We start from the raw sequence: 67,574 nt of genomic DNA on the forward strand, positions 1-67,574 counted from the left end.
AGAGAAATAAACGTTTAATGAAAACGAGCAAGTTTGGTGCTAGATGGCAGGGGCACCACACCTGTGGGGGGCGATCTTAGTCCGGGATGCCCTGGTTCTGGCTTGCTGCCCGGGCTCTAGCGACGACGTCTTGTTGCGCCGCAAGGTCCGAGCTGGTCAGCCGGTCCACCCACTGCTCGTAAGTAGGGTTAGGGATTGGAAATAAAGATGGGGCTTGCCGGCATTCCCATACCAGGGGATGGGCAGTAGGCACAGGTGATGTAGTATTGGGTAGGGTACATTTTGTGGACGAGGGTACGGTGGGGGTAAGAGTTAGTTTGTAGCCTTCGAAGGGTAGTTGCTTCTTGACGACTAAGGCGATGGTGAGGGGGAGGATATCTGCGGCGGCTGAGGCGGTAGTGGGTGAGGAGATCAGGGGGGGTGAGAGGGGTATCTGGGCAAAAAGGCTGCCAGTCGGAGACGGCCTGGCGTGTATACTCGCAGGCAGCAGCGTGGGCCGCATCGTTTCAGGGGAAGTCAGCGTGGCCGGGTGCCCAGATGAGTTGGATGACGGGTAGTTCGGAATGAGCCTGAAGGATGGGGAGAGCTGTGTGAGTAATGCGGTCGCGAAGATATCAGCGGCATGCTTCTTGCGAGTCACTCAGTACGGTGACGTAGTCTTTGGCTGTAGTGGCTGCTAGCGCAATGGCTGCTTCTTCGGCTGTTGTGGCAGTGGTGGTGCAAATAGTGGCTGCCAAAACCTGTTGAAAGCGATGGTCGACAACAGAAACGGCGTAAGCTCGCTGGGTGGATTAGCGGGCAGCGTCCGTGTACCGAGTGATGGAGCTAGTGGAATGTAGCCGGTGCAACGCGGCCGCACGAGTCGCTCGGCGGGCGACGTTGTATTCTGGATGCATATTTCTGGGGATAGGAGTCACCGTGATGCCATTCCGGATATCAGGCGGTATTCCAACAGGGAAGTCGTCGGGAAGTCTTATAACGTCTTATAACGTTAAGAAAAAATAGAACATTCACCGTTACACAATACAAGACTTTTTCAGGTACACCGCTGACAACCCTTGAGCGTTTTCAACAGCGTGAGTTTTTCCCGTTTGCGCTCTTTTCGCTGCCAACCGCCGATTAATTTTAGCGCAGCACGTCGATTGTACCCTGGGTAACATATGGGAGTTACTAACTTTGTTAAAAGATGAATGGATTGCGTTCATTATTGGCCCTAATACAAAAACTAAAAAAATTCCGCTTTTCAGATGTTTTGTTTGTTCTTTTGTTACGCTAACTGACAACGCGATGTTCAAATTATTTTGGCACCTTTTATAAGTAAAGTTGCAGGCGGACACTAGCTTGTTTGCATTGCGAGTGAAGCTCTTTAGCAAATCGTAATTTTTCGTGACCGCATTTAAAAATACCAAAAATTTTGCGAGTGCGCGCAGGTGAGGGCCGGCCTCGCGGTGACCGCGCGGCAGTTGTGAAAACCAACAAGAGCACTCGTGAGCGCACGGATGTGGGCTAGTGCCTCGCGGCGACCGGCCTGCAATTAAAACCCAGCTGCACGTTTGTCACGCCAAACATACTCACTTAGGGAGATTGGCCAAGATTGCCAAAAAAAGAAAGCTCCAGCGTAGTCGTGGAAACAATATCGCTATCGCATTCACACCGCTCGCGTCACTCGATGGCTCCTTGTTCAACGACAAAGATGAAGGAAACGCGAAGCTTTCTTCCAATGCAACCCGAGTCAAAGCAAAGCCCCAAAGCCCAACGATTAAAGTCTCAGCCCTAGTGCTTAGAGTGCTACACCGCAAATCAGAGCCCTTTTTTAGATGCGACTGCATATCATTCACTCGCCTTGTCCATGCAGCGTCGGCGTTGTTGCCGTCCGCTCCTCCCCTATTCTCCTCGCCGCGCGAGCTGCGCTCTCCGCCGATCACCCTCTTTCCTCTCCGATGCCCCTTTCTCGTCCACACCCCTCCCCCTACACTATAAAAAAAGTAATAGTTAGCGGCGCCCGGTTTTGATCCCACGACCCAGTGGGCGGAACGCGAGGTACATGGTGCTCTTCCCACTGCGCCACAAAACCGAGACAGAATCAAATGCTACGAACGCGCATTATATCCTTGACTCATTCAAACTACGTCAAGATGCTACTGATACAACGCATGATGGGGCAATGATTAACACTTGCAATAAAAGAAAAGAAGCTCCCACTTACAGCAACAATGATGGAGTAAAGGTCGTTGCGACAGCGAAGCCCCAAGCATACCACTTAGAGAGATTGACCAAGATTGGCCAATAAAACATAATAATAATCATAAAACATAATAATCATACGCGTTCCCGACACGTTTCACGCGATTTCAGAATCGATCCAACGGAAACACCAAGTGAACCCCACGATGCGTCGCATCTACACAGGGTTCCCTTCGCGGGGAGGTGGGTGCAATTTTTGAGGAAGATGTTTAAGCGAAAGTTCAAAATCTAAACAGCTTTGACCATGTCGGAATGGCACAGTCGAATTGACGTCATTTCATAACCCGAAGGACCCTGGTTTGATTCCAACCACGGGAAGCATGTTTTTTTATGTGCTTGACGTGCCATTGTGGTAAACAAGTCATCATCATGTGCCTTCGCATCAGGTAAACTTGGCTTTCCTGCAGTGCGTTATGGCGTAAGGTTGTCATCAGTGAGGCAGAAATACGTCCCCTTAAAAAAAGTCGTCCGCCATTTTCTATTCTATTTTTGTGCTCCTGCAAGCTTGTGGTTTTCGTCGAGGCCTTCTCTCAGCATGCTGCTGGGATGTAAGGCGGTTTAGGGGAATACGCGTACTACGACAGAAATATAGGGGGGAATGCTTGCTGATTAAATTCATGCGAGAACAAATTGTATGCTTTTAAAAATTATTGCGATAGACGCAGTAATAAAAAATGAAGGAAGCTCAAACTAACGCGCAAGACTTGAAAGTAGCGAAGCTTTACGCAACCTCAACGACCTTTCACGAAGGTTTAAGTCCATGATTGCGGCCGATTTACCTCTTCTTCGCTGCCACAAGGGCCTTTACTCCTTCATTGTTGCTATAAGTGTGGGCATACGGCGGATGCTGGAGTCTTTCTCGTTGCGAGTAAGTGTTGCCATGATTACGGCGAATGCTGGATTTTTTTTCCCATCCTTGCCAATCTCCCTAAGAGAGTATGCTTGGCTTGACAAATTTGTGCCGGCGACACTGGGCGGTCAGCGCGAGGCACGCACACGTGAACCCTCGGCATTTTCTAGATTTTTTTAGCTGCCTGGCGGTCGCTGCAATATTGGCCAATCTCCCTAAGTGGGTATGCTTGGCTTGACAAAAGTTCGCAGGGAATTCTCGGCAGTCGTCGCGACGTAGGCACTCAGCTTGTGGTTTTGTTAACTGCCAGGCGGTACCCACGAGGCCCGGGCTCATGTGCGCGCACTCGACAATAGGGGACCGGTAAAAAGCGCAAAGGCTCATGGGTGCATTGTCTGCTCCCGCGGAGTCCTGCCACTTCCGCTTCGAGTATTGTGCTATAGTATATTCTAGGCACTATAGTCCGAGAGCTCTCCTGGCCCCCGCAGGCCGGTGGCTTTCACGCGAGCGTGTGCTTGTTGTTTATCTTTTTCGACCGAAAAAAAAACGCTCATGCATCGTGCGCGCAATGAATAACAACAATGAATCCTACTAGGGGCTCCTCTGAAAGATAAGCACCCTATGACGAATAAACAACACGCACACGCGCGCGTAAAAGCCTTCGGCGTACGGGAGCCCACGCGAGATCTCGAACCGGAAGTGGCAAGAGTAGACGGTGTACCCGTGAGCCTTTTAACTTTTTACCATCACCTATTTGTTCATATTTTAATTACGGAAACAAAAAATTAACGATTTGCTTAACAGCTTCACTGTGAAAAAAAATGGAAGGTTAATTATTTACTGACCCAGGCTAGGAGAGTTTCTCAATCGGTATCCTCAATCCTTTTCCTCAATCGGTATTGCAACTGGCCTTCAAGATTTTATTCGTTTTTGTTTTCAACAAATTGTTTGCCAAAAAGAAGTTCGCTTCTGAAACAAACTGCCACTTTAAGGAGACCATACAAAGACCTTTAACGTTTTCCTGACAGTTCTTGCTTATGTTTTAAATAAAAATAACAAAAATACATCTCCTCTTTTTTATGACATTTACACAACAACACTTCGTGCTTTGACGGCTTTTTCTTGACAAGCTCGGTGCTTACATGCGATGCTTTCCTGGAAGGCAAATTTCCAAGTATCACAATCGTTGCTCCTTCAACAGTAATTTATCGGTTTAATAGACTTAACCCATTCTACACATGTGCGACGATAACGCGTGTGGAAAGTTGACACACAGTATGAACACGACAACGTGGATATTACGTGAAGAAGGGCTTGCGTTAGGGCTTGTCGATGTTTCATAACGTTCACCTTAAGCGAACAAAAATAACACGAACAGATAACACGAAAGACAAGGACAAGCGCTATCTTCCAGCTGAAATTTGTCGAACCAGGGTGAAATATATACCAGTGAAAGAACACGAGATACAGAAAATGTTCAAATTAGAGAAAAAAATTAGAATGTCGTGCCAATGGTGCTGTTCCAATTGTCTCTTCTCTTTTTACTAGTATATATTTTACCCTAATTCAATAAACTTTAGTTGGAAGTCAGTGCCTAGCTGTCCTTGTCTTCCCTGTACGTGTTATTTTTGTGCGCTCAGATGAACGTGGACATACTTGTTTCCTATGCTTATGAAATTCTTCAAATCTCCAAACCGACGGGATCGGAAAAGGTGGGAAACAGGAAAGGCGCTGTTCTGTCTCCCACCTTTTCTAAGTCCATCGTTTTTGTGTTGTTTCCATTACCAAACGATGGATCAGGATGTTGGTCAGTGTCTACTCCCTGCCTGCTCAAAAGTGGCCGACGTTAAACCAAAAGTTTGGCCGGGGTGTTACAATGAAACGGTTTAACTGGCCTGGAAATACTACGTGTTCCAGAGTAACGAATTGAAGTGGAGGAATTGAGGAGAATGTGTAACTTTGGGAAACTCGCAAAAGATACAAAGTGTACTTGGTAGCGTCCCCAAAATTGGCAATGTATGCGCCCTGCTTCTGGCATCCTTCTGGGAGGAAGACATGTTCAGTCGCCTTTTCCTCTGACAAGCCATGGGAGATGGCGGATCTACGCGTGGACAACAAGAGCACCTTTTTCGTATTCTAAAAAAATACCCATACGTCTTCAAAGGATCATGCACGCCGATAAAAAATCCAGATAAGCTTGCACTCACGTGCAAGAGTTGAATAGCGAAGCTTTTGTAGGGTAGACTTGCCGGGCACATAGTAAAATTTCACTATCGTTGTTTATTTGCATAGTTGCGGTGCTAGTAATCGTTGTCAAATGCATCGAACAAGTCGTCCTCTTCTTCACGGCGAGGGCTGGATGCAAAGCCATCCTCAGCTTTGTAGACTTCCACCAGCTCAACTGGCAAGGCTTGCACCAAGGCTCGCAACGCTTAAACCACAGCGAAGCTGCCGGAGTTCTTTATACGTGAGCACTGAAGGACACATCGCCACGCATTTGTACACCTTTGAAATTGTTTATTTACATGTTGCCTCGTTGCTTCGCGCTGTTCCAGTAGTAGCCATAGTCATATGCATCAATGTCGTCGTGTTCCTTTTGCCAAGCATCACATGCGCGGAAGCGCTTGATGGCAGTGCTGGAGTACTTTTTTTACTTGTTTTGCTAAAGCCTACTGCGCCAACCGGGGTCACAACGGTCGCTGCGAGGCACGCGCTTACGAGCATCTCGCATTTTCTTGGTATTTTTTCCTGCAACACCAAACTTACGGCTTGTACAATAGTTACGCTGTTAAAAACCTCACATGGAGTACGGGAACATACTCCTGTGTTATAAACACCGACCCATTTGTCTGAGAACAGCGTAAAATAGCTTACTATTTAACGGGAATGTCTGATGGTGTGTAGGTGTGTAGAGCTGCAATGGTTTATTTATGCGTTATTATTGTTATTTGTATTACTTAACAAACCGAAATCTGACGACATGTGACTACAAGCTATGTAAATTGGCTTAGAAGCATATCGAAGTGAGCGACCTTTAAATATTTCAAACACAATGTCATCATTACCACTTGGGGAAGGTAAAAGTAGTCATCCATATTTGTTGCATTGAAATTCCCACAACGGGCAGAGTAAGAATGATGGATAAACCCTTAAAAATCATACATAATAACCCAAAGAGGTGATCAATCTTGCTCCGTGAAATGTTCAACTGTTACTATTAGGACGTTACTATATCACAATACTAAAATGCCTCAATACATATGTATTCCAATATTACCTAATATTGCAATATTTGGACGTTGCTTCCTACTTGCTTCAAATAGATGCTCTTTTAATAAAAAATAAAGAGGGAATACTCAGTGCTTGCGCGGAAATGAGACCGAAAAAATTGTCTTCTTATCAGCTCGCTTCCCTGTGAATAATGCCAAAAGACAATAGAGTTTTGGCCGCAGTGCTATGTAACGTTTCCTTATCTCTCCCCTTCCCACTTTCCATCGGTATTTGACTCCGTCCAAACAACCGCACCATTTACCCCCCCCCCCCCCCCTCCGTTATATCTTATATTTCCCGCCCCGTCGATCCTTCGACAATGGCATTTCCCCCCTCTGCCCCGCTTCCCCTCCAGCACCCTCCCTCTTATTACCCACTCCACTTGCCCCTCCCTCCTTGCATTCTGCTCACCTGTGGCTGTCAGCCTTCCAAACCCTTTCATTCTTTCTTTTGCCTCCCTTAATCCTATATCTCCTGCACCTCTCTTTCCTTTATGTCTTTGGCCATCTGCTCTCTTTTTTGTGATCCACTTAAGTTTCCTTCTCCTTTTTATTCTCCCACCCTCTTTTATTCCGATTCTTCCATCCCCATTCCTACCTCCCCTACGACGGCTCTCTCTCCTCCCTTTCTCAATTCCCTCTCATGAACACGTCCTCTTCCCTCGTATCCTTCCCTTCTACACAACACTTTCACATTTATCAATTACCCTTTGCACTCGTCCATCTTCATCTCCCTATGCCGCGCATGGACCGCGTGCCTTTTCGAAACGCTTCTCCCACTCATTTCTCCTTAACGTTCCTTCATTCCTTTCCCCTTCGATTTTTGGTCTACCCCGCTCTCTATTACCCGTTTCACTTTCTGCTACATTTCTGCAACGTGATTACCGGACTCGTAAAGGCCTCCATGCTTCTAAAATCGGGGCGATGAAAATATGGCGTCCGCTGCGAAGATACCTTGTCGCGTAGGTTTACTTCGCACCTCCACTGAAAAGGGTCACGGGGCAGGATAACCCAGATTCCCAGTAGTTTTGCAGTAAAGGTGGAGGCGTAATGCGCGGGGGCGGAGTGTTTCTGTTGCCTTATTCCACCGAATGAAGGGGGTATCGTTCTTCTGCTGGTTATTCGCTCCAAGTTGACTATGCCCGTCCTCGTCTTTGTCGGCAAGGCTTCCAATCTTTCAATGATCCTTGGAAACAATTACACATGGGCGCTTCTTCGCGCTGTGCTGTGCGCAGCTTCCCCGTGCCTTTAGAGAGTGAACTATTCATCGTTCATTGTGTTACCCACCCTTCTACGTATTTCCACACTATCACCCAAGAATCGCTGCCCATAGCTTCAAAAACTTCTTTTCTGACATCACCCCCACGCGCGGCGTTTCTTCGTGGAAGCTGCGCATGAAACGTGGCAATTTCGCGGAAGCGGCGGCGGCGCATTGGGGCCTCCTTTCCTAATCTCACTTCGAACTGCGAGGTTGGTGGGCAATTTTAGTACTCTAAAATTGTCATTTTGTCACTTTTGCAGCTGCCCTATCGCCATGTAACCCTACCATTTTTGCTGTACTGCTGTTGACTGCCGCTGCGCCTCAACCATCTTGCTGCGAAAATGCCTGTCGTAGAACAGGATGACTTGTCCCATTCCTGTGATGATTACCTGCCATGCGATGGCTGTTTCTTGAAGAGTGTGCCTGCCATCAGGAATGCTGCTCTAATTGCTCAGAAACAATCTTTAAATGCAAAGGCGAATCTTCTTGGAGATCATAGGGATGTATTAATAGCGTAAAAACTTCCCCCATTCTGGAAACGCCACTTTCCCTTATAAATAGTTAAGCTGTAAAAAAAGACCCGTAAAAGATGCGGACCTTTTAAGGGGGGTCTTGTTAGCTTTTATTCCTTACATCTCCTTCACCAACACTCAACTCAATACCCTTGAGACCACCTTGGTGGGACTCCACAAATGAGCACTGAACCTCCCTATCACCACTTTTACAGATAACCTTTTGGCCACGGGCCTCTTTCATTCCCTTCGCTCTCCTCAATCTCCATCGAGATTCCCAGATATCTCGGCTCTCCCTTACCCGTCAAGGTAAATGGTTACTGTTCAGGCGGGTATATCTCCCATTCCCGTCTCCCCCATTACCCCTCCCAACGCAATTTCGGCGCCCAACCTTCGTATTCTCCCTCTCCCGTCAAACATGTCCCCTGTCCTTCATGCAGGTCGTCGTCATGCGGCCGCGCTGCATCATTCTCATCTTTTCGCGACCCAGGGAATTACTTATACAGATGCCTCCTTTGTGGTGCCTCGAGGCTCGCGCGGTTACATTCTGTACCACCCTCACCTTGCTGAAGCAAAAACCCACACTAGCGGCCCGTACCTTCACCCTCCGGAAGCAATGTGTCTTGAGGTTCTCGCCATTGCCCATGCCCTTCAATCCTTTGCTTCCCCCCCCCCCCCCCCCGTCCCCGAATACACAGTCTTTTCTGACTCTCACGCCGCTATTATACAGATACAAAATTGCTCACTACCTTCTATCCTTCAACAGGAGGTTGAACGAGCGGTCTGCGCTCGACAGCCATCCATCGTTTTCCTCCGTTGGGTCCCTGGACATTCCGGGATTGACGGCAATGAGTTGGCGCATCAACTCGCCCGCGAAACTCTTCGCCGGGCACCGTTGATCCCCTGGCCCGGGCCCTCGGAGGACGGTGCGAGGCTCTCCCTTCGCCGTACCATCAAGGAGGTCTACCTTCAGCTCCGTCTTGACAAACGCCTGTACCCGCCTTCTCACCCATCATTCACCGTAACGGAGGCTCGACTCCTCCGGCACAGCCAAATGAATGCCCTGATCACTCCCTCCCGCCTTTTCCTCTATCGCTATAGGTCTGACCCCTCTTGTCCCAACTGCCCCACTGCCTACGCTGATCTACCTCATTGCCTATTCTACTGCCCGGTGGCTCAGCTCTCCCACTCGTATCCCTCCCCATCCCTTTCCATCACCACCTGGACCGACTGGCTCGGCTCTGAAGGAGAAGAAGAAGAGCGCAGACTGGTCGCCCAGGCGGTGGACATGCTCGGCCTGTAACTTCGGCCGAACAGAGGTCTTTTCTGCCCCTCTCTTGTTACCTAAAAAAAAAAACTACACCAGCTCTACACCAATTGTAGGTGTACCAGAGATTCCGGAGCTATGTTTTTTAGTAGTAGTAGTAGCATAAACGTTTATTTGCCAGTATTCACAAAAGTATTCACAGGGTCTCTTATGTGATCCCGAAGATGATGCGTGGGTATCGTTGTAAAATGAGTTGGTATAGCTCCTCAGCATAAATTCGTTGATGAATGATACGAACAATTAGAAACCATTCTTTACCTTCCGCCTCATTACACAAACAATATTCAGGGCGGTATCTGGTGTGTTCATTTTTATTTGTCGTGTTTTTAAGTCAATCATGTCAGGGCAGTAGATCAAATGGACTATTGTGAGTTAATGTTCAGATTTGTGTTATTTTGTTCTTTTGTTAGTTGTTTTGCTTTGACACATAATCGGCATTCCGTTTTGTGTTATTTTTTATTTCTGTTATTTGTGATGTTTTGACACACAATCGACATCGACACTATCATAATTTACCTCATATCTTTGCTAATTACGCGTTTCTGTGGAGTTGCGAAGCATAGCATTTTTCGTGGCTGAGGCACTCAACTAAGAATACGTATTAAAGCATGCACCACAGCCGGCATTCAACCCACGCTCTCAAAAACGTGTATTCCTCCGCCTCCACGTCCATGTGCTCAAGCAGAAGTGTGGGTCGGCGACAATACCCGTGCTTCACATATAAAATAAATACATCAACTAAACCGAACATCTGTCCTTTTTTTTTGGAAGTACAAAGGGATGCGAGAACTCGAGGGTTTATGGTCGTTTCACAATGGGGCTGTTCACGCGTTATAACAGCAGCTCCGAGTTAGAGAGAAGCAACGTAGGCAAGATATACCAGGGATAAACAAGAAAAAATATACCATACACAGTTTAGTGAAGTTGTCATGTAAAATGATAAAGCGATGCACAATTATTTATAATGCATTAAAGGTCACATACAGAACTTACAATTAATTTCAATCATTAAGATCTGTGATGATTGCCATCCCCGGGCCACGAGAGTGCGCCAGGAAACGACGGGGGCCGTCGAAAAGAAGACGACGACTAGCGGGTCCACGGGGAGGGAAGAGCACGAGAGGGGAGTGTGCCGGCGGTAACCAGGGGGAGACAGCGCCAGTACTTCTCGGGAGGCGGTTCGAGGCAGGCCAGGAGCGTTCGTGCACCGGGCTCGGAGAACCGTCTCGGGGGCTGTTCCGGGACTACTCTGCCGCGACGAGAGCTGCCTGTTCCCGCTGGCGAGGTTCCGAAGCGTGATCCGGGCCGAGGTTCGGGGCGAGGCCTAGAGAGGCCAGGCACGAGCGCAAGCATCGGCGTTCCGACCGACGACCACTGCGATTCAACAGGCGACGGTCCCCCGACGTTCCACACATGCCATCGACATAATCCCGCCCAGCGTCGAGCAGACGGGAACGTGAGCGTGTCCCCTCGTTTTCCGTTTCGCACGAACTTTGGTTTGGACTGGTGTTAGCCATTCCGCCGCGTCGCCCGCGTGTTGTTCTCTGTTGTTGCCGTTAGTTCCCTAGTGTTGTTTCTTCGGGTGTTTGTGTGTCCTTCCCAGAATATATGTTTCTTACTTGTGCTGAGCCCACGGCATCACTTGTCGTTGATCCTCCTCCGCGAGCCTCACACCCGCCTGCTTAACACGCGGCCTCACAATTTCTGGCGTCCGCGACAGGACCGCGTGCTCTAATTCCATCTTGAGACTAAGCAGGCAAGCGGGTGCGGCAAGCGAGAATGGAACTCGAAAAGCTGATGTCCATTGGGAAGGAGCTAGGACTGTCCGGACCAGCTCTAAAAGAGTTTATTGACGAGGAACGCACAAAAGAAAGGGACCGGCGCGCAACTGAACGCGAGGCGGCTAAAGAAGCGGCAATACTAGCCCAGAACAGAGAGTCCGAGACCAGAGCTCGCATTGAGGCGGAACGCGCCCTGGTAGAACTTAAGCTGCGGCTTCAGGAAGGGTCGCAGAGTTCTAACGAGGTAGGAGGTGACCCCGCGCCTAATGCAGCACAAGGCGTCCACAGCCCGCACAAGTTCATTCCTGCCTTCAACGAGGACCGGGATGAGCTTGACGCCTACATCCAACGTTTCGAGAGGGTGGCAACCAGTCAAGGGTGGCCCTCAGACAAGTGGGCGCTATCCCTACACTTGTGCTTGACTGGCGAAGCTCTCAGTGCTGTTGGTCGCATGTCGTCCGACGATGCCATGGATTACCCTAAATTAAAGAAGACCCTGCTCCAGAGGTTCAGGTACACCGAGGAGGGCTACAGGAGCAAATTTAGGGAGTCCAAGCCGCAGAACTCGGAGACAGGCCGTCAATTTGTGGGCCGCCTACGCGGCTACTTTGACAATTGGCAGGAGCTGGCCAAAACGGAGCAGACGTACGCCGCGCTCCGAGATAAAATGGTGGCCGAGCAATTTCTCGACAGGTGCCACAATAAGCTGGCCATTTTTCTCAAAGAGAGGGGTTACAAAAACCTAGATCAGCTCGTCGAAGCAGCTGACCAATACGTCGAAGCCCAGGGCTTAATCAACTTGGGTAAAGGCCGAGAGGAAACGAAAGAGGGCAGCAAGCCCCCTGGACTCCCTCGCGCTCCTGATCATCAGGATCACAAGACGACCAAGCCACATTGCTTTTTATGCAATAAGTTAGGGCACCGGCCATCAGACTGCTGGAGTAAATCGCGGGGTTCCAGTCAGCCCAGCCAGAAGGCGCTCTTTTGCGGACGGTGCCGAAAACACGGACACCGATCTGACCTTTGCCCCAACCAACCAGGAAACACGGGCCAAGTTTCCTGTTCCTTGACTGGACACGCATCCTGGCCGGAACTGTCAAGGCAGGGGAAACAGAATCCAAAACACAGGAAACCGAGAGTTAACCGGGAACAAATGCCGACCGCCGAAGGATTACTTGAAGGGCAACCTGTGACACTGTTACGCGACACGGGCTGTAATTCCGTAATCGTGAAGCGGTCCTTGGTTCGCGATACCAAGCTCACGGGGAATACCAGCACTGTCTATCTGTTGGACCGAACCCGCCTCGTTTTACCGGAAGCGGAAGTGGAGATCGTGTCTCCATTTTTCTCTGGTCGAGTACTAGCCACCTGTATGGAGGACCCTCTCTATGACGTTATCATAGGGAACATCGAGGGCGCTCGTGATGCATCCATGCCGACCCGCTACTCGGAAAACAGATGGGTGGAGTCCCAGGAGTCGGAATCTCTTCCGACGAGTATTGGCCCAGCGAACGGAACAGGAAGCGTTCCAACAGTCGTTCCAGAAGTCCAGTGTAGCCGGAACGAACCGCCGTGCCCACCAACGAACGCGGAGTCAAAGCCCGAAACACGCGTGGGTGCAGCAAGACGCGAGGCGTTGAGAAAAACGCCGCGGCTACCGGCGGTTACTGTTAGCCCTTCTACGATCAGCGTTGCTGAATTAAGACAAATGCAACAACATGATCCTACGCTGTAAAAGTTTTTCGGTGAGGTCGGGAAAAAGATAATGGTGAACTCGGCTGCTATCCAGTTTGAAATGGTAAATGGCGTTCTATACCGGCGGTACCGTTTACCCTCGAGACAGGAAATAGAGCAGCTCGTTGTCCCAATCGAGCTTCGAGACATTGTTTTGACAATGGCTCACGAGGGAATCCTGGCTGGACACCAGGGAGTTAAACGAACTCTGGACCGCGTGCGTGAGGAATTCTACTGGCCTGGCATGCAGGGTGACATAACAAGATTTGTGAAATCCTGCGACATTTGTCAGCGGACTGTACCTAAACATCTAGTAGGCCGCGTGCCACTAGGAAACATGCCTGTGATCGAGACACCGTTCCAGCGGGTTGCCATCGACATAGTGGGGCCGCTCTCCCCCACCACAGAGAACGGCAACCGGTATGTGCTAACGATGGTGGACTTCGCGACCCGCTACCCCGATGCCGTGGCGTTACCAAGCATTGATACCGAGAGGATCGCTGAAGCTCTCCTAGAAATGTTTGCTCGAGTGGGATTTCCTCGAGAGATCGTCAGCGATCGGGGCAAGTCCTTCACATCGGGACTTATGAAGGAGCTCAGCCGTCTGCTTTCAGTTGCACAGCTGCCCACGACACCGTACCACCCAATGGCTAACGGGCTGGTTGAACGATTTAACGGCACGCTAAAGCAAATGATAAGGCGGATGTGCCAAGAAACTCCTAAAAACTGGGACCGCTACTTGGCACCACTGCTGTTTGCATACCGCGAGGTGCCCCAATCTAGCTTGGGTTTTGCACCGTTCGATCTCCTGTACGGCAGACATGTCCGAGGACCGATGGCTATACTGAAGGAACTTTGGACAGGAGAGAATGTAAATCCTGAGGTCAAAACGTCGTATGCATACGTCGTCGAGCTTCGCCAGCGCCTGGAAGACACTTGCCGACTGGCGCACGAAGAGCTCCGGAAGGCCAAGTTGGCGCAGAAAAAGTATTACAACCGAAAAGCGAAGACACGTTACCTCGCCGTTGGTGACAAAGTTTTGCTTCTGCTCCCGTCCGACAATAATAAGTTAATCCTCACATGGAAAGGTCCATTCAATGTTTTGGAAAGGCGCAACGAAGTCGATTATGTGATTGATCTTAGAACCCGGACGAGCCTTTTCCACATCAACATGTTGAAGAGATACGAAGAGCGAAAACCGTCTAAGCCAGATCCACAACATGTTTCCGTCGCCCTTAGATCCGACGAAAATGAAGGAGGTGACGTACCGTGTGTCCCTCTAAGACAAAAAGAGACCTACAAAGATGTGGACGTTTCGGCGGCTATGACTCCTGAACAACACGCGCAGGCATGTACGCTTCTATCATCTTACCAGAAAATCTTCTCAGACCTCCCTGGGAAGACAGACCTGGTTCACTGCAAGCTGCGCCTTACAACAGACCAACCTGTTCAAGTGCGGCAGTACCCGATTCCATTTGCCATGCAAGAGCCCGTGGAAAAGGAGGTGCAGGAAATGCTGCGAATGGGTATTATCGAGCCTTCAGAGTCGCCGTACCAGTTTCCCATCTTGCCAGTAGACAAAAAAGATGGAACGATAAGGCTCTGCATTGACTTCAGACAACTCAACCTTGTCCTTGTCGCCGACAATGAGCCCATACCTAGGGTTGACGTGATGTTTGCAAAGTTGGGAAAGAGTCGGTTCTTTTCAAAATTTGACTTGACTAAGGGCTATTGGCAAGTGCCTATGGATGAGGAATCGAAGCCATTCACTGCCTTCGCCTCTGCATCGGGGCTATACCAGTTTCGGTTTATGCCATTCGGCATCAAGACCGCCCCAGCGGTTTTTACACGCCTTATGCGTAAGGTGGTTGGTGGTCTTCCACATATCTACCATTACTTCGATGACGTTCTCATCGCTACCGAGACTTGGGAGGAACACCTAGAAGCGCTCGAGACATTCCTCAGGATGGTGCAGAAGGCGGGACTTACGATTCGACCTAAGAAAAGCGAAGTCGGCTTCTCCTCAGTAAAATTCCTGGGACACATCGTTGGCCATGGCCTCCTACGGCCGCAAGCAGAAACGCTCCAAAAGGTTCACGACGCCACACGACCGACGACAAAGCGACAGGTGCGGTCTTTCCTCGGCCTCACGGGCTATTACCGGCAGTTCGTGCCAAACTACGCTCAAGTATGTCACCCCTTGACGGAGCTGACTCGCAAGCGGGCACCCAACAGGCTCATTTGGGGTGACAAGGAACAAACAGCGTTTGAAACTCTTAAGGAACTGTTGTCAACCGAACCTATTCTGAAAGCGCCGGACTTCTCCAAGCTTTTCGTACTCCGCACGGATGCGTCGTCCACAAGCATTGGCGCAGTCCTCATGCAACAGCATGCAGAGGTTCTTCATCCAGTGGCCTACGCGAGCCGTCGTCTCTTACCTCGAGAAGCATCCTACTCCACTGTGGAGAGAGAGGCATTGGCGTTAGTCTGGGCGATTAAGAAGTTCCACATATACCTATATGGGAAGCAGTTCATCCTACAGAGTGACCACCAGCCTTTAGCTTACATACACTCCGCCAGGCACATTAACAGCCGCGTACTTCGCTGGAGCCTCACAATGATGGAGTACGACTTTATAGTAGAGTACGTGAAAGGCAGTGAAAATGTAGGTGCAGACTACTTGAGCCGTATCTGAGTGGAGTGAGTTTTTTTTTTTTTTTTTTTTTCCTTTCTCGTGTTGGATTCCATTTTCTGGTGTTAGCGACTGTTTCAGACTTTCTGTGCCGAGTGACGTTCTGTGACATTCTGTGCCGAGTTTTGTTCTCCTAAACAAACCTCTCGGGAAGGGGGGTGAGTGTGATGATTGCCATCCCCGGGCCACGAGAGTGCGCCAGGAAACGACGGGGGCCGTCGAAAAGAAGACGACGACTAGCGGGTCCACGGGGAGGGAAGAGCACGAGAGGGGAGTGTGCCGGCGGTAACCAGGGGGAGACAGCGCCAGTACTTCTCGGGAGGCGGTTCGAGGCAGGCCAGGAGCGTTCGTGCACCGGGCTCGGAGAACCGTCTCGGGGGCTGTTCCGGGACTACTCTGCCGCGACGAGAGCTGCCTGTTCCCGCTGGCGAGGTTCCGAAGCGTGATCCGGGCCGAGGTTCGGGGCGAGGCCTAGAGAGGCCAGGCACGAGCGCAAGCATCGGCGTTCCGACCGACGACCACTGCGATTCAACAGGCGACGGTCCCCCGACGTTCCACACATGCCATCGACATAATCCCGCCCAGCGTCGAGCAGACGGGAACGTGAGCGTGTCCCTTCGTTTTCCGTTTCGCACGAACTTTGGTTTGGACTGGTGTTAGCCATTCCGCCGCGTCGCCCGCGTGTTGTTCTCTGTTGTTGCCGTTAGTTCCCTAGTGTTGTTTCTTCGGGTGTTTGTGTGTCCTTCCCAGAATATATGTTTCTTACTTGTGCTGAGCCCACGGCATCACTTGTCGTTGATCCTCCTCCGCGAGCCTCACACCCGCCTGCTTAACACGCGGCCTCACAAGATCATGTGCGGGGGCTAGCGATTCGTGCTTTCGTTTGATTTCAAAGTGTTGTTTAGATTCGAAAGTGCGTGTGTGTGAGCTTGTGTGTGTGCGTGTGTGCGAGTGTGTGTGTGCGTGTGTGTGTGTGTGTGAGCTTGTGTGTGTGCGTGTGTGCGAGTGTGTGTGCGTGTGTGTGTGTGTGTGCGCGCGTGCGTGTGTGCGTTTGTGCGTATGTGTGAGCGTGTGTGTCTGCAAGTGTGCTTGTGTGTGTGCGCGCGTGTGCGTGTGTGTGCGTGTACTTGCGGGTGTGTGTGCGTGTGCGTGCGTGCGTGCGCCCTCCACGTGGCATCACGTTTTTTTGTGCCCAAGGCCAGCGCCGGAGTGCTATCAATGCTAATGGAAGCTGTAATGCCTGACGCATCTCTCTGGGATAAATTACGTTTATTCCAGGAATTATAACCTCACGCCCAGCACACTGCTTTTTAAACCTATACGTAACTACATGAAGCAGACACGCATGACGTAAGTAAATTACAAACTGACTCATGCAAATATCCACAAAAACCCAACGAAAGACAAATGGCGCAGCTTTCACTAGTGGTACAATGGTGAAAAAACAGCAGAACTGGCGGTCCCTCTCCCTTCATCAGAGACCAGGCTATTGCATCATCATCCAGAGCAGCAGCATCCCCAAACGCTCTCACCGACCTCTCTCACCGACCTCCAACCACTCCTATCTCGTGCAGCTCGAGTCCATTCTTTGCCTCCTAATTTCGATTGAGCAATTGGCATTCTCTTTATCTAGACTCGTCTCCTGGTGTCCACTCTGTCTCCCTAATACCGATCTTCATTTCGCCTTGTCACATGACTAGCCCAAGTACATTTTTTTTTCATTTGAACTCCGATGTTTTCTACTCTAGTTTGTTCTCTCATACAGGAAGTTCGTTTCCTGTATCTAAGTGTAACTCCGATCGTTACTCGTTCCATGGCCCGTTGCGCCGACCTAAGTTTGCTTTCATGTTGTTTAGTAAGGCGCCAAGTTTCCGCTCCAGTTTCCTCACAGGAATTTCTGAACTTGCCGCTGACAGTTATTCATGTATGGATGGCCCCGATCGTTTCGTCCGCAGGCTTTTACATCTCTCCCAAACTGGGCGGTATTAGCATGCTTTAGAGGCCACGGCCACGTTCAAAGCTAACGCCTATTCTACGAATTCAAATTAAATTCTGGCCCCCTGAATGCGACGATAGAAATCCCAACAAGCAGCCAGCTACGCCAGAACACTTCAAACACACAAGTGGCACTCATTCTGCGACCAAATAGGAGGCACGCTAACCAGGAAGCGCACCTGACACATTATCTGCACTCTCCTGGGCTCCAAACCGACCCAAACAGCTACACAGCAGCAGCTTCAACGCCTTATCCACAACCACAAGCGTCCACCACAGCATCTCTTGCAGCAAGTCCGCGAAAATATTTTTAGTCAATCTTCCCAGTCCCATCCCCTTGCCCCCCCCCCCCCCCCCCCATGCCTTGGACCCTCAAATCCGAACCTTGATGCCCCCTTCACAATTCAGGAACTAGAAGAAGCACTCACCCGTCTGCCGAGAAACACAACGCCTGGCAAAGACATGATTACGAACAAGATCCTGCGCAACCTCGAAAATGAACCCTCACCTGTCTCCTCAAATTCTACAAAAAGCACTGCGAAGCAGGAACCCTTTCGCCCCAGCGGAAGCATTCAGAATTAACTCTTATACCTAAGCTGCACAAACAGAAAACTCCTGACAACCTCCGCCCTATTTCGCTGACATCGTGCATAGCTAAGCTTTTAGATCACATGGTACATTACCGCCTGACTGGGTATATGGAGGACAATGACCTATACCCCCACACCATTTTTGGATTCCGCAACCACTTATCTACCAAAGACGTCCTTCTCCAAATAAAAGAGCAAGTAATTGTTAACCTCAGCAAAACACAGCCTTCATTTGCCAGCCACCTTTGACAACGTTACAGATAGAGCCATTTTTCAAGGAATTCAAGCAACCAACTGGGAACAGGCAATCTACAATTGTGTTTGCGCTTTTCTAACAAACCGGACAGCCACCATACTCATCGGACCAATCCATTCTGACACTTTTACCCCTCTCGTGAAAGGAACATTTCAAGAAACCGTTTCCCATCTGCTTTTAATATCACCCTACTTAAATTGCAAGCCAAACTCTCCAACACTCCTGCCCTCCATCATGCCTTTTAAACCGATGACTTAACGATATGGACGACAACCGGTTCCTCTTGAAAACAGCAAGACAACCTCCAACAAGCTATCAACGACACGCTGGGATACTTAGAGCAACGAGGACTCACATGTGCCTCTAACAAATCCGACCTTCTCGTATCCGGGCTAGAACACGCGGTCGACCTCCAAAACCTGTGCCGGAACCATCCGCAACGATCGCCACTGCTCCCGTAACACAAGTCCATAGCCCCTGAATTCTAGAAGTCTCTTTTCACACCGTATCGGGGGCTGAACGTTTGCCACAATTACACCAAACGACTACGCAACTGACTCATCTGATTCGACACATATGTACCCAGCGCCATGGCCTAAAGGAACAAGACACATGCTGTATCGTCCAGGCACTGCTGAGCAGCCACATAACATACGGCACACCTTATGCTCAATTGAAACCAAAAGAGCCGTCCAAACTTGACGTTCTGATCCGTAAGGCATATAAAATAAACCTCGGATTTCCGTCCCTGGTGTTCATTAAGGAACCGGTACCATGCTTGCTATGGAAGCTTGGAAGGATCGAAAGGGTTTTTGAGGGACGGGATGGTAAAGTGCGCTCGTGCACAGTAAGAGTGCCACGCGGCGTAATGTTAACGCGCCCAATACAGCTCATTTACCCGCTAGAGATGGAATGTGCTTGAGCCCATTCGAAGTGGAGTGTGTGGCGATGGATTCAAAGTCTGAGAACGCGACGAAGAAAAAACCCCGCAAAAACGGGAGAATGGACGAAGCAAGGCGGGCGCCGCCGCGGGGCTGTCAACGAGACCACCGGCGGGTTCCGCGCGCGCTACATATGGTTCTTGTTTCACCGAGGAACATAGCCCCCTCTCCCTCGAAAGAAGGGACCGCGGCGGCGGAGAGCGGGGGGCGGTTGGTTCGTTGTAAACCTTTAAAGGCCAACTGCACTCAAATTTTCGACAACGTAAAAATTAATGTCACCGAACAGTTCATATAAAAAGGGTGCGAAATGCAAAATACTGCGCTTCAAACATCAAAGCGCGCGACGCAAACGGCTCGCGGCATTCGCGTTTTCGGAACCGAAACTGAATAGAAAAGGCGGCCATAGCGGTGGCCGGACGTGACGTACGTGAGGGAACGGAAGCGACCGCGCCAGAGCCGGCGGCCGCTCAGAGCCGCCTTCAAATGCGCGTGGTAGTGCCGCGTTTCGCTTTTTTATTTCCACAGAAGAACTTCCACTAACGTTTGCCCATGATAATGGAGTTGGGCGCAATTTAGGCATCCCGTTGCTATCAATCGAGATGAAGTAGACCGCCCGACAGTATTTTTTTCCATCATAATAACTGCCGGAATAGCAATTTTTGGCATTGCAAGTAAAAAACGGACCCTGATTTACAAAGCTATTTGCTCGTATACGATACCGAAAAGCAGCTTTTATTATAGCCGACACCTCGGCTATCACGTCGCCCTCTCCGAAGGGAACAAATCGCACGCGGGCGGAGATAAATCACTATTTCTACTATACATTACATGCAAACAGCTTCGTGAATATCGACCCAGTATTTTTTTTCCTGTGTGCACATCGAGAATCGAATTATAAAAGGGATCTGAAACTATAGGCCCCCCTCCAGAGCTAAATGACGCACTAAAACACGAAAACACTTCCTATCTACCGCTGTTTTCTACTTTAACCAGAGACAGGTACTGTTGAAAACGTTTTACTTTCAAATAAACTAAATCTAACGCTCAAAGTAAATACTTCACAAGTTTGGGAATCGAACAAAAATATAATCTATTGTTTAGGAGAGGAGCAGTTTAGTTTTCGCACTTCCCAAATACGACGGCCAATATTTGTGCGCGTGTATTTGTTACTACGAGAAAGGCTGATTTTGGTTCACTTAGCTAGGGAGACAAAAGTCGCACAAATGTTTATAGCCGCGTGTACAAGAACTCTATTTGGGTCCTAAAACTTTTGGAAATGTCTAAAGCAGGGGTTCTCAAGCATGTTGGTTCCAGGGAACCCTGCTAAGTTCCGTTAAGTGCCAAGGACCCCCCCCCCCCCCTCCCCCGCCAGTTTCAGTTTTCATTCCGTTCATGCTACATTAACGTGTAATAAATTCAAAAGGAAGCAAGGGTATCGTTTTTTTTCCGTCGACTTTACGCGAATGCGTACGCTAGCGGCACCTATCTCCAAACAGGAGAAATGCGCATGGGGGTAATATAAGGCCGAGATTCAAGAGCAATAGTTTAACTACGTGGCCCGTTTTCGGAGTCTGGCTGGCTACAAGCTGCTGGCGAGATTTATTGCGCAACTCGCGCATTTCTGTTATGCGCCGAGATGTGCTTACTGGCACTCGGGCGTGAGTATTGGAGGTTCCTTCGATCGATCGCACCTCAAGTTCACCATATAAGACTTTGCGACTGCGGAACCAGGGAAAATTTATCAGTGGCTCGCGGAACCATGATGAGGGGCCTGCGGAACCCCTAGGTTCCGCGGAACCCACTTTGAGAAACCATGGTCTGTAGGATAGAGGTGGCGTTGGGCCAGCCCAAATAAGGCCAATATTGGACGCGGAAGTGCAAGTGGTCAATAATTTATAATAAATCTTTTTTTTCTGTGGTAAATGCAATAGGAATGACAAATGTAAGGCAAGTGCTCCTTTCGCGCTATTTTTTCTTTGAGTAAAAATATTATTTTCAAGTAAAAAGAGTTTTGCTAACTCCAACACATTCGCAAGCGCCTGAATAGGTTTAGGCTTCTAATCATTTTTTTTTGCATTGAGAAAAAATGGAGGATATTACTGCCTATGCGGTTAGTTTAAACATTTGATGGCGACGCCTGTACAGCACGCTGGTGTAGCAGAGAAACCCCGGGCGAACGCATCCCTGCGCCCGGCGGAGCGCCCTGCAAGTAGCCGGAGAAGCGCGAACTTCACGGGACAGGTTCCCCAACCTCCGTCACAGGCCGCTCGGAACTTGTTACGGCGACTCTCCGCCAGGTGCAAACGTCGTCTGCTTGGAGGTACTTTGAACGGCGGTACCTAGCGCTCTCTGTGATTACGAAGCTAAGGATTTCGCCATGGTGATTTTAGAGCATAGACTACTTATTTGTACAAAAAAAAAAATTGAGTGCAGTTGGCCTTTAAGACGGAACGCTGTAACCGTCTGTGCTTCTGCATAAAGAAATCCTATTGTTTTCCTTTGCACTCGAACGAGTACTGGTGTTTCTTGAACGACGACAGCGACCGAAAGGATCAAAACATCTTCGCTACTACAATGACATCCATTACCGGTTTACAGTAAGATTTTTCCATTAACATTGCAAAAGGAGAAAAACGGCCACAAGGAGGAGGGGAGGATACAGCACTCATAAGCTTTGGGGGGGTGTTGTGATCCCCCCTCCCCCAGCTACAGCTCTGAGAGGTACTAGTGAACATAATCCATAGAGGCTACCGCTTAAAAGAGCTTTGCACTGCAAATCTATGACATGCTCACCAAGAACAGATTCCAACTGTTGTTCCAGCTTCCTGATCTTCTTTTGCTGGAGATCAAGCTTGCGCTTCAGCTCAGCCACGGTAGCCTGGTGTGGACACTGATGCTCATTGCAGAGCACCTCCTGGGAAACAATTAGGGATGAAACAACTCAGTTAGCTGCCAATCATTACAAAAGCTACCACACGGCGCTATGTAAATGACATTGGCATTGTGAATGCTTTTAACATCAAAACTACAGAACTACACCCAGAATTGGTCTCGACCAATTCTTTTCACCACAGTCACGCCGTTGCTTTTGAAGCGGAAACAGGAGGTGAGACTTCATGACGTCATATCCTACCAAAGCACCCGGATGCTGCTTCTCCGCAAGCGGTGAAATTCTCGTGAAGTCTCACTCCGAGTGTGAGACAATAACAAGAAATCGTTGTCGCCGTCGCTCGATGTCGCGTGCAAGTGTGAACAGCAACAGTAATGATCACTTTTGCTTTCGTCGCGTCGCTTCGTCGCAAGTGTGAACGGGCTTTAAACCTGGCATTCAGCCACTGCACGCGTATTGGCTCGTTCTTTGGCACTGAAATATACGATACTTGCTTGCCCTGAGAGAAGTTGGCAGGATTATCCGTTGTATCCAGCTGAATGAGCACGATGTTTATTATCGATACTGGTTCAAGTGCATAGCCCGCCCCTCGTCAGGAACGATTTCAAGGCAATAGCGCAAAACTCTTTCTCACTCAACCAGCGTTATGTCAGTCTGTAACCTTCATTGACATGCTTCACACTCCTAAAATGGTACACATGGATTTACGAGGTGGGCCACCTAGTGCTGTCCCACTTGTGCATTTCATCTCATCAAGGGATCCGATCATGTTAAAGGAGCCATGAAGCGAAAACAAAAGTTTGTTTTATTCGAAAGATTAGGTGTTTCATAGTACCCCAAGCGCTTTCCCGGAAGCAAATGATGCTTTATTCACTGAGAAATAAGGCAATTTAAGCCAAAATTTTAAATCTCCCGCTAAAATTGCACATTTCGTCACGTGAACAATGGCGTCATACGAGCCGGTCCATGAAACAGATACTTAGTATGTCGACTCCATATAGCACCCACACGCGGGAGTCGACCGAGACGGCGGCCATTTTAAAAATACTAGTAAAACCTAGTGCACCCGTAGCCCTAGTCATGGAATCGCCTGATCCGGAGAACAAAACTCTCGCCGAGGAGCTCGGGCTTGCATTTAACAACCTCACACCACTTGAACGCTCAATGCTTCTAAGTGCACGAGCGGCAAGAGTTCTGGGATACGCGGTGGACGGGAAAGCGACCATTCCGCGATAGCCACAACAGACGAACGCCCAGCCGTCGGCACCGCTGCCTCGTCAGCCCCGTGGCGACGGACGAATACAGACTGGTACGCATGTGGCGTATTTTCAATTTCAGTAGCAATATCGCTTATGCCAGTTGGCCGGTGTCGTGTATGGAAAGCCGTTCGCTCGAGCTCTCTGCTCCGACCAGAAAGATTCGAACGTCAATGCGCGGTGTGTACGGCATTTTTTTTCCCCAAGGTCAGAGCGCTTCGGCGATTTGACGAAGTCGGCGCGAGCGCCAGCATCTCCGGGTCCCTGCCGTAATCACTTCCTCGGAAATGAAGCCAGCACACTCGTACTTCCTTTAGCTCTCTTTCTCCTCCGTTTGCAAAGTTCACAAAACGTAGCCACTTGCTTCGCCGAGGTTCGTCGTTGGGCAGCACATGAAAGGAGATCTCACCGGCGGGGATGTCGCACTCCCTCGACGATTTGCCCGTACTACATGGGCATTTTAAAACACAACAGCGAAATTTCATTGTAAAGTACTCGAACAAACTGAAGTTTTCAGTGGTTGTAAACTGTAAACGAGCTCGTGACGACAGCAGCAAGCCAACACGACCTCCATACCGAAACCTGTGCGACGAGTGGCACTATCTCGTTGCTGCTCTGTGTTCCTTACTCCCCGTGTTTCTATTTTTACGTTTGCTGGTTGGCGATATAACGGCCAACCTCCTGTGAAGGGATTACGATACCAAGCAAGGTCGCGGCTGTGCGTGCTGGGACGGTTCATTGGCCCCGAAGAGCCTTGAACCCGAAAATTCGTCTGCGCGACGGTGGCGACGGCGAGATGTCGAGTTCGGCTGGCGGTAGTTTAGTACGCATTGGCATACACGCTTGCGTGTTCGTTCGGAACTTCAACCGTTTACTTCACCGTTCTTTGTCATAAAAAGAATGAGCAGTATGTTTCACGGGCATTTAGCTCGCTATGCAAACTGTAAGCCCTGCCTAACATGCGTTTGCTTTTGCCGGCCTCCGCCAATCGCAGAGCATTCTCAAGTGACATCATAGGTTCTGTTGCGGAAAATGAGCTGGTGGGTCGCATGGTCATTTCCTTTTTTCCTAATTATGTAGCTTATTTGAGCGAAGTTTGCGTTATAAGTGGTGTCGTTATGGTTCTAATGAGGCAATCTTTCCAATGAACCAAACTTGTGTTTTCTCTTCATGGCTCCTTTAAGTAAACTAACTATTGTATCACCGTAAAACTAATTTATAAAGTGGTGCCGGAATGAACACTTATGGAAACACAATGTTCAACTAAGGGTAGTCACAGTAGCGAATGTTCGCGGTAGCCACGCTTCCTTGACGCATCTCAGTTTCCGCCGCACGGGGGAATTCAGCCGCGTATGCAGAGAACAATGCTGAGGTAAGTGCCCCAGGCAACCCTTTATTTTCCTGTTTCTTAGTGCGCCTCAGTGCCCCGCACGGAGGAATCCAAACTTCAAAGTTTCTAGAGCTGCGTTAATCCCCCACCGTGTATTTAAAAGCCAACTCAGAAAGCAGAAAAGCATTCGCGGTAGCCACGCTTCCTCAACGCATTTCAGTTTCCGCCGCACGAGGGAATTCAGCCGCGTGTGCAGAGAACAATGCTGAGGTACGTGCCCCAGGCAACCCTTTATTTTCCTGCTTCTTAGTGCGCCTCAGTGCCCCGGGCGAAGGAATTGAAACTTCGAAGTTTCTAGAGCTGCGTTAATCCCCCACCGTGTATTTAAAAGCCAACTCAGAAAGCAGAAAAGCATTCGCGGTAGCCACGCTTTGTCGACGCATCTCAGTTTCCGCAACTAAGGGGGTCGATTATCAACTCACATTCAATTCATGTACTGTTTCATACCTTGTTAGTGTCTGGGTGATCTCCAGGGACTCGTCTAGATTGTCGCTCAGAATGGATGCGCCAGACTGCACTGCAAGCACTAAAAAATTCATGTTTGTACTTTAAGATATGTACAGAGCAGTAAAACATCCTGAGATGACTCGACACCTATACAGGTAAGAAATGTATACGTAGCCAACTCATTTTCTGTAGGTTCCCTCCAGAAGTTCAATTTTTTTCTCACCAGATTCATCAGTTGTGGCTGAGGTATCCATCGCAATGTCGTCCAAGTTGACAAAGCAGGTACCTGTAAGAGTATTCCCACAGTAATTCCAGTTACAAATCGAAACACTCACAGCTTCGTATCTTCAGTCTAAAACTGGCCCTTACCCACGTCGTCTAGAGCAGGACCAGAAGTCACTACGTCTCCAGTGCACCCCAGTAGCGGCGTAGATTCACCAGGAAAGGCACTTCAATGTTGCAGGCTTTCTGCATCGCTGGTGGTTACTAAAAGCATGAAAACTGCACTTTAGACACGCTAGTTGGCAGTCCGAGCGGGCATGTTGCTGTAAACTCGGTACGAGCTCTTTATACCTGTTGGAGTAGGCATCTACTGAATGAGCGAACTCGGCTGATGAAAAAACTTACCTCTCTGCTCGGAAGAAGCTGAACCTTCGGCTCCTGTCGTGTCCACGTACAGCACCATCGGCTCAAGTGTCTCCTGCCATTCCGTGTCCCCGGCAGATAGAAGCTGACCTCTTTCGTCCGGCTGGCCTGGGACTTCTACCGTGATCAGCGGTACTGGCTGCTCTGATGTGCACTGTGGATTGTATCTGGCATCTGAAGTGCATGAAGCAGATGGGAAAGCAGTATTCCACATTTCATGCCCGCGAAGGCTAAGTGTTCAATCTTTCAACAAAATTAGCTGTGAACTACATACTCAATCTGGGCACATACAAATGCTCCATCTTTACAAAAATTAGCTGTGAACTACATACCGGGGCTGTGCTCTGGCTTTCCGTAGGCCTTCGCTGGGATGGTTGGCACTGCTTTCCATTTGAGAAGCTTCCGACCGTCTGCCCTCTTTGTTTCGAACTGAGTTTCCTCAAAGTGATCCTTATAAAAGAATGCATATAAGGCGAGAATTAGCACCAGATGGCACGGGCAAAAATATCTGAAGTCATCTGCTGGCACATTTACTGCCAGCAAATAAAACAAGAGGCAACATGGCTTATTTTAGTGCCCCGAATGGGGGCTAGGAGTAGTATAATGCCTAAGATAATTTAATTGAAGGTCTTCTGTCTCTAATGAGAACTAAACATTAATGCTACACACTTTCGCTGTTATTGCAAAGACTCGAAGCCAGAAAACGTCCAATCACTACATTTCCTGTGGGCCACTTTGCCAATGGCATTTAATTCTGGTGCTTGTACGCAATGACAAGTTGAATCAGTTATGCTCCGGGCTGTCACCGCATCACTGGAACATTGCCTTTTCGCTACGAAAACAAAACGTCAAAGATTTGTTTTCCCGTTCTATAACTCATACCATGCTACGGCAGGTCACTTATCCACTAATGGCAACTACCGCTTCACTTAGAACCCCCGAAAGTGCGAAGACTAAACTTCAGGTCTTAATTATGACTGAGTGAGGCTATAGCCACGAAATAAGCTACGCTTCTTCATCTAGTGGCGCTAAGTAAGGCAACCAGTATCGTAAAGCTCACGAGACAAGTTAATGTCGCAGGCCTAACCGCTCGATTTACAAAACAGCAATATATTTCCAAAGTAAGTCTTTCTAGCTGTATATGTTACACTCGTGGCTGAAAAGAACTTACCTCGCAGATCTTTGAGTACGGTGTGGGCTTGAAATCCTCGCGATTGACTATTTTCAACCAAGCGTCGAGCCGCGCAGTGTCATTCTTCCCCAGCGGGAAGCGCAGCATGCGTTTCCCACCTTCCAGCCGGTTCAAACACCCTAGTACCGAGCAGCACGGCATCGCTACTATGTCTCGGGCATAAAAACTCACTCCCAACGCATCACACAGTCGTAATGCAGCCCGAAAATCACAATTTATCCAAGAACGCGCACACGCGGCAACACGGTGGCACCAAAATGTCAGCGCCCATGACTGTCGCGGTGTAAACAAATGTGACGTGATGCGGGTCGACCAATGGCCGCTGTCGGCGGCAAAAAACAATGAAAGAAAAGAGTGCCGATACTCTGGAAACTTCATCTAGTGGCTCTAGTCTGAACTTATCGTAACAAACAAACCCAATCCGCTCTACCATTGAGGACTCCGGACCGGTCCCATTGGGCCATTTAACATCCGCGTTTAAACCTCGCACCAGTGCACTCACCACAACGGACATGCCATCCATCAGTATCGGCATGAAACATATAGCTGCGAGTGCACGCGCCCCCTCCTACCTCCCACTATTCCCCAATACAAACCTGCGCATGCATAAACCAGACAGCGGTCATGTGCGCGTGCTTAGAAGTGACAGACGCCGTCCAAAATGTCCCCTGAAAGCCATCTGAAGCAGTGATATTGGCTCACGCCGGCGTTCTAAGCGGGTAATTTGCTTTTCATCCGGGAGGGATTCGCCGTTACTTGACAAGCTGAACTTGAGGCGGTAGCGACGGCGCCAGCAGCTTTCCGTTGTTTTTTGCACCCATTCGCGCTTGTTTTCTGGCCATCGCTTCAATTCTTGCTCTTCCCCCTCCAAACGAAGGCATGCATCCGTCGTATAACGATTGAAAACATGGAAGCCCTTGATCTCTATTCTCGCCTACAAACATGTGGCTGTATGTTTTCCTTCCCCCTCGTATGCATCTTACAATTTGTGTAAGATGTCTATGTAACACATCAACCCATACCCGAACCATTCGATTAAGGAAGAGAGCCAACTAACCGCATTGAGACATCTAATTCGACATTTAATTCTCCCATTAGCACAACAGGCATTCCATCGGTATCGGCATGAAACCTAGCTGTACGGGCACGCCCCTCTTTTTCTACCCGCAAACCAAGCTGATAAAGAAATATGGCCTCAAGACGGCGTTCCAACTGGGGAAGTTTTTTTTCTACCGGGAAGGATTCGCACTTAAGTGGAATTTGAGCGGAAACGGCGATGGCGGGTTCCGGTCGTTTTAGAGGCCAGCCCTTTGGCAGCCGTTACCTGGCTTATTTGCAGTGGCCCACTTCGGCTTATTGGCGTCTTATTCGTAAGCGGGAACTTAATCAGATCTTATGCGTACGAGCAAACGGGCCCTGGGCCCGCTTGCACGAACACACGTTCTTATTGGCAGTCTTATTCACAGTCTAGTCTTATTCACGGACTTCAATAAGACCACGAATAAGATTCGTACTAGTGCGCTTGCTCGAAAGCACTCGGGCCAGTCTACAGAGCGGTCTTATTGAAGACTATAGGGACAGCGGGTACCTAGATGAGCACAAGAGAGGCCCCTAAGGAAAAGCGGGGAATACGCCGCAAAACTGCTTGTTGCCGTCACCGGCGTTGGGCAAGCGTTTATTTTCAACCATGATTGGATAAATTCAAGAAATGCTGACCATCAGACGCCGTATTTGGTCCTTGTGACACATACGTTACAATGATCCGCCATCCTTGGTACGCCAACTCACGCGGCCGGGCCTCGGTCCCCCGGCCGCGTAAAACAAAGATCGTCTGCTCGAAGCGTGGGCCCGAGAAACCCACTGGGCTGACGCAAAAAGCAGCGACGTTGTCTGACGTTGTCGCAACACGGGTCGTGCGTTCATCTCACCGTAAATTAGAAAGTTGCGAATTGGCTTCGGATTCATCGTCGTAGACTCGGATGCAACGAGCACTCCAGCGGCTCACGCCGCCTGGAACGGCGACACGTCACAAGATCGCAACAACCCGCTGCCCAGACGGCAGCACGTTAGCGAGGGCTGCCGATGTAAACAATCGCGCTGTAGAATATAGCCGAATGTTGGTATTATGCATGCTGCTTTTACGTGTCGCCTCCGGATCCCATTTGCTCAAGCAGAATGCGCTTCGTAACCCCCACTTTCGAAGAGAAGGATGGAAAGACGGGAGTTTGCGCAGCTTCTCGTTGAAAACGTGATTTTATTTGACGCTCACGGGCAGAGGTACTACAGGCTGCTAGCGTTTTGATGTGTGTAATTTTTTTGTCACATTGTAGTTCTATTGTGAACGCCTGTTTGTTGTTCCTGGGTTAATGGGTATGATTTTATAAAACAATACATTTGTTCCGTCCTTTCCGTGCCACCTTTTTGTAGCTACTGTGGTGACAGCCGACATAGCAGACGATCACACATTCACACCGCGCGCTTGGCCGCCCGATGTCTGCTCGGGACTAATATCGGGCCGGAGACTATCATTCCTGTCCATATTTGTTTGACCTGAGGGAGAAAAAAAGCCGCGCTACCCGGGAAAAACAAGCACACGCCCATAGCGCACAGCGAAATTTGAAAACGGTGGTTGGCTGCAGCCATCGGTGCCACTTCAAAGTAGGCAGGCCTTGCGGCTTCCGGCGCCTGCGTTGTCTGTCGCTTTCCACCCTCTCTCCCGACGGCGTTTCCAACGGCGTCTATCTCCTCGGAACAGGCATTTATTTGTTCCAAGCAGACGGTCGAACGGCCGCCGCTCGGTATCGTTCGCCACTTGTACGGCTACTGCACTCGTTTTTCACGGTATGGAGGTCGATCTTTATGATGAAACGACCGACCACGTCAGCATAAGACTGTGAATAAGACTGATCGGAGCAGGCTAATTCACAGTCCTATTGCATTCTTATTTAGAGTCTTATTCGCTGTCTTATAAGTTTCCAGAAAGCGTCTTATAGCCTAGGGAACATAAGACCCCGAATAAGACTGCCAATAAGATTAGACTGCGAATAAGACTGTCTTATTTGGTTTCGAGCAAGCGGGCCCTGGTCTTTGCGGGGAGCGGTGTTTGTTTATGGCCGCCTAACCGAGTGAGCGAACGCAGCAGCGACGAAAGAAAAAAAAACTAAGGGGAGCGTCTAGCTAAGGGTGAAGTGGAGTACGACAACTTCGGCTACGACGTCATCTCTCTCATTGCCTTGCCCTTACGCGTCTCATGCGCCGCCACCAAGGAGCGCCCTCCCCCTGACACTTAAATCCCGAGACGCTGTTCCATTTTCCGCTATCCAAACCACGAGATGATTGCACGGGAGGTTCAAACACAATATGTAACAACGTGCTCGCGGCTCCCTTCTGCGGGGCTAATCCGAACCACGAGACATTGCGTGGCAGGTTCAAACACGATTTTAAACATGCTGGACGGCGGCGGCGGCTCACTGCAAGGTAGCAGCTGAGTAGCGCACGTCGCCGTATGTTCGCTGATCACGTGAACACTTCCTGAGACGCAGCAGAAATGCGCCGTGGCCGAGAAGACTGCACCTCGCGCTGCCCGGAGGTTTCTTTTTAGGGAGTGTAGTAATCGTCAGTGCATTTTTTAACGCCCATCTGTGCTTCTTATTTTTCGCAATCATCTGATAACTACACTACGACCGTTAGCTGTCGACTGCGAAACTTTCCAAAGGGGCATCGGAGGAGGCTAGGGGGAAATAGTTGTGAAAGAGGTGTCAGCGGTGGTGAGGAGCAGCCCCGGAGCGTCGGCGAGTAAAAGTGGGGGGTTAGATATATACTGCTTTGCAGTAAAAAGACGGCCGTGACCATCGCTTGTATGACACATAAGAGCAGCGAAGCGCCACGCTTTATAACCGCGGGGCGTACTCATGTCGCCGATTCACTCATTCCTAAAGCTCAACCTCAATCAGCGCTTAATGAACAAAAGATTCACTTTTACTTGTTTATTTTCTCTTGAGTTCGATCGGATGACTCAGCAGCTTACTAGGACACCCTTTTTGGCCGAAAAGGGTGTAAAAACCTTGTCCCATGGCTAACACCTTTAAAAGGTGTTTTCGCAAAAAAAGGGTGTACGGACGAAAAAATGGTGTAAGAACAAAAAAAAGGTGTTGAGGATGCTCAACACCCTTAAAGGGTGGTGAGGACGCTCAACACCCTTCAAGGGTGGTGAGGACGCTCAACACCCTAAATAAAGGGTGTTGGGCATCCTCACACCGTTATTTAAAGGTGATGGCATGCGCAGTACCATGGTGTTGCGCATGTCATCACCATAGCCTTGGAGGCTTGCGACCTATCACCGTGGTGTCCTAATGCAATTCATGGCGACAGGTGTATGTCTGGAGGCTCTGTAAGTAAATGAAATGCAACAATTTATGACTAATGGCACAATTTTAAGTTATATATACAGTGATCCCTCGTGGCATCAAACTCGGATATCTTGAAATATCAGTTAACTTGACATGACACACACAAAAAACGTAGTAGTCTGAACCAAAAAAGAAATAATAGAACTTCACAATTTCATGCACGTGACGATCACAACATTGGTGCACTAGAGGGACCACTGAAAACCGTTATCAGTGTGCTCACTACACATTAGCATTCAAGTGATACAACTAGACAGAACTGGACCCCCACTACAATTGCAGTCATGTTTTCTGGTGGTAGCTTCCAAAAACAATATCCCATGTGATGTGCACCCGTAGAGAACTTGTATTGGTATTTGTCGTCACAACTTTTTTAAAAGGCAGACAATCATATTTATAAGTTCTATTGACCATATATTGCAAAATTTCTTTTGTGTCAAAAATCTTGAGACTCAAGCCGAATGAAACCACGTTTTCCGAACAAACTTTTACAATCGACAGTAAATGTTGCAACACAAAAAAAGAAACAAGAATGTTTGCAAAATTCTGTGCATGAATCCTGAGACTAAAACTAATTCACAACCATAAACTATGATTGAGGTGTCTATTAATAAACATTTTGGCAACTTCCCTTAAAACTTTACAGCCAAGCACATACCAAATATTAAGATACAAGCAATTATGAACTTCCTTCCCTCCGAATGCAATGAGGTGGACACAGCAGTCTGAATTATAAAGAACATTTATCTTTGACCCATCCTATAGCCGGTATTCATTGAAAAGTTTAGCGGTCAATTTCTTCGTTTGGCAACACTGAAATAGCCACGAACATGGCTGATCGCGCAGCTCGTGCCACTGCGGCCGCACGCCGAAGAAAAATATAACACCGACGTGCGTCGCCTGCTCCGTTTCAACTGATTCTCAACAGTGGTGTCATCAAAGTTGTTATTAAAAGCACTCGCGTTGGAGTCAAGGCATTACTTTGCGTTCGGCGGGCTAGAGCTTGGAATGTCCAAACCATATCATGCGCTTAGCACGGACAAGTACCGCCAGGTGCTTGGATTCTTTCGCCGCAGGAGCACCCTTTTCTGCCCAAAATATCTAAGGTAGGAGCTTTTCCTGCAAAAGCACCCACCTAAAGGGGTACAAAAAGGGTGCATCATCCTCGGTTCACAAATGGCGCTGCAGGTGTGCAGCCACATATGGCACAGTATGACACACAATTACGGTATGAAACATTCGTGCTTTCCAAGCTCCGTTCTATGAGACATTCCATTAAAGCTCAATGTCAGCTGATAATTTACTTGAACTTTTTGACCCACCGATTTTTGAAACATCCATTTATTAAGTCTAATATTACAGCCAAATCGCAGTACAGAAGTTGTATCATTAGAGGATCTTGATTATTCGAAACGGTGTTAAAAATTCAATTTTATGTTCATTTTGCTAAACTGCAGCGCACATCCTTCGAGCTTCACTGCACAGCATAAACGTGTTATGCAGTGAAAGCAAGTAGGCGTGCAACAGATCAACTGCACAAAAGTTCTTCGAACCTTAAAACCCTTGGCTTCTCAGCATTGCATCAAACTTCCAATCACGGTAGCTACTCGCAATGTTTAGTGCTTTATTCTTGAGCTGAACAGAAAAGCTCAATATTAAGGCAGACCAAATACAATATGTATACTTCCCTACTTACTGTGGCTTTATTCTACCCATAAAAGTTGGGCCCCCACTGCCACTTATTTTATTTTACATTATTCTTTTTGCTTCATGAAAAATGACCCCACATAGCAATACCAAGAACTGTAAACATCACAGAACAATGCATATGAGTTCCCTGGTTGAAATGTGATGACATTGTTGTTATAGCAGTATTTTATCATGAGTCTAGCTTGTGCATGGTGCCTTGCATTATGTCCCTGCTGGTGGATGTGGGGTCATTTTTCGATGCTGCAAATGAAAAGCCAACAGCCAGTGCCCATTAGTTTCGTCTAGTATTACGAGGTGCGTCATGGGAACCATCAAACCCGTCTATAGACCTTTTTAGAGTTGACTAGAAGTAAAATCAGCAATATTATCGATAAAACGTTTAGCATCTTTTTATTAGTAGCTTTAGTGTTGCTACTTTCCATACTTAGGTTTTTTCTGCTTTTCTTAATGACATTTTTGTTTCGCTGAGAAGGTGCAATGAAGAAGGTGCAATGAACCAATGAAAGCTTTTCTGTAAACCTTTGGTAGCTATGCAATTGTTAGAAAATATTTTACTAAATAAGGCAGCTTAAACTTAGAATACTTGCATTTAGAAACATTAAAATCAATTTAAATTGATCATACATTTCTGGCTGTTTTTACACAAAGCTGCACATGGGATATTAAGTGCACCACGAGGAGGGCTCTGGATTAGCTTTGGCAACTTCGGGATATTTATTGTGGACTTAAATCTCCACACATGGGCATTTTCACTTTCTGCCTCCACCAGGAAAATGGCCACCAATTTAGAGAGCTATTCTTACTAGTATTTGATGTACATTTTAAAATAATCTCAAGTATTATAGCCACAAAATTATTCTCTACAACAGCACCCAGCGGGTGCTGTTATAGAGAGATTGTGCACTACATCAGACAATGTACTACACTGTCGAGAGCTTTGACATCTACAAAGCAAGCTAATACTGGTAAAATGTTTCATACCATAATTACTGCGTGTTCAAAGCTCACGTGTGAAGTACAGATACTGGTGCTTCAGCAAGAACCGAGGATGAGCACCCTTCCTGGTTCTGAAAAAAAATAAACATGGAAAAATGCTTTAAGCAGGATTAAGAAACAGGGTTGAAAGAAAGTGAGCAAGCAATTCTTTCAAAATATGCAAAGCAATGCAAACAAATATTTATTTCAACTTCATGTCTACAAAACACAATCTCATTAAGTCTTGGGTAAAAAAAGAGCAGAGAGCACTTATATAAATGCTACAGGGAACCTTCAAGCCAAAAATTGCTTGAGCACTTAAACTGATCACTGTTCAACAAATTCATGAAAATTGAATGGATGAAAAACCAGCGGTAAACACAGGACACAGTTAAAAGAGAACAACAAGACAAGCTTATCCCGTCGTTCTCTTCCGTACCCTGTGTTTTCCGCTGGTTTTTCATCCATTCAAACATGTACTAACTAGCACAGTCCGATGCCTTGGTATCATAAAAAGACGAATTGTCACTCCTTACAGGCAGTTGAAAAAAAAGAAAGTATAAAGCAGGTGACAAAATTAAAATGACAGCAGATTGGTTAACTTTTAATTTTAAGTGATAATATAAAAAATAATGGCATGAATGAAAGCGAGCAGCAACCAAAGGACCATGATGCTAGGCCGACATTCCACTTTGAAGCAAAATATCCGCTTTCAACGCTACATAGGGCAAACATGCAATGAGGCAACCCTTTAGGCCCACAAAAACATACCATATACTTTAAAAAAGCTACAATTTAGTTGAGAAAAACTGACCACAACAAATTGGAATTGACAACTAGATACAGTTGTCACACCCAAGCAAGCCGGCGAAAGATGAACAGATATCTAGCTGCCCTACCCCCTATTTGTGCCCTAGCCTCTGATCCGCTGCAGCAAACAAAAAAATTGTTTATAGCGGATCCGGCAACAACGGACTTTCAGTTACAACAGACCATTTCTGTTGGTTTGTCTGGTACCCATGCATTTTAAATGGAGTCGACTCCGCTCACAACGGACCCGGCTAGAGCAGACTATCGGCTACAACAGACTAAATTTTAGGCGAAAATTGTTTCGACTGAATGTTATAGCGGACTTCCGCGGGGACGGCGCCCGGTGTGCTTTTTCATTTATTTTCGCAAGAAAACTATTATGTCTGGCAACATTGCTGGCAGCCGGGTCGTTGGCGCAGCCAAGCCAAGCCAGTGGCTTTTTTTTGTGCGACCAGCGGCATGAGCGGCAGGGTAGCTGATTTCACTGTCGGGTAAATTAATCGTAATTAACGCTGTTGAACACGAGGAAAAAAAGGGTGACATCGCCAGAAGTACAGGCCTGTCTAAGCACAGTGTCCGCTGTACCGTCAAGAACAAGGCCGCTGCCGATAAACGCGACTCCGGTGAGATTGAACACAGGGCAATCGAATACTCGAAGTGGTGCACTCGGAGGCAAGTCTGCCCTCGTCAGTTTTTTTATGTAATAAAAAACTCGGGTTCAGTGAAGTTCGGCTTTTATTATTCCCACGCATGCACCGTTCCCGTTCCGTTCGGTGAAAAAGGTAAGAAATGCCTCAAGTAGGGGTTGTTCCCCATCCATTGTGTGCAATCTGCCGGTAACCGTGCGCAGTCCAACTGGTCTAACTTTCGATTTTACAGCTGACCGTCATCAGATTATTTCATTACATCTGTTTCAATGACCAGAATAAAATTGCTAAAAATGTGGAATCTGCCTTGAGGGAACGTCAGGCAGCGATCCGATTTGTTTGACGAACGGTTTCGAGAAAACCTGCCTCGTCGGGAGGGGATTTAAAAGAGCCTCGCCAATGCTGATGGGCACGACTGATGTTTTATAGCTGGTTTTTAATTGCGCCTAGTTATATTCTTGCGTTATTTGCTCAGCTCATCTTGCGTCTTTACACGCTTGACCACATGCGCTAGGCCTTTTCGAAGTGCCGGTGCTAAGTTTTGGAAACGGTGTTTACGCGATTCTTTGCCCTCGCGCGAACACTGTGCAGAGGTGCTGCAGGCATGTAAAAGAACAAAGTGTATGTACTATGCATGCAATATCGGTCAAAGTACCCACTGTAAGGCTCATAGCCCCCCCCCCCCCCCCCCCCCACGTCGGATACTGCATACTTCGGCTACAGCGGACGTTTTTTTCTGGATTCAGAGGGTCCGTTGTAACTGGCGTAGACTGTATTACTCTTGGTCAAACATAGACAGTTCTAATGACGGAGCCAAGTAGGTTCCGAAACGGGGAACGCTTTGGATAAAGTCCTTGGTTAGAGTATTATATTTGTTTCCATCAAACACAAAAAAATGCATGGTAAAGGGCTGACATTAACTTTGTCTACTGCGGTTCCTTCATGGTGACATCACTACAGCAACCAAAAATACAATACAGTGCATTAAAGGGGCCATTGGGACAACATAGAATTTCGTTTCGTTCGACATATTTCCTGTTTTATAAGTGCCCCCACCACTTGACCGGCAGCGAATGATGCTGCATTCACTGAGAAATTAATTTAGGTTAAAAGTCTGATTCTGCCACCATATCGTGTGTTTTTGGGATGTCAGCAATAAAGCCATAAGTGCGTGTAATCAAACAAACTACTGCGTCACTCGGGTCTGCAGCCTTGCTAGCCATCAGTCCTCCCAGGTGGAGCTACCATACTCATCCACGAACCGTTGTTTGCCATTGCTTTGTTTTTGACTGCGTCTGCACCTGGCTTGTTTTCGTTACTGTAGAAAGTAATGGTTTTGTGAAACATGGGGTATCCTCGACAAACAGGGTCACGTAAGACAACATCGCCTATGCCAATCGGCCAGTGCCGTGCAAGCCAACTCCAAAGCGGCGGAGTGCTGTCCAGCTAAAACAAGCATAGTGCACGCCGTACCAACAGCAGTGCACATCGATACTTGTATGTTTACGCGTATTTTCGTAACTTTCATTGTTTACTGCACCATTTTTACGGCTGTAAAATGAATATGCATTACATTTAAGCGCAAATAGCTCATTCGGCATGTTTATAAGGCCTGCCCCATTTGCGTTTGCTTTTGCTGGTCTCAGCCAATCGTACAGCTGGGGACATATGACATCATAGATACTGCTGTGGGAAATGAGCTAGTGGGTCGCATGGCCATTCCCTTTTTGCTAATTATATAGCTTATTCGAGTGAAGTGCGCGTTAAAAATGGTGTCAGTATGATTCTAACGAGGCAATCTGTCGAATGAACGAAACTTGTGTGTTGTCTCCATGGCCCCTCTAAGCAAAAGCAAGGCAGCCAATTTTTTTATTTAGGCTGCCTTCATGCACACATTAGTGCTCTATTACTGCCAGAAACTCATTACGGGACTCCTGATATATTTACAGTTGCAATAAAAATCAGAAATAGAACGAAAAATCATTGGACACTCCACAATGTCCTAAAAACAAAGGAATAATGTGCGAGTGAGCTACCTAAAACACTGCGACAGAAGATCATATTCATCAAGGCAACTAATAAAAACCATGGCTAGTGCATAGCCACCACGCAGCTCATTTGTTAAGAGCTTATCTGCGTCCCCACAAGTTGGCTGTGTAAACCCACTGACACCTAACAGAGTCCAAGGTTCGACGAAAACTCGTCAGGGGAGGGTGAGTTATTGATGAAATACAAGCAGGCACTCGCCTGGTCAAAAACAAATAAACAAATAAACACGTTTTGGGGCCCCTACTGGTCCCTTCATCACAATGAAACGGGGTGAAAGGTCGCGATTATTTATAGGTTCGGTGGCGCAGAGTGTGCATGTATATCTCGGGGAGATTACCCCGCGACCGGTTAATCACGCTTTTAGTTGGTTGAATATGCACTGATTCTAAAAGTAGTCGTGTCGACAGGCGCTTCTCTGATGTGATTATAGTTGCGGAATCCAAATCGATGACGTGGTCAGTAGCCAGGTGATGATCCGCCAAGGCATTTCAGCTTGCATTGCCTTTTTTTGACATCATTCTGGTGCTATTGAATTCTTTTAAAAATTTCCAGTTTCCCCTATGTAGGATTAGGAACGAAATAGAGACGCCGACCAGTCCAAACAAAACGTACTGACGTTTCGGCTTCCAGCACGGAAGCCTTGTTCACAATAAAAGCATCACCAGAAGTGGGTCGTTTAAGTGGGCTTGAATAATGGCTGCAAAGAGCGTGCGTAGATCGGGTTTAGATTTCAGTCGTTACGATGGACTGTGTTAGATGTGGTCTGAATGATTAGTGATTCCAGATGTAGCCGTGATGCGGTCACTTTTTCTGTAGCGACGATTCTTGCATTGTCCCAATCAATCTTGTGGTCACTCACGACGGCGTGTTTGGCTAAAGCATTGTTGCGGATGCTTTTATTCTTTGCGTGACGTGCATGCTGCTGCAGACGATTCTTATAAATTCCTGATTCCCCGATATACACGCCGCTGCAGTCCGCCGCTGCAGCCAAAAAGATGCGCCATGAGCTCGTGAGAGTCAAGGACCGCTTGCCCAAGGAGCGCTTCCCCGGTGTGGTATACGAGATACCTTGTGCAGACTGCAGCGGCGTGTATATCAGGGAATCAGGAAATTATAAGAATCGTCTGCAGCAGCATGCACGTCACGTAAAGAATAAAAGCATCCGCAACAATGCTTTAGCCGAGAGAGAGAGAGAAAAAATGACTTTATTGAATGTTCCTGCGGAGGGAGGGGGCTACGGCCACGCAGGGCCGGCCTCTCCTAGACGAGGGTCAGGTCGTCCCCGAAGCAATGCCTCGCGGGCGTCGGCCCGTTCGGCGCGCGTTGGGTGTGCGGGTGTTGACTGTTGACCCATCGACCCTCCGACGACGCTTCCCTACGCTTCTGCCCTGCAAGAGCAGCCTCGAGCCGCTGGATAGTCCGTATTTGTATCTCGTGCTCACTCGAGTTCATGGCGAGAGTGGTGTCCTCGCGCATACGCCTACACGCCGTCGTGAATGACCACAAAATTGATTGGGACAATGCAAGAATCGTCGCTACAGAAAAAGTGACCGCATCACGGCTACATCTGGAATCGCTAATCATTCAGACCACATCTAACACGGTCAATCGTAACGACTGAAATCTAAACCCGATCTACGCACGCTCTTTGCAGCCATTATTCAAGCCCACTTAAACGACCCACTTCTGGTGATGCATTTATTGTGAACAAGGCTTCCGTGCTGGAAGCCGAAACGTCAGTACGTTTTGTTTGGACTGGTCGGCGTCTCTTTTTCGTTCCTAATGTACCCTTCCGGCCAGACAGGATTCCGTCATGATCTCGATTTTACCTATGTAGGATGCGTTGCAATCCTTGCATGGAATTCTGTAGGCAACTCTGGGAATCTTGATTTTTCTAAAGGGTCTTTCACGCATACCAGCTTCTGATTAAGCCTGTTCGTTGGCACGTGTGCAATTTTAACGCCATATGTGCCAAACACCCTTGCAAGAGCTTCACTAATGCCTTGCATGTAGGGGACGGCAGCGCGGTTTTGCCTGTATTCTTCAGGAACCCTTTCGGGGGAGGCAACTGAAGCCCGCAATTGTTGCGTCCTCACAAGCTTTGAAGGGTAGCCGTTGCTGCGAAGGTCCTTCCTTACCACGGCTAGCTCTTGCTTGCACAGACCAGGCTCAGAGCAGATTCGTGATGCGCGTGAGAAGAGTGCAGCGGCGACAGAGCGTTTTTGGCCTATAGGATGCGCAGAGTCGAACCCCAGGTATACCCGTGTGGCTCGGCTTTCGATACACACTGGTTGTAAATCCTTTGGCCGACCATATCACAAGTATGTCGAGGAAGGCGATCTGTCCATTATTTTCTTGTTCCGTGGTGAACTGGATGCTTGGAACACAAGAGTTTAGATGCTCAAATAAAGGCATTACGTCTCGGCGGTGGATCACACAAAAACAGTCGTCTACGTAGCAGACAAAGATCTTGGGGCCGTCTTGTACGAGCATAGCGCAGAATTTTCTATAGCCTCTAAGGCAATATTCGCACAGACTACTGAAATGGAAGCTCACATCGCTGTTCGAAACCGCTGCTTGTAATAGTGTCCGCTAAAAACAAAATATGTGTTCTGCAGGCCAAATTCCAGGAGACGATATAAGTCTTGAGTCTCAATTGTCGACCATGAAGGCCGAGATACATCGTTCTCGAGTAGATCCTTGCAACTCCGGACCGCGTAATTTTGCCTGGAATTTTGCCTGCAGAACACGTTTTGTTTTCAATGTACAATGTTACAAGCAGCGGTTTGGAACCGTGATGGGAGCTTCCGTTTCAGCAGTCTGTGCGAATATTGCCTTAGAGGCTCTAGAAAATTCTGCGCTATGCTTGTACAAGACGGCCCCAAGATTTTTGTCTGCTACGTAGACGACTGTTTTTGTGTGATCCACCGCCGAGACGTAATGCCTTTAATTGAGCATCTAAACTCTTGTGTTCCAAGCATCCAGTTTACCATGGAACAGGAAAATAATGGACAGATCGCCTTCCTCGACGTACTTCTGAAACGGTCGGCCAAAGGATTTACAACCAGTGTCTATCGAAAGCCGACCCACACGGGTAGATACCTGGGGTTCGACTATAGGTCAAAAACGCTCCGCCACCGCTGCACTCTTCTCACGCGCATCACGAATCTGCTCTGAGCCTGGTCTACGCAAGCAAGAGCTAGCCGTGGTAAGGAAGGACCTTCGCAGCAACGGCTACCTTTCAAAGCTTGTGAGGACGCAACAATTGCGGGCTTCAGTTGCTCCTCCGAAAGGGTTCCTCAAGAAGACAGGCAAAAACGCACTGCCGTCCCCTACACGCAAGGCATCAGTGAAGCTCTTGCAAGGGTGTTTGGCACATATGGCATTAAAATTGCACACGTGCCAACGAACAGGCTTAAGCAGAAGCTGGTATGCGTGAAGGACCCTTTAGAAAAATCAAGATTCCCCGGAGTTGCCTACAAAATTCCATGCAAGGATTGCAACGCATCCTACATAGGTGAAACTGGAAATTTTTAAAAGAAGAATTCAATAGCACCAGAACGATGTCAAAAAAGGCAATGCAAGCTGAAATGCCTTGGCGGATCATCACCTGGCTACTGACCATGTCATCGATTGGGATTCCGCATGCATAATCGCATCAGAGAAGCGCCTGTCGACACGACTACTTTTAGAATCAGTGCATATTCAACCAACTAAAAACACGATTAACCGGTCGCGGGGTAATCTCCCCAAGATATACATGCGCACTCTGCGACACCGAACCTATAAATAATCGCTACCTTTCCCCCCCCCCCCTTTCATTGTGATCAAGGGACCAGTAGGGGCCCCAAAACGTCTTTATTTGTTTATTTGTTTTTGACCAGGCGAGTGCCTGCTTGTATTTCATCAACACCGAACTAACCCGCCTGAATCACCACTTTATAGACATTGAGCAATTCTTTGAATTGGTTTGTTGTAGCAAGCTGTCTTGTTTATTTCCTTATTTTTTTTGCATTTCCTGTCTCATTTGAAATTGGGAGACCAGATAGCTTTTACTACGGGTCATGCACTGGTGAGAACAAATAATTGATTTCACTTTAAACAATTTTCAGTTCCGTTTTATTGCTCACCAGCCAATGACCTGAAATATCAGAGGCTCTTAAAACATATGCTGGCATTTCTTTCCTGCACTGTAGTACAACTAATCATGACTTTTATTATATTTTGTTCACAAATTGTAATATTTAGAAAGTATTCAGCTGAATGAAAGTGTTATTTCAGAAGCATGCGCAATCAACAAGGCCTCAATGACTCTCACCACATGGTTCACTTGTTTCTGTCACAAATAACCTGATTGCAGCCACATTCCACCCAAGACGAAGGTAACATACCCTCTGGGATGATGAATATTTAAAATGCCTTACGAGTAAGTGCTCAGCACATGAAATTTTGGCATTAAAATTAAAACAGAAGATCCCTCTGCGGCATCCTTCACTTGGGGCAGCGCTTGATCACAAACTTCGAGAAGCTGAAAAATGCTCCATGCGCCGCTCCAGCCAGCAGAAACAATGCAGGACGCAAGTTGGTAGGTGGACCGTTGGCATCCTGCGATTGTGAAGATTTTTATTTAGTAGATGCTCTTCTTTTTGTACCACTGTTTATTTCTCCTTTAACAAGCAGCTGAACTCCTGCAGGTTCTACGAATCATACAAGCATAATAAAATGCAGCAATGCCGAACAATTGGCAGGGTTACCTCAATTTTTCTTTTCTAGGAATGAAAACAATGTAGGTAATCTATGCACAACTACAATCAAACCTTTCAATTTTTACCTACTTCACTCCTAACAAGCACACATACACGTTAGACATGTGAGCAAGCTGCTAAATTAATGCCCACAAACTTAATCAGGCATCAGAAATCGGCAGAGAACGACGTGTCACCTTTAAATGGCACTTTTTTCGTTCAAAACACGTAAATGGGCGAGAAATATACATAATTATTAGTTGGTACCCTCATCTGGTATGGTTTTCAGGCAATGCTTACATCTCACTTCAGTACCTTCAGGTGGTGGAGATCTTCGAAAACTCATTGCGGGCAAGTGGGTTGTGTTCAAGCTCTCGTATCTTGCCAGCATATGCTGGATTCCAGCATTCCCAAATCAACGTGACGACCCGAATGTGGTGGATGCAAGAAAGAATAAGCACACGCCAAGGGCGTAGCCGAAGGTAGGGTAAGGGGAGGGGGGGGGGGGGGGCGGTGCCCCTCCCATAATGTTTTATGCCAAGGCTGGGGTGCAGTTTAAGCAGCCTGAAAAACCGCCTAAAGTCACCTGCAGGCGCGGAACCTGCAGTTTTAAGGACATTCTTGCTCATATAAAGCTGACAACAAGGGCAATGTCAACGTCTGATCCATGCGCCCGCTCCAGATGCTGTACCTGTCAATATATACAGCCCGGCTGCATTTCGCGCCGGATACACCGACAAGCACCGGGAACCTGCCGCGAGCCGATCGAAACAGCCCCACTGTTTCACTGGCGGAACAGCACGGCCGGGGAATGGCAAAACAGCAGGAAAAGCCTCATATAGGCTTACATGTGGTCGGGAGCGTGTCATTCCTTGTCTTTACACTGATACAAAGTATAATCACATGACAGAGCATGTCGCTGTATTTTGTTCAGTCAACTATCAATCCTTGATATGTTTATTTTTCTACCGACATCGCATTTCATTGACTATTGCAGTTTCATAATTTCTGCTGCATAAAAAGCATTGCTCTGCCCATCTTGTATTTCCTCCACATCAACAAAACTACACAATTCTCCTTATTGCAGAGCTTTGTTTTTTTGGCACTATTCCACTGTTTCCTTGACCTCCCTTTAGAATCAGCATTCTGTATTTGCTTAACCGGAATTTTACTGAAGCCATGTCTGTTTCAATTTAACAGATAGAAACAACGAAATTTAATAAGAAACGTGCAACAAGCTCAACATTCAACAGCAGTGCAATAAGGTGTTCCGCTTAGCGCAAGTTCACTGCTCACGTTACTAGCACAAAAAATAACAAAAGGCGATTACTTAAAGGAGCCATGAAGAGAAAACAAAGTTTGTTTTATTTGAAAGATTAGGTGTTTCATAGTACCCCAAGCGCTTTTCCGGAAGCAAATGATGCTTTATTCACTGAGAAATAAGGCAATTTAAGCCAAAATTTTAAATCTCCGGCTAAAATTGCACATTTCGTCATGTGAACAATGGCGTCATACGAGCCGGTCCATGAAACATATACTTAGTATGTAGACTCCATATAGCACCCACACGCGGGAGTCGACCGAGACGGCGGCCATTTTAAAAACACTAGTAAAACCTAGTGCACCCGCAGCCCTAGTCATGGAATCGCCTGATCCGGAGAACAAAACTCTCGCCGAGGAGCTCGGGCTTGCATTTAACAACGTTACACCACTTGAACGCTCAATGCTTCTAAGTGCACGAGCGGCAAGAGTTGTGGGATACGCGGTGGACGGGAAAGCGACCATTCCGCGATAGCCACAACAGACGAACGCCCAGCCGTCGGCACCGCTGCCTCGTCAGCCCCGTCGCGACGGATGAATACAGACTGGTACGTATGTGCCGTATTTTCAATTTTAGTAGCAGTATCGCTTATGCCAGTTGGCCGGTGTCGTGTATGGAAAGCCGTTCGCTCGAGCTCTCTGCTCCGACCAGAAAGATTTGAGCGTCAATGCGCGGTGTGTACGTCAATTTTTTTCCCCAAGGTCAGAGCGCTTTGGTGGCGATTTGACGAAGTCGGCGACGAGCGCCAGCATGTCCGGGTCCCTGCCGTAATCACTTCCTCGGAAATGAAGCGAGCACACTCGTACTTCCTTTAGCTCTCTTTCTCATCCGTTTGCAAAGTTCACAAAACATAGCCACTTGCTTCGCCGAGATTCGTCGTTGGGCAGCACATGAAAGGAGATCTCACCGGCGGGGATGTCGCACTCCCTCGACGATTTGCCCGTACTACATGGGCATTTCAAAACACAGCAACGAAATTTCATTGTAAAGTGCTCGAACAAACTGAAGTTTTCAGTGGTTGTAAACTGTAAACGAGCTCGTAACGACAGCAGCAAGCCAACACGACCTCCATACCGAAACCTGTGCGACGAGTGGCACTATCTCGTTGCTGCTCTGTGTTCCTAACTCCCCTTGTTTCTATTTTTACCTTTCCTGGTTGGCGATATGACGGCCAACCTCCTGTGAAGGGATTACGATACCAAGCAAGGTCACGGCTGTGCGTGCTGGGACGGTTTGTTGGCCCCGAAGAGCCTTGAACCCGAAAATTCGTCTGCGCGATGGTGGCGACGGCGAGATGTCGAGTTCTGCTGGCGGTAGTTTCGTACGCATTGGCATACACGCTTGCGTGTTCGTTCGGAACTTCAACCATTTACTCCACCGTTCTTTGTCATAAAAAGAATGTGCAGTATGTTTCACGGGCATTTAGCTCGCTATGCAAACTGTAAGCCCTGCCTAACATGCGTTTGCTTTTGCCGGCCTCCGCAAATCGCAGACATTCTCGAGTGACATCATAGGTTTGTTGCGGAAAATGAGCTGGTGGGTCGCGTGATCATTTCCTTTTTTCCTAATTATGTAGCTTATTTGAGCGAAGTTTGCGTTATAAGTGGTGTCGTTATGGTTCTAACGAGGCAATCTTTCGAATGAACCAAACTTGTGTTTTCTCTTCATGGCTCCTTTAAGGACGAAGACGCACGTTTGCTAGCTTCACCGCCATAATATACGAATGCGCCGCATGTACAGTCCACTGCGATTCGAAGGTTGTCGCGGGAAAGCTACTCTTTCAAACGAAGCAGAAAGAACACCAGCTTTAGCAAATATTCCATGCAAGTTTTGTTATCGTCGGCGTAGATAAAGGGCAACCAAGTCCAAGTCTGTGCTTGATAACAACGAATGTACAGCTTGAAACCCAAAGGGTGGCAAGTCAGTCGTGCGGGCCATTGTTGTATCATGGAACAGCCAACAAGGGAGCAAAGAGTGCGAAATCTCGATTTTCATGGTTCCGAAACGAAACCATGGGCTGGTGGCCCGCTTGGCCGCTCGATGCTGACGTGATAACCTTCAAATCGTGCTCGACTGTACTTCATAGCTGACAAGAAAACTTAATAGTCCATTTTCTAAAGGAAAATCTAAAACACGAGAATCTTGATAGTAAACACCCAGTGTTGGCCTGCACTTCCGCCCGACGAACTTCAGGGACCGCGCGTCACTCACGAGCGCACTCATGATCACGCTCACGAGCGTGGGTCCGCCTAACCACCTGCTCTGCGGACGAATGAATCGCCCGTGGTGTGCCCACAGACCAGCGAACGGCAATTTCGGTGATCATCATGATCATCACCATCTAAGCTCCTTAAGGTGGGCTTTACAGTTAGCATTGAGCATACACAAATCGCATGTTAAAGTCAGTTATTTCAAGCTTCGTTTCCAAAACAACGCGCAAGATGCCTTGCCTACATATTTCCCCGTCCCATCTTTTGGTCGACCACGGCCCCCCTCCACCCCCTCCCCCCCAAAAAAAATTCCTGGCTACGCGCCTGGCACATGCCCAATCAGGAGTACGTTCAGCATGCACGTCGGTTGTTTAAAAAAAAGGGTGTAATGTATTGCTCAGAAGACTCAATGCTTGCACGCATCTTGGAGCAGCAACGGCCTTAGCAGATGTGTTTGAGTGGTTTTCCTCTCTCATAACATCCACAGTGCTTTCAGGAAAAGCCCCAGGCCTTGCAATTAGCATATTCCAGTTAAGAATAATGCAGCTGATACTTTACACTTTCAAATCGTTTTCTTTGTGGAAGGATGTTTCTTTATTGGCAGTACAGCACTAGCGTGCGTAAATCGCAGCCTTCAGAACCCCAATCAGGCCTCTGTAAATGGTACAGGCAGTTACATTAACTATTTGAAAAAGTGGACTGCAAGGACTGTCAATTCACATGATAAACATCCAGAAAATAGCTGAAAACAGAACTGGTAAGGCTTTATCGAAGACTAAACTACAAAGGTAATAACATTTTTGTGTCACCACCTAAGAAATATGGCTTCATCGTAAACATGACTAACACCAGGAAATTCGTATACATGGTGATTAACTGCTACGCCCACATTATGATTTTGGGTGAAACTTTGAGTTTTCCGAAATTAACAATAAAGGTTGCCATTGAGCGCCTACATGTTAGGTTATGCATGAAACACCAATTGCAAACTATTTAGATGCCACTGCGTTAGTTCTTGAAGTGGTCGGTCGGTATTGCGCTAAAAGGTGTTCACAAATTGTGGATACGTATGCCCAAAATGATAGGGGATGTGTGTTCTGAATAAAGGAAACCGAAACGATTCGGCACATTTGTTGGAGTGCGACTGCATACATACAAATCCATTTGAGGGTAGTGCTAACAACCTTCCCGAAGACCTCTGGTTTGCAGGTAATAAACATAAATTATACTACAACGCTTTCGACATGACCAAAATATTATAAAGCTGGTGGAGAAAAAGCAGAAAGATGAATATATAACTTTGGCAAACTACCACCTGTACCGAACAAAATTTAATTTGAACCAGTAGGTGCCAATAGCAAATCCTGAATCGGGAGGATTGTATAACACAGATAAATTTGGTTCTTTGGCGCAATGACCCTCGTAATCACAGCAGTAAAACGGTGTGCCAAAATCAATCAATCAACCAATCAATCAACCAATCAATCAACCAATCAATCAATCAATCAATCGCTACTAAGTTTTGCAACGCCACTAATGCGTGACACTTCATATAAGTATTGAAGAAATGATTACGCGAGTAGGTCATCACTTGGATTCGTGGACTAAGGAACTACTTCGAATTTATGGCTCATTAAAGTTTCTTACTACTACTACTAGGCCACGCATTGCAACTACAAATTAAAGTTTCGTACTACTAATACTAGACCACGCATTGCAACTACAAATAGGAGTTTAAAAATCAACTAGTAGACAATAAATGATCCGTGCCATTTATTATCTGCTAATCGCTGTCTTCCACGAAAAAAGCATGCGCACCGCACTAGACAACTTACGCCTAGTGGTAATGAGTATAGCTATATTTCAATGGGGAGCAGTTGCATGATTACAGGTTTTTTTGATCCAGCAGACGACAGCCTTTAAATGGTATTCAATCCGCATAGGTTGTTTACAGCACACATTTTCCCGCTTTTGTAAATGCAGTTTCTTTAAACGAAAGGCCACATCAACCTTAGACGCGAACATTCGGACGTAAGTAGGCAGTTCGCGAGTAAGGTTTGCGTTGTGGCAAATGTTTTCGAGCGATTGCATTGAAGTAAAAGTTCTAAGGCCCCGATGAAAGCTTTATTCATAGGTCATCACTTAATTTTTATTTTTATAGCCATCGCTAAGGATAAAGATAGACATACGGGGCACAACGTGGCTATTCACTGAGTGTAGCTCCCAGCAGACGTTTTGTTGCTTACGCCTGCGATACCCACACGAGCCAAAGCTTTATTTAAGTGCTGTGCCGTAAGTATAGCGTGGTCGGTGTACTTGCTCCATTGTTATAGGGATGTTGTGCTGCTCAAGCTGCTGCGGCTAAAGTGTGCTATTTTTTCTCGGTGATGACTGGGGTTGATCGCGGGACGCCTCTCCTACTCTCTACATCTTCGTAAATATTGCTCATCTGAAAAGGGAGCCCGGTCATTTTGCTTCCAACTCATAATAAGTAGCCTATTCTGCTTGGGCGAATAAGATGTTTTAATATGCTTACACGGTGGCCACGATTCGTCATCAGGACTAGGAGTTCACTTCCTCAATTCATTACTTTCCGCATTGTTGATTAGGGTTATGACCGCCGGCGGATATTATGAGCTTCACCTTGAACTCATTACAGTAGCCGACCATTTTTTAGAACTTTGAAAATTCGGACTTGCTGGATATTTCGGACTTTCCCGAAGAACCGACAGTTGTCCCATAGGAGTAATGATTCACGCATTTTTCGGGCTGCCCTTTCATTCGGACTATTTCTCGTTCCCCTCAAGGTCCAAAAAATATGTCGCCGACTCTATTCCGCACCGTCTTGGGTGAGGAGGAGGTCATCTTGCGTGGTTACTTACACAAACACTCTTAATAAAACAAGGTCGTAGACGGTTAGTAAGGACGGTATTTACTAACTCCTTACGAACCTTACTACCCCTCGGTACGGTACGTATGCTCTGCCACTAGCAACTGCATGTTTAGGAAATTAACTGGAAGTACGAATTGGTATACAGTGGATTAAGGTCATGCTTATGGCTAGATTATGCATGGCCAGTTAGTAACGCATGTAGCTCAGAACGGTGTTATCGCTTAGAGGCTTCCCTAGTGAAGGTAGTCGTGCTTACTGCCTGCTTCAGTTAGTAACCCTGACTAGGGCCGAATTTACTACATCCAGTTACTAAGACAACTAACTTGTTAGTGTTCTGTTAGTGAATACCACTACCTCTTTTTAAGAGGGAGCAGCCACAATGGGGAATATGACGATGCGTCGCAACGTACGTACGTACGTACGCCTAAACTTGTTTTCAAGTGCACATCCCTTTAGGGGCCTAGCTTGCCGTATTGGCTCGTCCGGGGTCATGGTATCTAGCCACTGTAGTAATGCGCAACCCGGCGTCACCCACCCAAGCAGGCTTCAAAAAGATCGCCACCTCTCCGGTCAAAGCCAATGTCAATCCGACTGGGGCACACAGGCACACGTTACTCATACGCGAAGTGCCAGAGGTGATCTTTGCACTGCGCCGTTGCCACAGAGGCTGCCGTTGCTAGGCCGCAAGTGATTACACAACAACATAAAATAAGGAAAGTATCATGAATCAACGCATTATAACTACCTCAAAATAATAAAAAATGAATCCATTGTCTCTTGATGGGGCTTTTAAGGGGCTGCGGCGCCCTCTCCTGACTACTTTCGGTATCAACGCCAGGGTGATACTGAGGCTAGCCAAGACGGGGTGCAACAGCTCCTTTGGCGCCTCACTGCTCCACAATTGACAGCTTTAACGTCGAGTAAAACTAATTCCACCGTTCGCAAGCATTTTATCTTCGTAACTGCGGATAGCCGCTGCAGGGGATTTCCAAATGAAAACCAGGCCAAGTCTCAATTGGCTTCACTTGAGGCTTTGCGCCTCAACTAAAGCCAGCTGCGTGGCAATATTCAATTTCTTGGCACCCAGCTCTTCCTGATTAGGTAGTTATTGCACGTAGAAGACGAAAGTGCCGAGAAAAGCTACAAACCTGTCGTGACGTTTAGGTGTAGCAATTAAAAAGCTGACTTGTTGAGAAAGATGAACTGGACATGATCAAACAGTCTTGTAACAGTGTATGCATTTTTTTACTGTTTAGCAATCAAGAAACTGTCTGTGAGAGGCTAGTATGCGCCTTGATGTACTGCTCACAATTATGCTCTTGCCATTGGCAAAAAGCGAACCATGGAAGAACTACAAAGAACTGATCGTAAAAAAAGTAAAGACGTACGACAACAGTAAGTTGACATATTTTTTTTTCAATACGGAAAAATAATACCTATGGTTGAGCAAGTAGAATCAGTGAACATCCATAGTTTTAAAAAACATAAATGACCTGAACATTGGATAATAAATTCTCTGTGGTTTAGAACAGTGTCTACAAGGCAGCGATAATCACTGATGTATGTCACCAGCAAGTTTCCGCCATTGCGTTTTTCCCCGTAGTGCCCGGAATCCATCAGGAGCCGCAAAAAGCATGGGTTAATTGTGGCCTGAAAAAAAAACCAAACGATAAACAATTGCATCAAGATGTCACCAGTTTTTATTGTTTTTTTGTCTCACTCCCTCCACAGCCAGTGTGCAAAGTATGAACAAAAACCCATTTCTGTTCATTTGAACTGTAACGTGTATGAAAGCTCCCCCCCCCCTCCCTTGCCTGTAAAGAACGTGGTTTTTAAACTGCTATTGTAGATATACCCGACGAGCCTATCTGAAGTGAGATTTCGCACTATTGCACATCATAGTTAGGCGCCGAAGCTGGCCGGTACCATTAAAGTAGCGGCGTCTCTAGCCAAAGTTGCATCTATCAATAATAAAACTTTGAATACACCAAAACAATCCTTATGAGTTTTGAATGCGAAAACTTTAATGTCCAAGTGGCGAAAGGAAATGCTGCTATTGAGGCGCCGCCATGTTCTTGGGAGAAGCAGATGCGGCTGTAGCGCCAGCAGGGAGCGCGCCAGTGCCCCGCGTAGACGACTTTCGGTCGTTGGTGACTTGCGCCAGTAGGTGAGGCAGCGGTAAAAAAGCGGAAAGCTCGGCACGGCGCGCTATAAATTAACCTGGGGCGGTATTCTCGTAACTGTCCCTTTTGAAAACGTCCCTTTTGCGTCCCTTTCATCGTGACGTACTTCCGGTTAAGAAGTGGACGTAGGCAGCATGAAGTAAGGTTGGCAGTAGGTTTGCCGCGCTTGGGTTACGTCACTTCCGGTTGTTTGCTTTTAGCCAATCAGGGCTCGCCAAAAGGGACACTTTTGAAAGGGTCGCAAAAGGAACAAAACTCGAGAATACCGCCCCTGTTCTCTCAAAGCCTCCTCATCGTCCTTTTTCTTTGCTTTGTTTTTCTTCTCTCCCTAATGGGAACAAGAGACTTGGCCAATCACCACGGTTAGGCCGATACTTGGGTTCAACGATGAATAGCCCTGGCGTTAAACTTAACGGCGTGCCATGTACTGTCACTCATAGTACGACCAGCGGGAGGGGGGGGGAGGGGGGGAGCGGTGAGGGAAATTGACGACGTCAGACCTCAAAGCATAACGTTAGGCGAAACGCCAGGCCAGCGCCTACCCCCTTCACCTTTCAGGCAGCGCCACCAGCAGTTCGGCTGGCTTCTTAATTACGATCACGGCGTTGCTAAGGGGCCATTCTTTTTTCGGACCGTTTCGTTGCTGCAGACGTCGACGTCGTCTTTGCCGATCAATGGGCCAGTTAATGCTTACGTATTATTAAGTGTCTTTATTCCAGCAAACCGGCGCAAAAAAGTGGCGCTTTTTTAAAATTGCGTTTGAAGGTGTTCCTCGCATATAGCAATGTAAATATTTAGTTTTTAACCGCTAAACAGTAATTTTATCCGGCAAAATTTCCATACTTGGTCATAATACTTGGACATATTATTCAAAATTGGTGCATTAGCACGATAGTTCGGCTTTTTTCCCTAAGCGCAGACGAAATCTAGTAGGCATCGAAGAAAGAACCAAATGTGGTCCTATTCCCACTGCGATTAGAGGGAGTTGTGCCGCTGCCACCTTAGCAAAGCTTTGTATCGTGTATTGTCACGTAGCCAAAGACGACGCAGGGTTTTTTAACAAATACAGTTTATTGGAGCGTAGAGACCATGTAGAGTTCTTTGACATGTACAAAGTGACATGTATTACTGTCGAAAGTTGTCGAATTTGTTGACGCGGTCATCAGCCTCGATGCATTTATTTGTAGTGATCTTGTTTTTTAAAACACCGTATTATATTAAAAACATTTTCAATCAAACAATAACCATTTAGTATAGTTACCACAAAGCTACAGTCTTTGCATGTTAAAAAAGATTTCCGATAGGCCTTACGAAAGAAGGAGGATTCGCGCGGCGCTTCACTTCAAACAGGATAACATAGACGGGCGTGGCCAAACGCTGGTAGCAAAACCTAAGGAAATAAATCAGAAGGCATGGTTTGCGGCAGTGTAATAAAAGTAGGAGAAAGATTTTATGCAGGGTTGTATGCTAGCGCCATCAGTTATGGAGACAGCACTAAAAGGAACTGGGTTGGCGACCTCTCAAAAATCGCTAAAGACGAATAAGAAAAGGCATTTCAGAGGTTGGAGAGTATAAAAGCTGCAAACGGCAACGGTATAATCGTGAATCTACTAAACGGTAGAATTGACATTTTACTGGAAAAGCTCGCTCGCATAATTACTCTTGAATTTTCACAGAACTACAAAGGTTCCCCAGTTTGGAAAAATGCACATAACTCTGATCTAACAGAAGGGAGGTGTTGATGATGATGGTGTGGTTAATGGCGCAAGGGCAATGGCGCCAATGGCGCCAAAGGCGCCAAAGAGCACCAAGCAATGGCGCCAAAGAGCAATGGCGCAAAGAGCACCAAGAGGAGTTCTAGTGTTTCAATTAGAGGTGCTTGGCTAAAAGTGGTGTATAGGGCCAATGGTTAGTGATGAAGAGTGGATATAAAAGAGTTCAGGAAGCACGAGTAAGTGAGGCATTCAAAACCCGGGTGCCTCGGGGAGATCTTTTTGCCAAGGCAAAAAAGTCGAGGCCCCTGAGCATCACATTAGAAGCCTTAAGCACTGTCCTCCTCATTGAGGGCAGGCTGCGGTTACACACAGTATGAGACTTCTTTTAAAAAATCAACATCAGCAAGGTAAGCTAACACCTTTTTGAGCTTGACAATTGCTTCGTGTGATAGAAAGTGTGCTAGGTGCTGTGGTATGTGTTTTGTGCATAAATCTTCGAAGTGTCTGCGTCTTTTTCGTTCAAGTTCTCTATATTCAATTTAGCACTATGTGTACAAAAAGAGCCTCTCCTCATGTAGCACAGTTTGGACGTGGTGTACCAACTAAAAGATGTCCGTGTGTGCCATATGTGTGCCCAATTCCTAGTCGACAAAGTGCGTCCTCAACGGATCTGTGTAGCTTTCCTGGAGTATGTCTGCCTATTGTTGGTTTGATTGAATGGAGCTTGTTTTCTGTTTGCGTATCCCAACGATTCTACCAGATTTTACGGAGTTTTCTTTTGATGAGTGGTTCGAGGTCCAAGTGCGGTACAGATGTAATGTCCACATCATCTCGGAGAACTGCAGCAGCTGCTTCCCTCTCAGCACCCTCATTTTCAGCTATTCCACAATGTCCAGGTACCCAGCAGATTGTGATTTCCAGGCACATAGCGTAGGCTGACATGATGATGTTTAAAAAAAGATTAAGCACTGCATTTTTGTGAGACTTTGGAGAATGCAGGGCTGTCACTACACTCAAGGAATCTGTATATATGACTGAGCGGTGTATTTGGTGTTGTATTATGTGTTCTACCGCCATTAAAATACATTGGGCTTCACCTGTGAATATGCCGGTGTTTGGATTATGTGTCTTAGAGGCAGTGTAATGAGGTCCACAAACAGCACAAGAAATAGCAGAGTTGGTTTTAGGTGCGTCTGTGTACAATTCTGTGCATTGGCATTTGTTTTCAAGGCTTAAAATGTGTTGGTGTATTACGGCACATGGAGCTTTGTTCATGTCTATGTTAGCAAATGACATATCACATGCAACCAGCAACCGTTTTCATGGTGCAAAGACATCAGTAAAGGTGGTTTTGTAAGTTTCTTTAAACGAAATTTTCCTGTCGGATGTCAAAGTGTTTACGAACATTACATAGGGTTGCGCAAGAGAGGGTCGCTTTAGGAACAGACCTGCAGTGGATGTATTATGTATAAAGATGCCTGAGGGGTGCTTTTGAAATAAATTTGTTTTGACTGCGAATAATAAGGCTGCATAGGCACGCTGACTTTCTCGTGACCACATATTTGATTCTACAAACAGGCTTTCTATCGGGCTTGTTCGGAAAGCACCAGTCGCCAATCGAAGGCCCAGGTGGTACACCGGGTCAAGGAGTTTGAGAGCGGACTTCGAGACAGAAAAAACAGAACCAAAGTGGAAAGCCGGGCTAGTTGAAAATGGTTCATGACTGGAACTGCGCACAAAAAAAAAACAGACCAAGAGAGTACACTGCGTTGTGGGTGTTCTCTTCCCTTGGTCCGGTTTTTTTGTGCGCAGTTCCAGTCAAGAAAAAACCGATGTCATTTAATAGTCTCAGGACAAGTTTTTTCATTGTCTCACAACATTTACTGCATTATATTACAGAATCTTGCGTGTACGATAATATAACTTTTCAATCAACACTGGATCAAAATGGTACCGCTTGCCGGAGATTGTCGTGTTATCATTACAAGCAAGAAGTATCGGTGATGAGGTATGTCCCAAGGTCTTATCATAAAAAAATACAACAGTCTCTTTTGCATAGGTGCATCGCTTCATGAACGCAAGACATATTGAGTGCAATAAGCGTTAATTTAGCGTATTTTTTCTCTCCACTGCATGACTTCAAGGCTCTAACTATACAGTTGATATACAAATCACATGGTTTTGCCGTTAACCCCTGCCTGACGCCTTGTACTTGTACATTACACTCACCTTCGTAATAGCTTTGCAAATAACATTTGAGCTGTGTTGAAACAAACGTGCGTTTGAGGTCGGCCACTTTCTTCTCTAGTATTTAATTTATTTATTTATTTATTTATTTACTTATTTATTTATTTATTTATTTATTTATTTGATTACTTCATTGCTCTAATTTTGACTACGTAAAGCCTGTTAACTCGAACATCAATTATTCGAATTGCTGGATAATTCGAACTGTACAATTTGGTCCTGTCAAGGTCAATAGACATCCATGCATAGAAAAGTCCGGTAATGCCAACGCCAGTAAGTTCACGAACAATACAACCTGCGCGCCACGCGCTGGCTGCTTGCGGATTGCCACCCGACCAGAGCAAGGCACTCGCTCCCCATACGCGCGGTTGCGTCGCCTCCGGAATCTCCGCAGAGAAGAAATAAAAGACAAGGTAAAATCGGATGGAACCTATGTGAAACCCCCATGGAGGACGTTTTTGGAAGACGTATTTTTTGCGCACTACTTCTATGTAGATGATTCCCGGTCAAGAGGTCTAACGAGCCAGAAGATGCAAGGAGTCAAAAGGTCTAATATTGGATCTCTTGACTCGTTGGATCTCTTGAATATAATGACTTATTGAAGCTCTTGCATCACCTTAGACATTTTGACTCGTTGAGTCTCTTGAACGCTCCTGGTCAGAAGGTCCAACCAGTCAAAAGGTGCAAAAGTCACGCGACAGCTGAGTCAAGAGGTTCAACAAGTAAAAAGGTCAATTTGAGTCGAAAGGTCCAACGAGAAAACACGTACAATTCGTGTCAATAGGTGCAACGCGTCGGGACTTACGACACGTCAAGAGCTCTAAAGACCTTTCTTTTTAATGCGTAGCATTCTTTGCCGAGCCCCCGCAGAGCCAGGACCGTGTAAAGCCCTGCATTCGCGCAAAAATGCACTATTGGGGAAGTAACACATTAAATCGTCATAATAACGCAAATATAGGTTATTGGGCGACCAGAATTTTGAAAGGCCTACAAATATAAAAATAAATAATGACAAAAAATGAACTGACGAAATAAAAATATGCACCTTATAAGTCCCTCCTAAAAACGAAGAGTAAACAAAAATTTCCCGCAACAGAACGCTCGAAATACGAAGTAAAGAATGGCGAAAGTGAGCTAACCGTGTAACGCCCCGTTTGTGTTCGTTCATGCAACACGAGGTTCGTGTGGGTTCACAAGGGCAAAATGTTCTCTTGTAAAAGAGAGAGGGTTTCCCTGATCAAACTTCTTCCCTTGACGACGTGGATCGCATGCTGTAAGGCTCCAGGATCACTAGGGAGAAATTCACTAATTTCAAGTGTTTTGTGGGAACAGTAAACCCGTCGATTTTGAGCGTACGTATTACAAGCCTAAGGAAGTACTCAGATCCATTCAAGGTAATCGCGAGTAAACTGTAGACGACGTAGGCATATTTGCATTCGCTGAAGTTAATATAATCGAAAAGAAGAATGGCACATCGTGCCTTCCTGCTTTCGTGGATATTTCGGAAACAAAGAAAAACGCGAAGGTGGAGGACTCGTTGTTTACTTTAAGGATTCTTTGTAAGTTTCGAGAGTGAACGCCAATTTCAGTGCAGCAGAAATTGTAGCTTTTGACCTAAGCAATAAAACGTGTCCTACCTTAGTACAAATATACCGCCCCCTCCCAAAAATGTTACAAAATTTGTTACTAAGATCCATTTTGCATGCAAAACCCAATTGACCAGTGACAAATTATGTATTCCTGCTGATATAAATATTGATTTATTGTTGCTGGAGCAATCAACACGTCGCGCTCCTTTACCCGTCGCGGTGGCACAGTGGCTAAGGCATTGCGCTGCTGAGCACAAGGACGCGGGTTCGATTCCCGGCCGTTGCGGCCGCTTTTCTGATGGAGGCGAAAAGCAAAAACGCCCATGTGTACGAGATTTCGGCGCACGTTAAAGATCCCCAGGTGGTCAAAATTAATCCGGAGCCCTCCACTACGGCGCGCCTCATCGCCTGCGTTGCGTCGGCGCGTTAAATCATGCAATCAATCAAACGTCCCGCTCATTTAATATGGCTGCTGAACATAGCATATAGTCCCTGATATCATTTCTGAAGTTACTCTAGAAGAAATTATCATTGACAAGCTTTCTAAAATGTGAATTGATCGTGCAAATGTCCGCGCAAGCGACCTGTCATCCGTCGCTGCGACTGTCATCGCGCAAAAGTTGGCAGACGGCTATTTCTCTTATGTCATTCACCTGCTGGTCGAATGATACCCGTAACTGTGCGTTTCTGTTTGAATCAATATTTGTGATAACACCTTTCTCATTTAAAATAACTGACATAAGACTCGAATATGACAATACGAAAATACAACAGCAACAGACTGCAATTGTCTCAGAAATTCGCTCTAATCGAGCGGACCACCACGCCCTTCAACAAAAGCTATAGCAACTGACAGAAAAGGCTCGTGGAAGATGACGTGTCCCCTTTAAAGGATCACGTCACTCAACTTTTCACCAAACATCTTACTATCTTACTGACATGCGCGCCAAACTAGTACGGTACTCACATGATTACCTAGATAGCAGGTGCAGAAGAAATAACGTCATAGTTTATGACCTTGCAGATGCTGTGAATGAAATACTGGATGAGTCTGAGGCTCGGGTGATTTTGTTTTGCTCGGAAAAACTAAACGGGTTGATCAGCGCTGCTGCGATTGAAGGAGATATAGTCTGGGGCGTTACGCACTGTTAAAGCCAAGGCAAGTAATAGTAAGTGTTTGTCCTTTAAAGACAAAGAATGCGATCTTGCAGTTGCAGCAGAGGTAAAAGGAACTGAGTTCGCCGTAAAAGAGGACTAATCCAATAAAGTTTGACTGGAGAGAAGAAAGGTGGTTGACTTCGCCAAGGATCGCAACGCAGATTTTAAGCTACGATACGATAAGCTAAAAGTTGGCAGCCAAAGCTTTGCATACAATGCTAAGACCGACAGCATCCATGAATGCTCGATAGCAACTGCGTAATGTTGCTTACCGTAAAAAGATATTACCATGAAATATGATCTCGTCTGTATTGTAGTTAACTGCAGCATTCTCACAAATAAAACGCTGCAGTTTATTTCTTTATTTTGTAAAGGGGTTTATTGGTGCTCGGAGAACAAAACACCGAGGAAGCAATGAAAAAGCCAAGGGGTGATGCCAAACCAGCTGAACCTCTTCTTCAGAAGCTCCTTATGATGATCACTGCCATGCTTTTGGCACCTTATGGTGCCAAAAGGATGGCAGTGATGATGATCCGCGATGGTGCACGGCCATGGCGTTGTTGGGGAATGTCCTGTAGTTTTCACTACAATTTTCCCCCATGGAAGAAGATGCCATCTTCGCGAATTACGAATTAGACGAAACCAGAGCCTCGGGATAAAGATTTAAGCGCTGCACGTGAACAGTTTCGCGCCCACGACGGCGAAGATCCATAGAGAGGGCCATAGGCTCAACGATGTAGTTGACCGGTGACGTACGCTCCAGGACGCGGCAGGGGCCATCATACTTGGTTCGTAGACAATCTTGGGGTAGTCGAAGGAATCCATAGCCAAACCATTGACCCTGGCTAATAAGTCGGTGCTACAGCTGTGTCGTCGTGGCAAGATTTTTGCCGCAACTGGTTTTCAGCTGTGAAAGTTTTCGCAAATTGTCGGCACTCTTCCGCGTGTTTGGCGGCATCTGATGCTGGGGTACACTCCGAGACATCCGGACGATTAGAAAGCGCGGTGTCGAGAGTGCATGATGGTTCTCGTTCGTAGAGTAGGTAGAAGGGAGAGAAGCCCGTTGTGGTCTGCATGGCCGTATTATATGCGTAAGTCACATAGGGAGCACAAGGTCCCATTCATCGTGGTCCGAGGAGACGTACATGGACCGCATGTCTCCAAAAGTTCGGTTAAACGCACAGTGAGGCCATTAGTCTGCGGGTGGTAGGCAGTTGTTGTGTGGTGGATAATACGGCACTCAGTGAGGAGCTTCGTGACAACATCAGATAAGAAGACGCGTCCTCGGTCACTGAGGGGCTCTCGAGGCGCCCCGTGGCGCAATATAAAGCGACGTAATAGAAAGGAGGCGACGTTTCGTGCTGTGGCGGTAGGCAGCTCCGCGACCGTACAATGACCCATCGATTCCCGGCGGCTCTGTAGGGCAAAGGCCCATACAGGTCAATGCCTACACGATCAAATGGTTTCGCTGGGCAAGGAAGCGGACCAATAGAACGGGACGGCGGTGACTTGCGGCGTTGGCCGGTTGTACTATCGGAGTCAAATGAAACGCGAACACGAAAATATAAACCTGAACACAAAAATATCGCAATTTCTTTCCATGCAAGCCAAAATGGGGAACGCTTTGGGGAACGCTTACTGCACGAGCGCTGTACAATAAATAGTCACCTAAGCTGCTTGAACTGCTAAAACAAAATAAAAGTGTAAACTGGTTATTCATTATATACCATATATTTTCTGCACTGGTCGCGCTGGCCCATGGCCGAGTTAATTCCACTTCCTGCCACCCAAGCGTGCGGACGCGGGATCATGAGCTCCGTCGGAGTGGTGACAGCGGCCCAGTCACGCCGCGACAACAGGTTTTTTTACGCTGAAAACGATAACCAGGATTATCAAGTGAGTCCTCCATAAGTGCCATCAGGAAAATATGTGACCAACACAGTATTTTTGCAAGGTGATATGCCTGCCAGGCCCTACCGGGTAGAAGATTTTCGAGACGCGCTCACGCGTTTGGCGCTGCTCCCAGAAGTTATTGCTCTAGGGGCGTACCAAATGAATCACGTGTGGGCCGTCACTTTCAGCAACGCGGACGCTTTGAAGAAGATGCTGGCCGTCAGAGACGTGAAGGTGAAGAAGAAAAAGTGCCTCGTCATTCATCCGAATAAAAAAGGACCTTCGTTTGAAGCTGCACTGGTTTGTGCACGGCGTCCCGGATGACGGGGTGCGTTCGGCGTTTGCTCAGTATGGCAGGGTAACCGACGTCCCGAGAGAGCGTTGGCGGGTGCCAGGTTGTGTTGAAAAGGGCTCACCGACGCGGCATGTGACTATTCGACTAAAGGCTGGCGTCACGCCGCACGATTTACCGCACCAGCTACGTGTGGGCGGAGAATTGACGCTTGTGGTGGTTCCGGGAAGGGCGCCACTTTGCCTGCGTTGCCACAGGCAGGGTCACGTAAGGCGTGAGTGCCGCGTCCCGCGATGCTGACTTTGCCGGCGCTTCGGACATCCAGACAACGAATGCGTCAAGACGTACGCCACAGTTGCTGGTCCTACTGAGGTCGAGGACAAGTCCAAACACCTCATGGGTGAGACTGACGCAGAGGAGGCCGCGAGAGGAAGAGCTGCTGGGCCCTCGTTAGAAGCTGAGCCAACTGCTCCCTCTGAGACTAAAGAAGATATCGCACAAGGTGACAGGACCGCACCGGTTGACGAAGGGTTACCCTCTGCTGCATCTTCTGCTGCAAATGAAGAGCCCAGCAAGGTATCCGATGACACTGCCGAGGAGATGGAGGTGCCAGAAGCTGTTGAAGACAGCTCGTTCGGTGCTGTGCTTGCAAAACGGCCAGGACAAAGCGACGACAGAAATGAAGAGGAAGTGGAAACAATTGCAACGGGTGAACCACCGCTAAGGTTACCGCCGTCAAAGACAGCCTTGTTACGCCGAGCTAGCTTAAAACTAAAGCCCAACAATCAGAAGGAACGGACAGCTAGTGATAAATCACCGCCGTAAATACGTGGATCGTGCGGATAGTACCAAGTGGTCGCGTCGTCATGTTTACAAAGATGCCTCCGATTGGAACGGCGCCCTTGGCCACAAGAAACTGTGAGACTCTCGTTGACCCTTTCATACAAAGTGTACGCATCATGTCATTCGTTTCCTCCTCATGGCGCTAAATTTAACAGCACATTTACGCGTAGGCACGGTGAACGTAAGGGGGCTGGCCTCGAGGAAAAAACAGTACCAGCTTTCGCGCGTATTCATGGAAAAGAACCAGGATATCATCGCTGTTCAGGGCACTAAAACAGAAAGGGAGGAACAAACGAATCACATGGTGCAACTTTTCCGGGAGCGTTATAATGTTTGTGTCTCTCATGCTGTGGGTACATCGGCGGGATGTGCAGTTTTTCTGCGGAATATTATCGGCATTACTGTGGATGAATCGATTACGTGTGAAACTGGGCGCATGCTTGCATCTGACTAAGTTGTGAGGCATTGAATGGCGTGTTATCTGTGTTTGTGCGCCTAACAAGCAAAGTGAACGAAAAACGTTGTTTGATCGCCTTGAACGGTACCTCAACAGTGAGAGACATGTTGTTATGTTAGGCGATTTTGATTGCGTATGTTGCCGTTGCGATAGGGTTGGAAAAATATCTAAACGTGATGCAAGTGCGCTACTACTAAATACAATTGTTCATGAACGCAGTTTGGAAGACGTGGTGCTCCTAGTAGCGAAAGATAAACCTACCAAGTTCACTCATTTCCAGGGCGGAAGTCATGCTCGTCTCTACCGCGCATATGTCTGCTTATCTGGCGTAGAAATTACCAGGTGGAACATGTTGCGTTTAGTGACCACAGTCTGGTAATGTTTGACATTGGATCTCAACCAAGAGCTGGAAGGTTTCAGTAGGATCACTGGAAGTTCAATACAAAACTTCTGCCGGACGAGGCATTTGTCGGTAAAGTAAATGACAAGATTAAGAATATTCTCCAGGGGAAGGCCGAAGATGCCATCTTATTATGGGAACGCTTTAATGAAGACGTCAATATTGCAGCATTTGTAAGGTCCTGCGCAATAAGAGTTACAGAAAGAAATAAAGAGAAAGAGCTGAAATGTCAGTTGGATTATTTGTTATTTCCAGACAGCCTACAGCCAGGAACCCACACACGCAGTATTAGAGAGATAAAGAGACAACTCGAGACGCTTGAAACAGAAAGATATAAGGGAGCGGTAATACGGGCCCAGGGTGAAAGATTGTGCTTAGGCGAAATGCCCACGAAACGCGCTCTCGGAGATGAAAAGCGATACGCAGCGAAGAACAATATAGTGGCGATTTCATACGCTGGTTCTGTCACCAGAGATAAACAAAAAATTGAACGTGCATTTGTGGAGCACTATAGACATGTACTGGGCCAACGTCAGTCTTACAAAGATTGATTGAAGGAGCCTATAGACCATTTACAGTTGCAAATGTAGATTACAAGGTATTTATGAAAGTTCTGGCAAAACATTTAAATGTGTTATTCAGTCTCTTGTTGGCCAACACCAAACCTGCGGCATAAAAGGTCACTCAATCACGACAAACCTTCACGTATTTCGGAGTCTTTTAGAAACCGTTGATTCATAGGGAGGACGAGTTGCTATCTTGCAGTTAGATCTGGCTAAGGCCTGTGATTGTGTAATACACGCTATCCTGTCTACAATACTCGAACAGGTAAATGTCGGCTCTATTATTTTAGAGTAGTTAAAATGAGTTACACAAACAGTTTCACAATCCTGATAGTAAATAAAAAAAGTTAGCGAGAGTTTTGAAGTTGTGTCGGGCGTGAAGAAGGGATGTCCTTTAAGTGCCATGCTGTTTGCTATTTACCTGGAACCATTTTGTCTGAAATTGTTAAATTGTTTTACGTTGCACAAGATTGAGCTAAAGATTCTTTGCTATGCTGATAATGTAGCGGTAGTGTGCAGTAACAAAGAGAGCGTCAGTAGAGCGGTTCGATTAGCGGCGGAATTTTGTGAGCAGACAGGAAGCGCTATTAGTCGGAGCAAGTGCATAGGCACTTGGCATGGAGACTGGGAGGGCACGCCAGAGGAATTTGCAAACGTCAACTGGAACACCTCCTCCACTAGATACCTTGGTGTGCCATTACATGGTACCAGAAACCCACTGAGTTCTGGTCTTAGGAAACTGAAAGAGTCCGGAGTGAAACGCTAAAATGGGGGGGTCATGATATGTCAATATTTTTGCGCGCTTCTGTCTGTAATGTATTTCTGGCTGCTAAAATATGGTATGCGCTGCAGGTGTTGTGCATGTCAAGGATCAGCGGGCAAAAAATTCGCAGGGTTTTTGCTGTGTTTGTTTGGCGCTCAGGATAGGAGCGCATGAGTCGTACGAATCTCTTCATTTCTGTTCAAAAAGGTCTCAGACTGGTGCACCTATTTCTTAGGCAGGTTGTCTCAAGGTTTATTTTCCTGAGAGACCAGAAAGACCCTTTTTATCGAACAGTTTTGCAGACGAGGTTGGTGTATTATTTGCCAGATTTTATGGTGTCTTCCAGTGCACTAAAACCAAGAGCCCCACAAGGCTACTTGAAGGAGGTCGTTACGGCCTTTCAGTTCCTGAAGGCCAGGTTTCCCTACGAATACCTCGCTCTGGTACCTAGAAAAGAACTGTACAAGGATGTTATCGATGTGGCGTTACCGGTACCTGTTTATCACTCTTTATACCCTGCAGGGTCGGGGAAAGACGTGTTAAGGATAGTTAAACCAATGCCTGTGAAGTGAACAGTCAAACGTTTTTTCTTTCAATTGCATACCGCAACGCTACAAGTCGGTTCTTGGCTGCGGGAGAAAGGAATACTTGTAGCGGGGTCAGTGAATTGTAGACATTGCGGTAAACTAGAGACCATAGAGCGCATTTTTTTGGACTTTTCTGACGCAGTGTTCCACTGGGACACTAAAGACACTGGCACACTGGGACACTCCAGCGAACACTAAAGAAAGAACTGCCGGTATCTCCGTACGGAATACGTTTCCTTCCAACGCGTAATGACGGAGGCATGCCACTATATTTGTTTATGGCCTTGAGCCTGCACAGCTTCTGGAAAGCTCCTATGGCCGTGTGACATGCAGATCCGGATGCACGACCGGCAAGGGAATACAATATTGAAAGCATTGCTTATATCAAAGATGTAATGAAAATGCAAGACGAGCACTCGGACTGGGCTAACATCTTGGATGAACTAGTTAACCTGAAACGCTTTTAACACGCGCCACCCGTAGCAGCGGGAGGGGTTTTTATCATTATGTTGTGTTGAGGCATGTGTCATTGTTTGGAGGGTTTTTTTATTATTATGTTGTTTTGAAGCATGTGCCATTGCTGTATTTTGTTCAGTGTACGAAGCCGGTAATAAAGAAAGAAAACTCCCGTGGCCGAGTGGTGTGGAGCGCTAGGTATATTATTTTGCCAGTCACAAGTTCGAATCCCCAAAGGTGTATTCTTTGTTTTTCTGTAAGTTAACGTTTTCATTTTCGGCCGATGTTTTCTATACTGCGTTCACCAATTTTGGGCCGTAACGTTCACTGCTTCACGAAGTAGTTTACAGAAGGTGCTCAGGCTTACACGAACGCGCTAACGAGTTCTCGTTGGCGTGCTGTTGCCACAAGCACCAACTGCTTGCAGGCAGTGGGCACAGGACAGAATCAGCAGACCCTTGGCCTGGGGCGAACATGCTTTTTACGATACAGGCATGAGCGAGGCACGCTCCGAATATGCGGGAAAAGCAAATGGCATTTCAGCGTCTGTGGGGACGCGGGGTCGTTCATCCACTGCGTAGGCCTCGGCTAGTGATTGCTACGATTCCAGGCCATCCTGGGAGGCTTATCTTAGGCATTTTACAGCCGACAACATGGCAGAAGCGCGGTACGGCGATTACTAAGATATCGAGAATGCCCATCCAACGATGTCGTCGGATGTCAAGCATGTTGTTTTACAGAACCGAAACCGAAACTTGTTTGAATGCTAACCTTGGACATCGTCCAATCACGGTGCATCTCCTCCCGTAGTCACAACCTTTAGTTGGTGCGGCCGCCGCAGAGTGCGCGTGGTAGTTTTTCTTCTTTCGCGCCTAATAAAATAATTACCGCCTCATCAACCGGATAAACGATCAAAAGTGTGTTAATTTGAGCCTGTATACACAGTGCAAGCAAAAACGGGAGCTAGGCAAATTCACTTCAGCGTCCCTTTAATTCAAACTTTCAATATTTGGAACTTTGATGTATTTATTCGCCTTGCGGTTCCAAGTAACGACCTTTCATTTTAAATCAGTGTCATAAATTCGAACTGAGAATGATTTATTTAAAATCTGACACAAAAACAACTAAAAAGCTTGCGTCCAACGCGCAAAGTTCGTGGGACGTGCAAGAATCCTTTACTGCGCGGGGATGTTCGGCAGTTGTCTTCCATTAAAGGATACGATCTGAAGCAGATACGCGGCCATTTTTTTCCCGTTTCGCCCCTTTGCGCGTTCACATTTTCCGCTTAATAATGAGTCCGACACTCAATGGACGTGTCCATGGAACCTTTATGCAAAGGAACACCATTGCATTTGATAGTCCGTTTAGGCGGCACGTTTTCATCGGCTAGCCTCAATATTCTTCCGTCAACGTTATCTCCCCGTCTTGTCCGCGGTTTGTAGAAGGCGCGGCATAAATGGCTAATTTTAACTATGCACCGCACGGAACCGAAACGCGCCAAACAACGCGACTAATATGAGTGCTCGTGCCCTCACTTGCCCTGGAGTGAAGTCTACTGCTGACGGCTGAGCTGGTCTAGTTTTACCTCTTTGGCAAGTCGCTTGGCCCGTAACGGCAAGTTTCACAGCGAGCAAAACGTCATGTGGAAAAACTGGCTTCATGCGTTCACCCAAACTGACAGGTGTATGGCTACAGGCAGTGGACAAACAGTGTAGGCTACTTCCACGCAACTTGTTCGCTTCAAATGCCAGTAGCTCCGAGCGTGAGCGGGCCATCGTTGATGCTAAGAGCGAGTGCAGGACGAATGTGCGCCCAAATAGCTGACCAGTCTGAATACGTCTTAACGTGGCTTACACCCGAAGCTTCAAGTTCAAAATATGATGGCAGGATTCACCACTGTGCCCCACGTGCGCTGTGCGCGAGACTACCGAGCACTTGTTGTGTATATGCCCGCGATTTTCCCCTGCGCGAGTAACAGCGGCGATCTGCCTGTCTCGTGTTTGACGTGGAGCAAGCCTTCAGTTGTGTCACTTTCTTGGACCCTGGAACAAGAACACTCATTTTTAGGGACAAAAATTCTACTGCGTTTTTGCGAGATTCAAGACTAGACAAAACTTTGTAATTCTTCCATTGTGTGCATGGCTACGTCTGTACGAGTTTGCGCCGTGATGTACATTTTGACTCCTTTCTCTCGTTAGAATAATCAAGAAAATTCCCGGAATAAGCAAAAAGTCGTCCATGTCCGCACCTGCACTGAAGTTTTTCACACTTGAGTATTTATTTACCGCGTACGCAGGCCCCACGCACGTCCATACGGACAGCTCAGTGACCGCAGAATCATCTGCCATTGACGTGGGGATTCCGTCGGTCCAGTGCACAATCAGGAAAAAACTGAGCCACAAAACATCATGTTCTTTGCAAGCTCTAAGAAGGCTGTTCAACCACTTCAGTCAGCTTGTGTGTGAAATCAGTGAAATCCACACAGCGGTAGTGCGCGCAGGCCATCACATCGTGCTTCAAGGGCTGCCTGGTCATTCGGAAATTGAAGGAAATACTATATCTGATGCAGCCGACAGCGCTGACCACTCTCTGTGTAACACGATCCAGCTTCCTTTCTCTCGAGAGGATGGCTGTGCCCTTATCTATCTAACTGGTTGGAGTGAGCAAATTGTGAAGTGGCAGCACCCTCGTAGCGGATATCCACCTCTGCATGGAATTGACCCTTTCTGTAAATTCCGTGTTCCACCCGACCTAACCAAAGCGTCTGAAGGTGCACTGCATCGTTCGCGTCTCAACGTGGCTTACACCCGAAGCTTCAAGTTCAAAATAGGGTGGGAGGATTTACCACTGTGCCCCACATGCCCTGTGCGCGAGACTACCGAGCACTTGTTGTGTATATGCCCGTGATTTTCTCCTGCGTCAGTAACAGCGGCGAGCTGCCTGCCTCGTGTTCGACATGGAGCAAGCGTTCAGTTGTGTCACTTTCTTGGACCCTGGGACAAGAACAATGACTCATCTTTAGGGACAAAAAATCTTCCGCGTTTTTTGCGAGATTCAGGACTAAACAAAACTTTGTAATTCTTCCTTTGTGTGCATGGCTACGTCTGTACGCATCTGCGTCGTCATGTACGTTTTGACTCCTTTCTCTTGTTAGGCGCTCTGCGCTTCCTGGGCTCCATTCGCTCTACTTTTTTTTCGTTTAGTTAACTTCGTTTCGAGTTTTTTTCTTGAATGGCATTGCGTGCCATTTTTTATTTAACTTTCGTTTTCTTTGTATTGCTGCTTTCCCGATCTCTCACATTCACTTCACTGCATTGTAATCACCCCCATCTGGCGTAGCAAGCACTGCCGCTAGCAGAGCTGACCTCTCCAGCCCACATTAAAGAG

The 67,574-nt window shown here is 47.2% G+C and overlaps 1 long non-coding RNA gene across 1 annotated transcript; it reads left to right on the forward strand.

Annotated features, from left to right (window-relative positions):
- Positions 1–48,346: 48,346 nt before the first annotated feature.
- Positions 48,347–54,947, forward strand: LOC144178021 (uncharacterized). Its single transcript, XR_013323919.1, has 3 exons — positions 48,347–48,440; positions 50,298–50,436; positions 54,839–54,947. It is a non-coding gene; the product is annotated as an uncharacterized LOC144178021 (long non-coding RNA).
- The last annotated feature ends 12,627 nt before the right edge of the window (positions 54,948–67,574 follow it).

This window comes from Haemaphysalis longicornis, unplaced genomic scaffold (genome assembly GCF_048455015.1).
Source record: "Haemaphysalis longicornis isolate Haplotype H1 unplaced genomic scaffold, Haemaphysalis longicornis Haplotype H1 scaffold_379, whole genome shotgun sequence".
Taxonomy (NCBI): domain Eukaryota; kingdom Metazoa; phylum Arthropoda; class Arachnida; order Ixodida; family Ixodidae; genus Haemaphysalis; species Haemaphysalis longicornis.